Source organism: Ptychodera flava, chromosome 16 (assembly GCF_041260155.1).
Source record: "Ptychodera flava strain L36383 chromosome 16, AS_Pfla_20210202, whole genome shotgun sequence".
Classification (NCBI taxonomy): Eukaryota; Metazoa; Hemichordata; class Enteropneusta; family Ptychoderidae; genus Ptychodera; species Ptychodera flava.
This window is the reverse complement of record NC_091943.1, coordinates 28,783,414-28,855,502: the sequence shown is the minus strand read 5'-3', so window position 1 is coordinate 28,855,502 and position 72,089 is coordinate 28,783,414. Positions and strand designations below refer to the sequence as shown.

Below are 72,089 nucleotides of genomic sequence, written 5' to 3'. Positions count from 1 at the left end.
TATGGCGGTCCGACGACTACATGGAGTGATGGACTCATTTAGCGACAATGACATTGACTCCACTCTAGGCGTAATAAGATACATACTCTAAAGACGACAAAGCCGAAAGGAAAGAGAAGAGAGAGAGAAAAAAAATCAATCAATTGCAAGCTATTAGGGTAGGGAGGGAGGGTGGGGATCGCTCTGGTGTTGAAGCCAAGTCTGATTAGCCCAGTCCGTAGACCGTCCCACTCACAGCCTCGAACCCGGCCCACTTTTCAATCCCAGGTTTTCGCATTAGTGGAGTTCTCCTCCCAGTCAAACGCTTGGCCAGTACGATGTTTGATTTCTATAACACTGATTACACAAACTGATCTCAACCTTTTATCACATTTTGCTAATCCTGCAAACAGAGTTCATGCAAGCTATTGATTGACGGTCGGTTCAAATCGCCAACGGTCATTTATTTATTCCCACCACAAACGCTCGAATTTCCTAAAAAATTGTCTTCCAGTCGCATTAGACTTTGAATATAACCACAGAGTTCGATCGGCAGCAACTTCGCGCTGACCGCTTGGCAGTCTGTCTGTCTTTTTGCGGCCGGGGAAAACTAAAAAGTGGCATTTTCTGGAGCGTGTACGTGTGCTCGCTTGTTCCCAGTTTAATTGGTGTCCACTTACACAATGAACGCCGCCATACCTTGGCGTCCTTTTAAAGGGAGGCTCCGCCTTTAAATGATGCCTATACTGATAACATACAGACAGACACAAGTGTTGGGGGTCAAGGTCAACAACTTATTCCCATGTTGACTGGGGGCTATGAGCCGATTTCCGCCAAAAGCCCCAACGTTAGTAGTAGGCGCTAGCCCTCCGGCGCCCTGGAAATAGCGTCATTGTCGCTATTGATTGCTTTCTTAGGTAACTTTACAAGCACGGACACTCCATTTTATAAAAAGATCGTTTGTGATCTAAGTCGAGGGCTAGAAAACACGAGAATACCCTCCGGGGTATCCATCGACTACCTCATGTGTAACGTAGTAAAAAGCCAGCAAAGACATGGATCATTTCAACCATTATCTTTGTATAAAAATATTACATATTTTAACCATGGCTCTTACATGGAAACCATTGGGACAAAATAAACTTCATCAAAGTTTAGTGCCTGAAACCAATTAACCTATCAGATAACGGTCCACTTTGACGTTGACGTAATGTAAATATACTCAAACCAGTAATCACATCCTCCCTTGCTACAAATAGAACAAGCTCAAACAGTTTGAGACGAGCACAGATAGCGATGTCTCCGTATGTACGGCCTGCTCGCTTAAACTGAGCACATAAGGGAGGACTCTATCAACACAGGAGAGTGAACTGAAAATCACTGCAGCTGAGCTTACTTCTGGGATCAACCCTCGAGTCGTTTTCTAACGACACTCCTCATGGTCTATAAAACGAGCATCTAAAACAAATCCTTCTTACAAAATTATTGCTCGTTATGTAACTTTGACCAACATGTGAAGGAGTAAGCCATCCGTCGATATCCGGAACGACAACCGAAAAGTCCGGTGAGTTAATTCAAACACACTTTGCCCATATCGCTCAAACAGTTAAAAGATTTTACGATAGCTGTTTTAACAACGGGGAATCTAATTTTTTGTCTCCATTTTATGCCACAACTTACCGTATAAAACCAAGATGCAATATGTCATCGAATTTGTACTGCAATCAACCAAACTAAAAAGATTGCTGATCAATACAAAAAACAGCATCTGGCAAAGAAAATCAAAAACTGAGAAAGCTGCCATATTAAAGTAATCAAAGTTGGCGGCATGAATTAAATAAACCAATACTCTCCTCAGACCAAACCGATTTCAAAGGCCGTTTACAGCAAATATTGTTAACGAAACCATGAAACCTGGGAATGGCTAAACACAGAGAAATAAGATTTATTTCTCGAAACAGCCTTTCACAACATGCTTTTCAAACACCGGAAAGCAGGCACCAATATCGACCCGAAATCTATTACAAAGTCCATGAAAAATTGACACAAAACCAAAAGTTCGGATGATCGATTTAAATGCCTAAAACAAACTAATCGTTGTCAAATTAGTACAACATTTACTGTTAACATAACGAGCACTAGCAACGCTCAAAATATGCCCTAAAACAAAAATCCTTATAAGCGTCCAGGAACTCCGGTCGATGCTGGGTCATGTTAATTATAATATGACACCACACACCCGATCGCTCACTATAGAGTCAGTCAATAGTGGCTAACTCTCTCAATAACGAATCTGGCTTCTCCTCGAGGACGAAGATGACTTCATCACACAACCAAGCGGAGGGGATACAAAACAAGAGAGCGACTGATGAAGGAACCCCATTTTTGGTTCCGAAACACCGTTAAGACGAATCACTCAATCAACAAACCGGTTTACCGGGGACCCAGATCACAAAGCACTATCGATTCACCGATTTCTCGCCATGTATTCAACACAAAATAAATGCAATGATCCTTTTATTCACCATATCGTAATTTAAAACAAACTTGGTAGAGCCGATGTGTGGAGTTGCACTTATTTTCCTTTATATTGAAATTTAGAATAAACATAATGTCAATAATTATCATGGTATGCAAATAGCCATCACCATAAAGTTAATGAGCATCATCATAATGTAAATTGGCGTAGTCATAATTTAAATGGGCATCATTATTATGTAAATGGGTATCATCATGATGTAAATGCCCATCATCATGATGTAAATGGGTATCATCATGATGTAAATGCCCATCATCATGATGTTAATGGGTAAAATCATGATGTAAAAGGGTATCACCATAAAGTTAACGAGCATCATCATAATGTAAATGAGCATCATCATATGTAAATGGTTATCATGATCATGTAAATGAACATCATCATAATGTAAATGGACATCATCATAATGTAAATGGACATCATCAAAATGTAAATGACCATCATTATAATGTAAATGGACATCATCATAATGTAAATGGGCATTATCATAATGTAATTGGACATCACCATGGTGTAAATGGACATCATTATAATGTAAATGGACATCATCAAAATGTAAATGACCATCATTATAATGTAAATGGACATCATCATAATGTAAATGGGCATTATCAAAATGTAAATGGACATCATCATAATGTAAATGGACATCATCAAAATGTAAATGCCCATCATCATAATGTAAATGGACATCATCATTATGTAAATGCCCATCACAATAATGTAAATGGGTATCATCATAATGTAAATGGACATCATCATAATGTAAATTGACGTCATCAAAATGTAAATGACCATCATTGTAATGTAAATGGACATCATCATAATGTAAATGGGCATTATCATAATGTAAATGGACATATTCATGATGTAAATAGACATCACCATAACGTAAATGCCCATCATCATAATGTACATGAACATCATCATAATGTAAATGGACATCATCATAATATAATGGACATCATCCAAATGTAAATGACCATCATTATAATGTAAATGGACATCATAATAATGGAAATGACCATCATTATAATGTAAATGGACATCATCATAATGTTAATGGACATCATCATAATATAAATGGACATCATCCAAATGTAAATGAGCATCATTATTATGTAAATGGTATCATCATAATGTAAATTGGCATCATAATAATGTAAATGGACATCATCATGATATAAATGGACATCACCATGGTGTAAATAGACATCATCATAATGTAAATGGACATCATCAAAAGTAAATGCCCATCATCATATTGTAAATGGGTATCATCATAATGTAAATGGACATCATCATAATGTAAATAGACATCATCAAGATGTAAATGGACATCACTATTGTGTAAACCAGCATCGCAATAGAGTAAATGAACATCATCATAATGTTAATGGTATAGTAATGATGCCAATGCACATTATTGAGTTGGAAACACCTCCCTAAGACAGTGACGGCTTTCCATAGAAATCAACTCGATTCCGATCTATGCAAACCCAAATCACTCAACCGCTCACAGACTGCGAAAAAAAATGCTCTCGTGACGTCCAAACCGTTGTTTGCTGGCGATGCACGGTCAATGGCCCATGCAGTGGACTGCCATCGGATACGTTCACGCCACGATTATACAGGTGCCCATGAGCTGCATCATTTCCTGTCCGGTAGGGGCGATGAAACTAAATCGCGATTGATTCATCTCTGTCAGATTTGACCAAAAGAGACACTTGACATAGATTATAGCACCAAACTTGACCGTTCAGACTCATGATGAAAGGTCTGAAGATGCCGTTCTTCTCTAAACGTTTTTCTGATCTTGTTTTTTACTATCTGACGGTTTGTATTTTGTTGTTTTTTTGAAATCTTAATCACTTTTCTTTCCCAACTAGGGCACAACATAACAACATTACCTTTTTACGTTCATAGTAACTTAGGATTCATTTAATTCGCAGATTTATAGACTCTTATGTTCTTCCTAGACGGTCTGTAACTGATTTTGCTGTCGCGATATCGATATTGCGTTCGCACTCAGGTGTCTCGAAACTTACGTCATTCACTGAATAGTTTTCGGACAAACTCAAGAAATTCGACAACTACTAACGAATAGTCGGCAAAATTTACAGAGACTAGCAATAATAAATATGGTCATTTCACCGTCTTTAGCTAAGCGGACTCGCTTGGCGGAAGCAGTATATAGGCCCTAATGATCTGAGTTCCAATTTACCCTACCGTGTGAGTGTAGTATTCGAAAGAGTGAGATCATAATCTTACGCTGTTCCTAGTGCCCTGGAGACTTTTATAATATACAATAAATTGACCTTATCAAAATAACTCTGTTTTACAATGCTTGGATATTGATATGTTTTCTATACTTTTTGACTTTTGATTTGAAGTCTTTTGATTCTCCATTGGCGGCAGCACATGTACGGTTACAACCGTCATGTGATGACCGGAGTGTGCTTGTTGTCAGGAAGTTGTTCAGAAGAAAAAACATTTTGTATTTAGAGGCTGCAGTTCGGGATTTTTCAAGATGAACAACACATTATACATTTCCTACATCTTTGAAACGGGGATTACGGTAATCTTTCATGTGATGAAAATTTTTTGAATGTCTTTGCCATGTGTTCCCCCGATGAGTGTGAACTGATTCTTTGTTAGTAAAAATCGTCAGAAATGGTCCAGTGGCCGTGATAAAATAGACACAGATGTAAAACCATTGCGAGGAAGATAGTAAGAAATTCACATTGCAATATTTGCTGTCGTATTTCTCAGCAGGAATAATCAATTTTTATACGTTGTGTATAAGACCAGCAAGCAGGTGTTTGGCGGTCAATTGCTTCTATCATAATGATCTTGATCGTAGCTGTTTGGCGAGAAGACAGCGGGTACTTATAATCTCGCAAAATTATTGATATCATGTCTTTGTATTGAAAATTTTCGATCGGAGGCAGCTCAAATCAACAGCCGTGGTATATTGGCATTCATGCTCTCACCACAGGCGACCCATTAAGTATTACTGAGTTTTTCACACTGTTTTCTCTATCATTTTCTCTTCTTTCTTCATGCTCTGAATGATCGGAATAAATAAAATAAATGGTTTACATAACCTAACCTAGCCTCTGTGACTCTTTATTTATTTTACACTCCATTACAAGGACGTATATCTCTAATACACACATGCTGTAATTAATTAGTCAACACAACTAATTATGCTAATCCGTGGACTTATCAGAGGTTGGTCAACATCGGAAAGATAGTGATGTTAATGAAAAAGGAGTTTAGTAACCATTCCTACCTTTCGCGATGTTTACCAACCCGTAAAATCCCTGATACGCGTATACGGACGGTTTTTGATTAAAAACGGTAAAAATATCCAGTGCTCGTAAATGCGTGCAAAGTTTATTCAGTGACTGTTTACGCAGCAGTCGTAAATACGACTAGGATTTACCACCACGTAACAACTGTAAACACCGCATCAACAGTCCATACGAAAATTTTGTGCTGAATCGAGGGAGATAACAATTGCGGTAGGAAAGGTCAGTCCACCATCCGTCAAAGTTGTTGATCGGAAAAATCTTCACTGTGCACCAACTACATGAGTGGCTGTTATAGTTGTACACGTAGTTCCATGGAACTGTCATGCTTGTTACGAGCTATGTTCAAAGTGTGTCAAGCTACGAATATTTTCATGTAGGGAGTTACAGACATCGGTGAAGTACCGGTACATTAATTTTGTTGAAAACCACTGCGTGTTTGCTCCTCATTGTTTTTTGTGTCCCTAACGTCGACTGGCTCTATGTGCGTACAAACATAGCAGTAGGGATTAATAGAATCTCACACCCCCAAGGACCTGGGATCAGATTTCTCACACGAGTTGGGGATATTTTGTCTCACACGAGCCGCAGGCGAGTGTGAGACAAAATATCCCCAACGAGTGTGAGAAATCTGACCCCAGGTCCTTGGTGTGTGAGATTCTTTTTCTCACATGACCACAAAATGCGTTAAATTCATATTGGACACGTACAATATTATCAAAAATCGTGACAACTCTGTCGTCTGCCACTGTACTTTGACCTGCTTACTTTATAGTTCTAGTCCATGTGTTACTCGTCGTGCCATTGGATAACATTTTGCGCGTGGAACAAAACAGACTGTTTATCATCCAATCAGAGCTCGTGTAATATATACTGCAGAGTGTGGGACGGTTTCTGAGAGTGTGTGATCGATTTTTCCCACATCGTCGATCCCACATTCCGAGTGACCAGGAATGTGAGAATAAGATTTCCTGGATAAATAGATACACGCATAGTTTATTCCGCCTCCGACGCAAAGATACATACTGTTTTACATGTGCCACTCCTAGGCCCTGGGATCGATTTCCATACAAAGTCTCTCTCTTGTTAGCTGTTTTCATGAATTCTGTTGATATGAAAAGTAGTTTGTGTTGTCTGACTTCTTGACATGCTAAAAGTGCTGGTCAACTGTGCGTAACTCATCTCTGCTCGCAGCCAGACAAGATTCACTGGCTGTACAACAAGTCAAGTTCAAAAATTGAAGTGTACAACTCTCACCATGCATGGCTGATCGTACACTCAGTCTGTCATATAAAGTTTGGACTTTATGCAAGCTTTTGTATTGAAATCTTAATTGGCAGTACCATTCATATAGGTCATAGGTAGCGGCTTTCCCGATTTTGAAGGCTTCAGTGTTGAACCAGACCATAGGCCTATAGTTTATGATGACTCTGAATCTATGATGACTCTAAATTTATGTACACAGCGATCACAAAGATACAAAGTGATATGAAAGAAAATAACGAAATCGAAGTGCAAATCTGAAAAGACTTGAAGTCGTTGAATCAACGAAAAAAGACTTTGACAAAGCACTTGAATACACGGGAGACGAAGTCGCCGATTTGAAAAATTAAAATTGAACGCTTAAGGAAGCTGCTGGTAAACTTGAAAACTAAATTTGAGATTGCAAAACAAGAGCTCATAGATGTGAAATAAGATAACTCTCGACATGAAAGACATTCAAGGAGTTTCAACGTGTGCATTGGCGGAGTAGAAGGGAAACAAAGCGAATATACTATGAACATTAAACGAGAAATTCTGTCTTCATACTCCAATATTTCGGTGCAGGAAATCGAGAACACCCACAGAAAGGAAAAACAAGGCCGAGATAACTCATTGTAAGACTACACAATTGGCTGCGGAAATTTGATGTTCTTAGAAGGGCAAGAACATTTTTTGGAAGGGACAGGCATTGTTGTAACCAACGACCTTCCTAACGAAGACTTAGAAAGAAGAAAACAACTGAAGCCCACTATGGATGCTGCTAGAAAAGACAAAAAGAAGATCTCCTTTAGAAATGGCAAGCTTTATATTGATGAGTGCCAGTATCGACCTCATCAAGACAAGGACTGATTATTAACCCGTGTAAGCGGTCTCTTTCTTTTCCCCTCCATTTTTAATTTTCTAAACCAAAAAACTTTTCTTGGAGTCTTTGTTCGCTCATGTTTTTGTGCCTTCAAAGCGACGGAAATTTCAAAATGTGAATATGCTGTTGCTTTTTTCTTTGTTCTGAATATGTTAATGAGTAGTGATATTGAAATGGTAATTCTTCAACCTGGAGTGCTTACATAACTTTGAAGTGTTTTTTTGGCAGAAATACTTAGCAACAAAACTTTGAAGTGCGTTTATTTTTGGCAGAAAAACATCGTCAGTAACAAGTTTCAGGACTGAGCTTTTATATGTAAAATTTTGTATATTTTGATGAAATCAGTCCCTGTCGTTAGCGTCTTTGCTGCGATGCGTTCTAGCTTTTTTGTTTTCCTTTTCCGTTTTTACTGTTTCCCCCTGTTTTCCTAAGTTTTTGGTTTTTTCTTTTTTCATCCCCTTTTCCCGAGGGTTTATGCTTTGTTTCGTCTGTTTTATGACCCTCACATCTGATAAGTTAGAAATGTCTATGAATGTCTGTGTTTGCAAGAATATACGAAGCGTAAAGACCTCTTTCTTTGGCTGAAACAAAAACGGTTTCTATTTGTTGTTTACAAGAAACACACTCTGTGGATGTCGATATAAATAGATGGCGTAGTGAATGGGGTGCACCGTGCTATTTCTGTTCAGGGTCGAGCAATAGTGGAGGAACCACTATCTTGTTTGCGAGAAATATTGAGTTTAAAATAAACAAACTAAATCTGACCCCGGGGAAAATTTATTCCATTGGTTATTACTATCCCAGAGAAAACGTTTCACATTAGCATGTCTTAATGGCCCAAAAAGCGACGAGCCAGATTTATTTTTGGCATTACATGCAGGCATAAAAAAGGTTGTCAATGATTACCTTGATCACACAATTCATCGTTCCAGAGAGACGAAACGTACACAATATCTGACCAGCTGTTATGGGAAATGATTAAGCTGAAAATTAGAGGAGTTGCCATATCATATGCCAGTAGGGAAAAACGTGATATAGAAGCAAAAGAGAGATAATTTGAAAGAAAAATAGGAGGTCTTGAGCGAGATTTTACAGATTTAACCACTGCCCAAAATCTAGAAAATGTACAATAAAAAAGGTCGCAGTCGAGAATTTTAGGCAAATTAAAGTAGAAGGGGCAATTTTGCGCTCCAAAACAAGTTGGTAAGCCGAAGGCGAAAAGCTAACATAACATTTTTGATCATTTGAGAAAATACAGTATGTTAATAAAATCATATATAAACTGATCGAAAAAGATAAAGTTGTAACAGAACAACAATAAATTTTAAATACGCAAAAATCATGGTATGAAGTATTGTACACTGAAAACGAGGTCGCGAGAACATAACCAATTGTGTATATCTCACAGAATATGAAGATATCCCTAAACTTAACGCAGAGCAGAGAAGTTTCCCATAACAAAAGGGAAGGTGCATAACAAAAGAGAAGGTGCATTGACAATCGAAGAATGCACAAAAGCATTGAAAGGCATGCCAAATAATAAAAGTCCAGGTTCAGACGGCTTTCACCAGAGTTTTACAAGATGTTCTGGGTGACGCTTGGGAAATTCGCCACGAGGTAAGCATTAAATCAAGCTCTCCTTCGGGTAAATTCTCAATAACTCAAAACAGGGTATAATTACATGTTTGCCATAACAAAATAAAGACAAGAAACTTTTAAAAAACTGGCGACCAAAAACACTGTTGAGCACAGGTTATAAGATTACATCAATTCTTCGATCTTCATAGAGGTGTTCGACGGGGTGCCCCGCTGTCTTATTTATTTATTACAGCAGTTGACCTTCTGACAGCCTCAATTAGAAGTCCTCCCCACGTCAAAGGTTTTTAAATAAGCAGGAAAGAATTCCTCCTAGGTCAATATGCCGATGATTCGTTTTTAGTCTTAGATGGTTCACAAAGGTCAGTGCAGGAGGTCCTAACATATGAAAAAGTTTTCTTTATTCTCTGGTCTCCGTCCAAACTTTGAAAAAATTAAAGCGATTTGGTCTGGTTCAAAAGCCTGTTCTGGAGAACAGCTGGAAACAAAACAAAACAACATATTCAATGGCTTGGCTCGAAATAAGCGGTTGTCCCCCGTTCACAGACTGCCAACTTTTCTCTGGGGTTACCAAAATCCATGAAATGGTAGCCCACACGGACTACCAAAGCCTGGGACCTGAAGTTTAGTCAGTACTACTTGGTATGCCATGTCCGGTCTGTCACTTTGGGAACAGCTAAACGCAGTCAAAGCCAGATGGACACAGAAAGGCCAGATTATGACTTTGTTATGCAATTTACGAAGGCAACCGTGCGGCGGAACTTTGCAACATCCGACCTGACATACTTGAATGACAGGCACAGGAAATTATAGCCAATGAAAATGCATTTTTGTTGCATTTTGATCATGATATATTAATCACAATTACACAGGAATTATATGCCCCGTCGTACAGAAAGTCAATGGTCTAGTTTTAGCCCTGCTACAGTATGTCACAGAGCTGAGAAGGTCGTATCATGATATCGTCATGGCTACTATCAAAGTTTGCACATAACTCTGACAGTTAAACCGGTTGTCAATAGGTCATCGAACTTTTGAGTATCACTACCGTCCATTATAACCCGTTCCTTGGCTAGTAAAGGTGTGCAATATTTACATCAAATGACTAGAAAATTCACTTTATGGGCAGAATCTTGAAAAATAGCTTTTCTTGTCTGGTTAACGAAAACAGATATCCCTGAACTAAAATATGCATGTGCTACCAACCCTTGTCACTTGTCTACCCACTACAGAAAATGGTAGCCCAAGTGAACGACCAGGGAAAAAAGTAGATTTCGAGCCCTGAATTGTCTGACAAACATTTACTCTTCTTGGAATCAGGCTTTGACGCAAAGCTTGATATAATAGAAGCTCGTACTTGCCAGTTGTAAGGTCAATTGAACGCTTGTAAAGTACTTGGGCAACAAGATTTCTGACTTTGTGGGGAAAAATATGAGTGATTAAAACCTTGACAATACCGAAGCTTATACATATTATGTCAGTCTTACCAATTATGTCCACAACTCTAGTGAAAAGTGAATAACACTCTCTTTAACTTTATATGGAACAACATATAACCAAAATTAAACAGACTAGGATTATGCAGTGATGTGCAAAATGCATGGCCGTCTGTACATGTTAGACTTATCAACATTAACTAGTTCTTTACATAATACCTGGGTTCATAGATTAATGTGTGATAAAGAAAGTCAATGGAAGGAATGGTTAAAGGCTGTCAGTGGATTTAGTGACCAGTACTAGTGTCTCCACCATTTTACTCCGCCAATTGCAAGGACCGTAGCATATATATTTTAGTCAAAATAAGTTTTGAAAGATACCTTTATGGCATGATCTGACCAATTTAAAGAGTTGAATCAGGATGACGACGATAGTGATCATATTACACAGTGGATTTCGTCCAATCCAAACATTCAAATCGATAATAAATCAGTTCATTATGGAAGGTGGCATGGACATGGTATCTGCAATGTGGAACTTGGAGAATTTACTGGACGAAAATCGATGTTTAATGACATTTAATGACGATGAAAATTCGTTTCTTTCGCTTCGATAAAGTGTGTATGTGCGATGTATGATAGTGAGCATGCGTGCGTGAGTGCTTCACGAACTCTACAACGTGTGGAGCGGTCTCAGTCAGAAAACAAATGTAACAACTTAGCCGGCTATTGAACCACTCTTTTTTGGGAGTGGAGATTTAGCCGAGCGGTTCTCTCTGTGGCCTCTCCGCTAGGCGACTGATGCCGTATGTTGTGGGTTCGAACCCGATTGAAAACTAGCCGTATTTAATCAATGTAGTCATAAATACAATATACCATAGTCAGAAATGTTGAAATTCATTACTATTATTGATGCTATTCCTAGGCAATTGAAAGCAAATATAGAAAAAATAAAACACATAAATGATTAAGAAAACCAGCGCTTTTCAAAAATACATATGCTGGAAAGTATATTTAAGTCTTTTTTTAAGTATGGTAATGGATAAAGTCAAAACACAAGTCAATACGACCAACTGGAGAGAAAGGTTTCGTATAAGTGACCTGAAATTTTCTTTGCATTGACCTTCAGAATACAGACGATATAACCCTGCAAAGCTTCCAATACAAGATTCTTACTCGTAGCGTAGCTACAAATAAATTTTAAAAAATAAGAAATGTAATCACAAATGACAAATGTACTTTCTGTAATAAATGGGTACAAGATATAGTCCATCTTTCTTTGAATGCAAATATGTTCTTCAATTTTGGAGTGATGTAGAATCGCTTTTGCTGAAAAATTGTAATTTTCCAATCACTTTGATTCAAGAGTTTGCTCTCTTGGGAATTATAACGAAAGATGATTCATTCACTGTCAACCTTTTAGTAAATCCAGGTGAGCAATATCTATATGACTGCAGACAATTGCACAAAATTTACAATTTACATTAACAATAAGGGTTCAAGAAAGAATAACAGTAGGAAAAATAAATATAAACTAAAATTTTTGATAAGGAAGACATGGATTTAAAAATGTTCAAAATTAAGTCAATTTAGCAAATATAATTTTTTTAGATGTAAAACCAAAGCACTGTCCCGCTTTTTTGTTTTTGTGGGTTATCTTTTCTGAAATCTTGTTTTTTTTCTTTTTTCTGAAAGTCAATAAAAAATTAAAAAGCAGCTTTCCCGTACATTGTTGTTTTTTGTCATAGGAAAGCAAGTTAAATGGGAAATTCCATTTCGTCTAGAGGTGACAAAGTAATTCGGCTGTTTGTATTTAGCAAAGGGGGATTTTTTCACTTAATTACCGTCATCGTTTGAATACAGTGAGTTTATTCAATATTCCTTGATATCACAAAACGGTCAAAAAGGGTGATTTTGTCCCTTTACAAGAGACATCTATTGTAACGCTTGACATTTCCTTTATTTTTCGTCTTTAGAACTAATACATTTTCTTATTAATGCTCTATTGAACAAGCTGTATAGTTGGTATTTTAAGGTGATTCTGAAAGCAAGCCAAGAAACCGTATTCAACAAGGGAAACAGAAGTTTTTGAAAATACATCAAAAGTGATACCTATAGTGCAGCTTTGAAACTTTACTTTCACTGCTATCAAAGAGTGTCATAAAAAATTATCACTCACATATTGACAATCGTGGCTGTTGGTTTGAAACATTACCTGTATTCCCTCGGTGTTCAAAGTATCGAATATGGAATCATAGTCGTATCTTTCTCCACAGCAGTGACCTCGAGACGCCACTTTTAGAACGAGTTTCCCTTCGAAAATATCTAAAACGTAATCAGAAGTATCCGGTTAGAGGATCAATACCTTGAACTTTTAAATATTTTGATTAGTTTTTATTCTGTTTGGCAAAATACTCCCCAACCCTTTTCCTTAGGTATGTTGGAATGCAACGTACTTGCCTTTCCAACACGACCCATTGTGAACAACATCTAACGTCCAGACTAAGATTTTTAGCAAAATGTACCCCGTCCTAGCCAATAATGGACGACAGCAACTTTGCATAACATGATGTACTCGGCTTGGTTATGCTGTTCTTTCCCCTACATTGCACTGTGCAAAGTTTCCTTTCGTCCATTATGGGCAGGAAGGGTAGATTATTGCTATTATTGGATAGTTTTGCATAGCCGCTGAATTGTGGACCGTAGAAAACATCGGGCAACAATACTTGGTAATCGAATACATTATCAGAAATTATCTGAGTGGATGAAATAAATATAGGAAAATATAAGATTTATTTCCTCAAGAACGTTACCCCCTAATTTTATTCTTAATTAAGAGAATGATTAAAAGTTTCGCTAAGAAATTTCGGGCAAACGTTAAATTCATTCACTTTGGAGAAGATGACTACCCTACGCATTCATATACGTTGGCAATCATTAATTTGTGTAAATGATTGGAATTACCTTCTTCTCGTCTCTCGTTAATCTTCGTACTGGTATACAACTGTCGGCCTGGTTAAGGAAACTGTACATAGTGGTTGGAAACAAATTGTTTCTTCTCTGTGCAAATGCCATCTGTAAGTATCACTGTAGGTTTCAGTTGCACACGCAAAGGGTTACCATCAATCGATCAATCAGTCAATCAGTCAATCTATCTATCTATCTATCTATCTATCTATCTATCTATCTATCTATCTATCTATCTATCTATCTATCTATCTATCTATCTATCTATCTATTTATCTATCTATCTATCTATCTATCTATCTATCTATCTATCTATCTATCTATCTATCTATCTAACATACATAGATACATAGATACATACATAGATACATACATAGATACATACATAGATACATACATACATACATACATACATACATACATACATACATACATACATACATACATACATACATACATACATACATACATACATACATACATACATACATACATACATACATACATACATACATAAATACATAGTATGTCATTGATGTAGGGCAAAAAAATTTTAATTGTAACAAGTCATCGTTGATGACACAGTCCCCACTTGTTAATGGGTACTATTGATTACAAGTCCTTGGAAAGGATTGAGTCCGGTTCATTAATTCGGTCTGTGATTAACGATGAGCTGCATGGTGATGACAACGTAAAACCAATGTGGGCTGCAACTATAATTACAAAAGGTCATTAAATAAGTCAATAAGTAATTAATCGACAGGATGTTGCCAAACATTTTTGCGTTGTATTATTATAACACTGACAGATTATCACGTGTCCACATTTCATAAGCGATACCACTAAGTATCAATGAATTGTATTACAGCACTGTTAGATCAACATCTGAACAAAGTTTAATCAAATTTGATGATATGTTTCTGGACAAATCACTCTAATTAAGAAAGTTCATTAAATATGTAAATTAAAAATTAATCAACATGACACTGCTTAGTGTCTTTATTCAATGTTAAAGCAATGTGAGCTCAACATCTGTACCAAGTTTCATGAAATTTGATGAATCTTTTCTCGCCATATCAGCCAAATTACGAAAATCATTAAATATGCAAATCAGCAGTTAACTGACATGATACTACTACTTATCTTTGCATGCCATAACACTACTGGAAGATCAACATCTGTATCACGTTTCATCAAATTTGATACAGCATTTCTAGACATATCACACTAATTATAAAAGTTCATCAAATATGCAAATTAGCAATCAATTGACATGATACTACTAATGTCTTTGCACAGTATTACAGTACTGAAAGATCAACATCTGTACCAAGTTTCATCAAATTTGATGCAGTATTTCTGGACATAGCCCACTAATTAGGAAAGTTCATTAAATATGCAAATTAGCAATTAATTTGAATGACACTGATAAATGTCTTCATTAAAGTTAAAGCAATGTGAGCTCAACATCTGTACCAAGTTTCATGAAATTTGATGAACCATTTCTTGACATATCAGCCTAATTACGAGAATTCATTAAATATGCAAATAGGCAGTTAATTGACATGATACTACTACATATCTATGCACACCATTACACCACCAAAAGATCAACATCTGTGTCACGTTTCATCAAATTTGATGCAGCATTTCTAGACATATCACACTAATTATGAAAGTTCATCAAATATGCAAATAAGCTATTAATTGACATGATACTGCTTAATGTCTTCATTCAGTATTACAGTACTGAGAAATCAACATCTGTACCATGTTTCATCAAATTTGATGCAGTGGTTCTGGAGATAGCCCACTAATTAGGAAAGTTCATTAAATATGCAAATTAGCAATTCATTCCCATGACACTGCTAAGTGTCTTTGTACACTAATATGAGACTGTGTGCTAAAGATCTGAACCAAGTTTCATCAAATTTTCTACACTATTTATAGAATTATCACCCTGATTCACAAAATATTCATAAAATATGCAAATTAGCAATTAATTGATGCAATACTGATTGTGTGCTATCAGAGCTCTGTGTGACGAACATCTTTACAAAGTTTCATCAAATTTAGTGCAGTCGCTTTAGAAATAGAAATCTTTTTCAAAAAAGTAACTGTCAATGACATAGTCCCCGCTTTTTTTTGATAAAATGTCCGTGTCAGGGCCATATTAAATCGGATCACATAAAAATCGACGTGCATATGTATGACATAAGGAGTAATCCTTGTACCAAGTTTGAATGAAATCGCTCTGGCATCTCTGAGATCGATATCTGCGTGAACGGACGGACGGACGCACTGACGCACGCACACACGCACGCACGCACGCACGCACGCATGGACATGACCAAACCTATAAGTCCCCCCGGACGGTGTCCGTGGGAACAAAAACATTATATTCCTTGTAGTATGGCATAATGAAAACAGCAGTATTCATGCTTTCTCATAACTGTTACAAGTACCTATGGAACTTAGACATTCTATGTTTTATAGAACAAAACAATATCCCATGTTTAATCAGTATTTGATTTAGAAAAAAAGGCAATCAGAGTAAAATCTAAAACGAATAAGTGAAGCAGTTGAAGAACAGCAAGAAACCCTTCATTTTACGTTGGTAATCATCTATTTGTGTGAATGACTGGAATTACCTTCTTCTCGTCTCACGAAAATCTCTGTAGTGATGTGCAACCTCTGCCTTGTCAAGGTCACCTATACATTAACAGACGGAGAAAAAATGTTATTCCTGTACAAAGGGCATCTGTAGGAATCACTGTAGGTTTCACTTCACACGCAAAGGGTATCTATCTATCTACCTACCTATACCAGTCCGGGTTATGTCCATAGAGAGGATATTACGATTGACCAATCAGCGAACCTGCGCCGCCAACGTCATGAATAATTAACCATGCAAACCTTGGCTCGTACATTGCAACGAGTTTGGAACTTTCGGCTTGATTTCGCCCTTTATTTTTAGCACTGGGTCGTTTTTTAGATGTAGACGTTAGCACAATATTCAGTGTGGCCGAGATGGTGACCGTCACAAGTGATTATACATTGAAATTACTTATTTGGATGAATTTCCTGGCCGGGTACGCTCCTAGAAATCAGCATTTGACCATTGTAAATTTACAGTAAGTTATTTGTCGCCAAATATCGCCTATTTTTGGTCAAATTTCAATTTAACCTTGCCATCTGCAGTATGAGAATTTTTCAAGCTTTGCAAAGATGGGTCAACTGTTTTACTCGGTCATCGGAGCACGATGGAGCACGATTTTTTCGATCACCATGCGTTGCCCGGTACGATTGACCCTTCGCTCAAAAAACGCGCGCCGGATCAATCGCCGAGAAGTTCACCAAAAGCTGGAAAGGAGAACGAAAAACGTCCAATAACTCTTTGTCGAATATGGTCAAGGGTTAAGAAACTCAGAAAACTATTCCTGAAGAAATCTTACAATTTTTAACACGGTAGAACGTCGCCAATCGACTGGAGCTAAGATACTTCCGGGTAGCCAACAGTCTCACTCGATCGGTGGATCTGTCAGGTCATATCGCGATCTGAACGAAGTGAACCAACGTAACCTTTGACCCTTGTACATATACAGTACGTGATTGGTTCTTGCCTTAATTTTATTACATATACGGTACGCCATTGGCTCTTCCTACTATCCTCTATATGGACATAACCCGACTGTATACACACCTACCTACATACCTACCTACCTACATGCACACACATAATAAGTGTGTATTGATGTAGGACAGTTTTTTTGTAATTGTTAAAACCATATGCCTTGTAGTATGGGATAATGAAAACAACAGTATTGCATGTTTTCTGATAACTTTACAAGTACCTATGGAACTTAGACATACTATTTTTGATAGAACAAACATATGTCTTGCTTGGACTAGCAAAGCTAATCAGGTAAAAAACGAACAAGGTGAAGCAGTTGAGGAGTGATAAGAAGGAGGCTTATATTTACAGTATGTACATATTATTTCCCGTTATTGTTCTTCGTTCAGCGATGGAAAATGTTCGTTACTTCGACTCGTGGTAACACGGTCATTACGTCATGAATATTTTCTGAGTTGAGCAAGAAAAATATCAGGGAATAGTATACTTATCACAGTGACATGCACAAGCCAGAATTCACTATTTTCCCAAATCAACTTTGATTTTATTAAGTATTTTGTGTTTAAGCTTTTGAACTATTTTCGGAATAATATCAATATGCTGTGAACAAGTTGTCAATCATTTTGAATCGTCTGGTCCCGTGAGCGAGGTACATCATTCACGTGTGTGCGCAAGCGACATATATAGCCTATTGCTCGGATTACACGTATATATCTCTCGCGAACTTTTACACGATTCCAAAGATGGCATCGGCTCGGAAAGACTTCTTGGACAAAGACACACTATTTTCAAAAACAACAAATGAACTGAATCTCGATGGCGCTAACACTGTAACGTCGGTCCGGTTAGCCGCGCCAGACACTCATAGCAACGCTTGAACCAATTGTATCGCGACTAGCCACAGAGTACTTGTTTCTGAAAAATATTGCCACATACGTATGTATTCAGGAATATACGGGCGTTACAATTTCTTGCTTTCATTGTTGGTATATTATTTTCGTTGAAGAATATCAAAATATCGATGTCATGACGACTTCGGAGGCTATGGTAAGGCATGGTAACTGTACTGTATACGAATGGAAACCGCTATTGGCAACAAAACTAAAGCACATGGGATCAAAATTTGTGGAGTGGTGTGTTTTTCTTGAAGTCCGAAAATTTTAACTGATATTTACGAAAGCTGTACGTAAGAGAGACATGCATGGCGGCCGCTCTATTGTTTGTTTAGATTTAGTCCGTGGGCTGGAGGGGCCCACCGTGCACCCCCCATAAACCTACTACATGGGTATTTTTTTGTTCTTTGGGATCTGCTGAACTAGAAAAAGATGTTAACATTGGATATTTTGGGATGCACTACCTGTCTGCACTGGTTTTTGATTTGTATGTACCGCAAAAAATGGCGAAAAATGGGTAGGGGTAGGGGGTACTATATCCTCCCCTAAATTGAGTAAACTAGCATGAAATAGCACAAACTTACATTTTTGGAAAGCTCAGATACTGCTCTTTCTGACGAATACCAACTTTAGCAAAATTGATTTGTGTACATAGAATAGGACGACTTTAAAATGATTTTTTTTGACAATTTTGAAGTTTTTTACCCAAAATACCATGTAACAATTGTGATTTACTTTTTATTAAGCAAAATTTTCACAACTTTTTGTGTTTAAATTATTTATTCCGACATATTGAACAAGAAAAAAAGTGTTAACATCAGATATTTAACTCTACACTACTTCTCTGGAGTCAATTTTGAATTGCGTGTATCTGTATGGGATGTGCAAAAGCTAGGAGTAGGGGTACAACATTCTTTCCTTGATGAAGTAAAATGGCTTGAAATGCCATATACCTTATAGTTTTAGAAAGCTTAGATACTGGTATTTCTAAAATGCATAAGGTTTTAGTAAAAAATATGACGTCATAGAATTGGATAACTTTAAATCGATTTTTTCTGGTAATTCAGTATTTTTAACCGGAAGAAAATACGATAACTATTGTTTCCTCCCAATGAAGCAAATCAAACAGATTTATGGATGTTATTTACTAATTGCAATGTGCTGAAGAAGAAAATAAATGTCAAAATTGGGTATTTACAATGCATTATTGTCTCTACTCACTAAAATTGCAAGTTTTGCTACATTGGTATATCGTGAATGGGCATTTTATTGTTATGCAATGAATTAATATACACAGCCTTAAAAAGAAGACTTTAAAACGCGCACACATAGTCATATTGCCATTTTCTCCTTACAGTTAATAGATTGTTAATGACTGTCTATTTTTATAATTTACTTTTTAAATATTTTTTTATAAAATAATTTTGATAAGACGTATTTTGAAAATTGTCTATGCCTCCTTGTCTTACTTATACAGCAAGCATTACTAACAATCTATTAGGCCGTGGGCTAGAGGGGCGTCTACATGCACCTTCCCCCACCCCCACAGGATAACAAACCTGTATTTTTCAGAAGACTTGGGATCCCTAGAATAAGAAATAGGATTTAAACAGACAAAATATAGCGACTCAATAGCTGTTACGGTCATGTTTTGAAGGGTACGTACTGCAAAATCACGATTTTGTGACCCACGTGGATTTTTGTCAAACCTGTCTTCCTGTACGTCATCTGCTGAGCTTACTGTGCAACATGACCTAGCTTAAGGGAAATGATTAGAAAGGTAATTTATTCTTCTTTAAAATGGTATATAGCAATATGCAATATCGTCTATAGTTTTCATGAAATAGGGCCATCATTTAACCCGTACCCCAAAGTTTATGTCGCAAATTAGTGTTAAAACTAATCTTAATTCTACCAATTATTTTCCTAGATATAATACAAAGGGCAATGCTGTGTATTAACTTTGTGTTATTTGCTACAGGTACATGTTAGAAACTTGAAATAAACTTTTGACAGGAAAAAATATTAGGATCCTGTAGCTGTAACAGTCATATTTTGAAGGGTCCCGCAAATCACAGTATTACTGAATCTCATTCGTTTTTGTTAAACCTGTCTTCTTGTAAGTCGTCTGCTGAGCTTATTTTGAACATAACGAGGTATATACGGTATCATTAGCAAGCTAATTTGCTTTTCTTTAAAATGATATATTGCAATATGCAATATCTTCTATAGTTTTCATGAAATTAGACCAAAACTTACCCCATACCCCAAAGTTTTATGTCGCAAGTTACAGTCAAAACTAATCTCAAATTCTACCAATTATTTTCCTAGACACTTTACAAAAGGATTCTTTGTATAAAATATATTGATTTGTTACAGGGACATGTCAAAAATATGAGTTAGACTTTTAACAGACAAAATATTGGAATTGAATGACTGTTAATTGCATGTTTTGAAGGGTACCGTGAAGTCAGAGTATTACCGACTCGCACATGTTTTTGTTAAATGTATCGTCTTGTAAGTCACCTGCTCACCTTACTTTTTACCATAGCCTAGCTTATGGGCTGCCACTGGAAAGACAATTTATTTGGCTTTAAAATGACATATTGTAATATACAATATCTTCTTCAGTTTTCATGAAATAGGACCAAATCTTACCCCATACCCCAAAGTTTTATGTCGTAAATTACTTTCACAACTATTCTTAAATTCTACCGATATTTACCTAGACATTATACAAAAGGCAATGCTTTGTATCAAATTTATTTTATTTGATACAGGTACATGTTAGAAACTTGAAATAAACTTGTAACACAAAAATCCGGATCCTTTAGCTGTAACAGTCATATTTTGAATGGTACTGCAGAATCACAGTATTGCCAACTCGCATACATTTTCGTTAGACCCGTCTTCTTGTAAGTCGCCTACTGAGCTTACTTTTTAATATAGCGTGGCAAGTTGGGCATCATTAGAAAGTTAATCTATTCTTCTTTATAATATATATTGCAATATGCAATATCTTCTATAGTTTTCATGAAATAGGACCATAACTTACCCCATACCCCAAAGTTTTATGTTCCAAATTAAAGTCAAAACTAATCTCAAATTCTGCCAACTATTTACCAGGACATAATACAAAGGGCAATAATTTGTATTAGATTTAGTTTATTTCTAAAGATGCATGTTAGAATCTTGAAACGAACTTTTAACAGAAAAAAATATTGTGATGCTGTAGCTGTAACAGTAATATTTTGAAGGGTACCACAAAATCACGGTATTGCCAACTCGCATACGTTTTTGTTAAACCTGTCTTATTGTAGAGTCATCTGCTGAGCTTATTTTTTAACATAGTTGGCTATTGGGGTATCATTAAAAAGATATACAATATCTTCTTTAGTGTTCAGGAAATAAGACCAAAACTTACCCCATACCCCTAAGTTTATATTGCAAATTACTGTCACTACTGATTTCAAATTCTACCAAACTTTTACCTAGACATATTACAAAAGACAATGATTTGTATGAAATCTGTTTTATTTGCTACAGAGACATGTCACAAATATGAGATAGACTTTTAACAGACAAAATATTGGGATTGAATGGTTGTTGCTGTCATGTTTTGAAGGGTACCGTAAAGTCACAGTCTTGCCCACTCGTATGTGTTTTTGTTAAATGTGTCATCTTGTAAGTCATCTGCTGAGCTTACTGTTTACTCTAACCTATCTTATGGGCTATCATTGGAAGAAAATTTTGCCTAAAAGCGACCGACATATTGTAATATGCAATATCTTAAATAGTTTACATGAAATAGGACCAAAACTTACCCCATATCCCAAATTCGCAAACTGCAAAGTTTTAGAACAGATGTAGTTTGCAAATCAATTTTAGGGCTGGGGTGATGAGGTTTTTTTGCTATTTCATTACGACTTAAGATGATAATGCACTTTATCGATATGCTAAAAATAAGAGTGATAGAATCTTTGTAATGATACCCTACAATCTGGGTTACGGATAAAATAAAGGTTGGCAGATAAATTTCATGGAAACCTGTTTAATAACATTTCACGGGTTTCAGCAACATATCCTACTATCCTTTAAACCATGATGCTAACAGCTATTAAATCCCAATAATTTATCATGTTAATGGTATCTTTCATAGTTGGAAATGTCTCTGTAACAAATAAAATAGGTTTCATACAAAGTTTGTCTTTTTTATAGAATTTATCGAAATTAAATTCTAGTTTTGACATACGACATAAAACTTTGGGGTATGGGGTAAGGCTTGGTCCCATTTCATGAAACTATAGAAGATATTTTATATTACAATATGTCATTTTAAAGCCCAATAATTGTCTTTCAATGGCAGCCCACACTGTAAAAATAGCGGACGCTAGACGCGTCTTTACGCGTTCAAAATGTACGTGTCGGCGTTCAAATTTGAACGGCTAGTGTTCATATTGTTAACACTAGTGTTCATATTATTAACAATGGTGTTCTTAACCTGAACACGTAGTGTTAACAACCATCTCCTTCAAGTGTTCAAAACTCAGCATCACAGAAATTTTACAATACTGTGAAACAATTAACAATCTTTTGGTTTTTTACTTTACAATGGTTATATTAAATTTACTACTGCCTCGCTGTCCGCAAACGTACACGGATTTTGGTGTAACGAATTTCCCACTTAGTGAAAAATATTTCCGGTCTACAATTGCTGAAAGCATGATTTTTCTAAAAAAGATAGTATACAAAATAATTTTATACATTTATTACTTGTTGAAATTTTGAAAATTTGAAAAGAAAATCAGAAAACCATCATGAACGTTTTAATTTTAAATTTGCAAGAGGCGTTCTATTTCTTAACACTTGGTGTTCAAGTTTGGTGCTTTTTCCTATCCCATGATGCATCAAAACGGAAGTTGCGACATTTTTCTTGTAAGCGCACCCTGAAGTCGTGATCGTGCGGAAGCAAGACCAGAAAGGGTAAGTTTTCTCTCCAAAATATTAAAAGTATTAGATTTGAAGCATCTGTATTAATATCCTTCGAAATTAATCGTATTGTACTTTGAAATAGCTTAACTACGTGAAGAAACCGTTTTTCTTTTAGTGGCTGGTATACCAACAACAAGCTGTGAATACTGTGGTACTTTGGCCATGGCCTATCGATCGATCTCACTCGGGTCAAGGGTCATTGCAACACAACTGTAGCGATAACCCTTGACCTGAGCGCGATCGATACGCCTTGCATAGTACCGCTGCGTAATCACAGCTAACACATGTCTTTTAGTAGAGACAATCGCATGTAAAAAATCAATTAAACATTGTAGAGTATACAATGTATTGTTTCAGCATAGGAGAGTTTGGCTTTTTTATTTTAATCAGTTGATGACAAGAAGAAGCCAATATTTTGTAACAGTATTGAAAAGAGGCACTGTATATGAAAGTCTCCCCTTTTCCTTAACCTAATCAGCTCCTTGTCTTTCATTTAAAGTCTCATCTCGCCATATTACCTATTGTTGCATTATTTTCAGGATGTAAATAGTTCGATATAACTGAAAATCGAAGAGCTGTTACAGAAGCTGGTGGTACAGATAATGAAGAAGATGAGTGTACAGGTAGCTGTCTGGAAACAAGTTGAGAACCTCAATTTATCTCTAGTGTAGATTTAAACTTCCGAGGGTCAGTAACTGAATTTTGATAAGTTTCTGTATTTTTTTCTGAATTAATCTAAGCTTTGGTAGCATGCTATGATCAACTAAATGTTGCGTGAGAATAAGCTTTCACAGACGTGTAGTCTCCTTTATCAGAGGCAAGGGTGGAATGAAAAATAAGAGCTGAAAGCGACGGAAAATTCAGAGTAAAAATGTCCACTCTGAATTACTGAATTTTCTGAAATTTTCACTCTGAATTTTCTGTCCCTTTCTGCTTCAATTTTTCATTCCCCCTTGCATCTGATAAAGGAGACTTCACGTCTTTGGAAGCTAGTATGCCCTTCTAACATTTAGTTGATCATAGCATGCTACCAAACCTAAGAGAATTTTGTATTGTAGCTCAACACGTCTCTTGTTCTTAGCAACTGGGTTTTAGCTTTGCCGTCAGCTAAATAGGTTGATGATTGTGTAGCATTGCCCTCAAATTTGTACATCCCAAGGTTTTACTTCAAAACAGCCTGTACGAATCCTTTAATATTTGGATTACAGGTCCCCAGGGATTACCCTGATCACATATGTTCAAATTATCATGAACTATGCAAATTTATATTTTTGAGGCTAATTTTGCTATTTTTGGCAAAAATCTTCTCTTTTACTGACTACTGACGTCTTCAATATTTGGTAAACATGTCCCTAAGAATGACCCTAGTCAAATTTGTGCTAGTTGTGATGAAATATTCAAATGTTTATGTTTCATGGCAATTTTCGTCATTTTTGGTCAAAAAATCTTTAAAAATCTTCTTCAAAACTGCTAATTGAACAGCTTTGATATTTGGACATAGATCTCTAACGATGGCCTTTTTCAGATTGTTCAAATTATGCAGAAATTTGGAACTTTGTATTTTTAAGAAATTAAAGACATTTCAGACATTTTTAAGATATGAGGATTACCAGAATGTGATATATATACGTTATGTTGAAATCTACATTTTTTTATTTAAGGGTGATTTTTACCATTTTCGGTAAAAACATTTGTATAAAAATTAATAGCAGGTACACCAGAATTTGAAAGGTCTTTACGAATATATTTTTAATTTCTGAGTAGATTTTTGAAATGTCACCGATTTATTTCATTGTTAATTTATTTAATGATATTACAAACAAACAACCTTTTTGTTTATGAAGGACTTTGGACAAGGAAATAGGTTTTACCCTGCCAAGGACCAATTTTCCCCACTTTCTGCATGTTGTGCCTTACTGTGACACTTTGACAACTTGACATGTTGTGTTTACTTTAATGTGGACAACTATATACCATGTGCACTAGAGAAGCCTTGACTAACTTTTTTCTTCAAAATTTACAATTTCTATACAAGAGGAAATGTCTTAAGAAACCATCTTACAACAATGACGTATGCATTCCACATTATGTATTTTCAACACAATAAGTAAGCCAAATTTTGAGTTTTTTCAGATGATTTTTTGTACATTTAAACAAGTATGACCTTAAAACGTAATCCACAATATTTAAGTAAAACCTGTTTTGTCATTACTTTGTTCATATTTTTTAAAACGATCTACAGTGTTCATGGGGATTTTATTGCTTATGTATTTGATAGGAGGGTGTTAACACCGTTGGTATGTTTTCTGACAAACTTTACATACAAATTGGCAATGTTTATTTGCCCTTTTTACAGTAAATTATTGTATTTTACTCTAGAAATGCTTTGTGTATTTTTAGAATAAAATAATTTTACTGAATATCAGTGGTCTGTAATGTTATTTCAAGGCTTGAACACCCCCTGAACGCCCAAAATTAAAGGTGTTCAACAAGCGCGCATCATGTGTTCTAGCCTTTAACACACTTATCGTTGAACGGCGTCCATGCGTTCAAAAAGTGTTACAGCCCTTTGAACGCGTAAATGCGTTCAATTTTTTGAACACATTTCATGTGCAACGTGTGTTCAGATATGGAACACCATGGTGTTCAATATAATGTCTGATGAACACGTAGCGTTCAAAATCTGCACACGTGTGTTAAAAAATTGAACGTTGGTTGAACACGTAGTGTTAAATTTTTGAACGTCTAGACGCGTTCAAAAAGTGTTACAAAAAGGCGTTTAATTGGTGTTCTATCCTTTAACACTTAACTTTACAGTGCATAGCTAGGCTATGGTAAAAAGTAGGTGAGCAGGTGACTTACAAGACGACACATTTAACAAAAACATATGCGGGTCGGTAATACTCTGAGCTTTACGGTTCCCTTCAAAACATGCAAGTAACAGTCATTCAATTCCAATTTTTTGTCTGTTAAAAGTCGAACTCATATTTTGACATGTCCCTGTACCAAATCAAATATATTTTATACAAAGAATCCCTTTTGTAAAGTGTCTAGGAAAATAATTGGTAGAATTTGATATTACTTTTGACTGTAACTTGCGACATAAAACTTGGGGTATGGGGTAAGTTTGGTCTAATTTCATGAAAACTATAGAAGATATTGCATATTGCAATATATCATTTTAAAGAAAAGCAAATTAACTTGCTAATGATACCGTATATACCTCGTTATGTTCAAAATAAGCTCAGCAGAAGACTTACAAGAAGACAGGTTTAACAAAAACGAATGTGATTCAGTAATACTGTGATTTTGCGGGACCCTTCAAAATATGACTGTTACAGCTACAGGATCCCAATATTTTTTCTGTCAAAGGTTTATTTCAGGTTTCTAACATGTACCTGTAGCAAATAACACAAAGTTAATACACAGCATTGCCCTTTGTATTATATCTAGGTAAATAATTGGTAGAATTTAGATTAGTTTTGACAGTAATTTGCGACATAAACTTTGGGGTATGGGGTAAATTATGGCCCTATTTCATGAAAACTATAGAAGATATTGCATATTACTATATACCATTTTCAAGAAGAATAAATCACCTTTCTAATGATATCCCATAAGCCAGGTCATGTTAAACAGTAAGCTCAGCAGATGACGTACATGAAGACAGGTTTGACAAAAATCCATGTGGGTCACAAAATCGTGATTTTGCAGTACGTACCCTTCAAAACATGACCGTGACAGCTATTCAGTCCCTATATGTTGTCTGTTAAAATCCTATTTCTTATTCTAGGGATCCCAAGGCTTCTGAAAAATACAGGTTTGTTATCCTGTGGGGGTGGGGGGGGGAAGGTGCATGTAGACGCCCCTCTAGCCCACGGCCTAATAGATTGTTAGTAATGCTTGCTGTATAAGTAAGACAAGGGAGCATAGACAATTTTCAAAATACGTCTTATCAAAATTATTTTATATAAAATATTTAAAAAGTAAATTATAAAAATAGACAGTCATTAACAATCTAATAAATGTAAGGAGAAAATGGCAATATGACTATGTGTGCGCGTTTTAAAGTCTTCTTTTTAAGGCTGTGTATTATTAATTCATTGCATAACAATAAAATGCCCATTCACGATATACCAATGTAGCAAAATTCCAATTGTAGTTTGTAGTGAGTAGAGACAATAATGCATTGTAAATACCCAATTTTGACATTTATTTTCTTCTTCAGCACATTGCAATTAGTAAATAACATCCATAAATCTGTTTGATTTGCTTCATTGGGAGGAAACAATAGTTATCGTATTTTCTTCCGGTTAAAAATACTGAATTACCAGAAAAAATCGATTTAAAGTTATCCAATTCTATGACGTCATATTTTTTTACTAAAACCTTATGCATTTTAGAAAGACCAGTATCTAAGCTTTCTAAAACTATAAGGTATATGGCATTTCAAGCCATTTTACTTCATCAAGGAAAGAATGTTGTACCCCTACCCCTAGCTTTTGCACATCCCAGATACACGCAATTCAAAATTGACTCCAGAGAAGTAGTGTAGAGTTAAATATCTGATGTTAACACTTTTTTTCTTGTTCAATGTGTTGGAATAAATAATTTAAACACAAAAAGTTGTGAAAATTTTGCTTAATAAAAAGTAAATCACAATTGTTACATGGTATTTTGGTAAAAAACTTCAAAATTGTAAAAAAAAATTCATTTTAAAGTCGTCCTATTCTATGTACACAAATCAATTTTGCTAAAGTTGGTATTCATCAGAAAGAGCAGTATCTGAGCTTTCCAAAAATGTAAGATTTGTGCTATTTCATGCTGGTTTACTCAATTTAGGGGAGGATATAGTACCCCCTACCCCTACCCATTTTTCGCGGTACATACAAATCAAAAACCAGTGCAGACAGTAGTGCATCCCAAAATATCCATGTTAACATCTTTTTTCTAGTTCAGCAGATCCAAAAGAACAAAACAATACCCATGTAGTAGGTTTATGGGGGTGCACGGTGGGCCCCTCAGCCCACGGACTAATTGACGAGCACTTTGAAAATCTTGGCAGAAAAGTTTCCCGTGCACAAAATTGGTGACGTTGACATGGGACTTCACGACTTTGAAACGACTAGAGGATGAATCAACTATTTTTGTCAAGAGACAACAATCTTGCCCAGTGCATGTGATAATATTACACATATACAGCTGAGCCACTGACCTCTGAATCCGAAATTTTTAATGCCTTTATGTGCGACACAGTATACACCTCCCAGAGCATGCTTGGAACTTATAACTCCTCTCATAAACTACTGTAAGGTATCGGTATATTTTCATTTGACACTCGTGCAACATTTTTGACATGGTTACCTGATAATATCAAGTCCTTGAATTTCTCCCAGAATCGTGGGCTCTGGACGTCAAGGTACGTCAAATGGGAGACACAATCAGGGATGATGTCACCCCGCAGTAGTACTGGAATGATCACTTTCGCTCTCTCGCCAGATGTTCGCTTAAAGTCAGCTGTGCTTCGTATCCACACCACGGGCTGTTTAAAAAGTCTGGTGACAATACGAGGACAGTTCGATCAGCCTTCATTATGCAGGAGAGAATGTTATCTACAATAGGGTCACCTATGATGAAATCTCTGTCATCGTACAGACAGCTTATGTTGCCACCAGACTCCAACTTCTTTATGGCACCTTCTACCCAGTCTAGGTCTTTGTTACTGTATGAGAAGAAAACGGTGGTTTTTTGCTCACTGGCTACAGTATCTTTATTGATATCTTCACCGAACGTATCCTCAATTGTTATGGCAACCTCTTCCGGCGTTGCATTCCTATGGACCGAATTACCTGTAAAGTATGCAGCCATACGAATTATAAAAACACAAAAACAAAGATGGAATATATCCAATATACCTTATACGTAAGGTAGGCTATTGCACCGTTAGATACGATTGTTATGTTAAAAAAAGCGACAACATTTTCGCAGGCTTTCTACCCCTGGCAGTGTTCATTCTAAAAGTTTGAAAAAACTGTCCAAATATTCATGTGCCACAGTTTGATGAATAAGGTATGCAATATGGGCAACACAGTTTGAATGGCATGAGAAATAAGAAGAAAATGTCAATTTTTGACGCGATAAAACTCTGCATATTCTGACAGCCCAATCCCATTTTCTACTGCTTCATCCTGGACTGTTGTGAAAACCTTAGGCCGAGCACTTTTTGTATGAAATCAGAAAGGGAAAGTTTTCTCTCTCGAAAATAATCTATCGAAAGGTATGAATTTCGCTGGTCAACAACACCTTGTTTGAATCTCATTAATATGGGACAACTTTATTTTTCAGTTAAGATACTTGTTCTTGCTCTTCTGGAGTGTAATTTTAGGATCACGAACACATTGTACGTCTTGTAAGGTTTACATATTACAATCATCATGATCAGGAATTTTTGTTATGTGATATTGATATTTGTAATTAGAAGATCTGGTTAATATTCATCCCTTGTAAGATTTCAAATGCAAAGATGAGGGAAAAAAGTTTAAAAAGAAAACAAATGAGTGCATTACCAGTTGGCCAATAAGTGAGATCTCGAACATGGCATGTGTATACTTCCCCCCCCCCCCTGTGAAATTGAGTATGTGGTAGAACCAAATATCTTCGCGACGCTTCAATTTGTTCGCTTTTCGGTAACATTAGTACTAAGTCAAGGTACGTCAAATGAGAGACACAACTTAGTACTGCTATTGTTCTCAGTGTAAATGAAAACGCTTGAACATGAATTTTTTATCTCTGTCGTGAGTTGTGATTATGATGGAAGAGCGCTTTTGATTTTGATAGATCAGATAGAAAATAATGCTGAAAGAAAAAACAATATTGATGTTATGTATGGTAGTCTCTGTGATTGCATAGTTACTAATATGAACGAATCTATTCCGTACGTTGATTGTACAAAACAAACCAGAAAGCGTTTTAAGTCTAACAAGCCCTCTTGGAATGAGGAGTTAAGGTCCCTATGGCAGGATATGAGAAGGAAAGAGAGAAAGGTTTTGAAATGTAACAAATCTGATACGGGTTATCATTTATTAAGAACACACTTTAAAAACGCCCAGCATTTTTTTGACAAACGTTTACGTTTCCATGAACGAAACTTTATGAAAGGTTTTCAGTTAGAAATTGAGAGTATTTGTACAGATAATCCAAGAAAATTTTGGGATCAAGTTAGGTGCATTGGTCCTGGTAAGAAGAACAGAAAAAATATTCCAATGGAAGTGTACAATGAGAAGAATGATATTATTTCTGATTCCAAGTTGGTCTTGAACACCTGGCAACAGGATTTTTCATCTTTATACAATGGAAACAGAAATGACCAAGGTCAATTTGATGATCACTTTTATAGGACTGTTGTACATCATAAGACTGTCCTGGAAAATGGTTTATAGTAAACATGGGATTCCAAACATTTACAAAACTCTTTGATAGTTGTGTGGTTCCGATAATGGATTACTGCTCAAGTGTTTGGGGCTTTAACATTGACAAATATTGTAACAAAGTACAAATCAGAGCACTGCGATTTTTTCTCGGTGTACATAGATTTGCACCAACTGCAGCTGTGATTGGAGACACTGGTTGGGTTTCTCCGAAAACTAGGCATTACATTCTTGGCTTGAAAGAGTATCAGAACATTAGTCGAAGTACGGCGAAATTTATCGCCAGGGCTTATGGGAAAAGACAATCCATAATATACGAAAAACGATAAGAATTAATCTTTGTCATTGACCTTTTACCACTATAATAATATAAGACAAGAGTCTTTGTAATGTTTTCTTTCTCATGTATTTGGGCGCAGTCCCTCATATGAAATTGTACCACTTTCTAAAAGTGACTAATAAGCCCGTTGAGGCTTGGTGTAATGTCACTAGTCACTATAATAAATATCTATCTATCTATCTAGTACTATATGTTCCAAGACAAGAACATTCGTGCCTTGTGAGATGATGATTACGAAATGAACAATCACTCTGGTAGGATTCCATATATACTTTCTTTCTTCCCTTCTTCAACTACCTCACTACCTTACTTACATACCTTTGCTTGTAAACTTAATCACTTATTTACACTTGCCGACTTGCTTGCAATATGTATGTATGTATGTATGTATGTATGTATGTATGTATGTATGTATGTATGTATGTATGTATGTATGTATGTATGTATGTATGTTTTATTAATTATTTATTTTCTGTCGACAGTGGTTTTGTATTAAAGTCATGGACTCATGTTTTTCGCCGGAATGGGTGTACAGGCAAAATTAAATCATTAGACATAGCAGAAACACCTATTTTAAAGGTTATTCAAATCTATAATATTTTCATATGCTTGCATAACCGCTTTTACGAATTGTGCATAATATTTGTTTACATTCTCCTTTTTAGCTCCGCTGTCAGCGATGCGGAGCTTATCAAATAGGTTGATTTTTGGTCGTCGTTTGTCGTCGTCGTCGTCGTCGTCCGTCGTCTGTCAACAATTGCCTTCTCCTCTAAAACCGCAAGTCCAATTGCTTTGAAATTTTATATGCAGTCACTTGGGGTGACCTCACTTACTTTGTTCGAATCGTGGTGAAATTTGCATATTTGTATTTTGGGGCATTTTTTGTTGTTTTTGGTAAAAAAAATCTTCTCTGAAACTGCTTGTCCGATTGCTTTGAAATGTGATATACAGTTTACTTAGGGTGACTTCAGTCAGATTCGTTCGAATCGTGGTAAAATTTGCATATTTGTATTTTTAAGGCAATTTTTGTCATTTTTGGTAAAAAAATCTTGAAAAATCTTCTTCTTCAAAACTACCAGTCAGATAGCTTGATATTTGGTACATATGTCCTAGGGACGATTTTTGGACACCGTGGTGCTAAGCACCAAAGGTGTCCTTTGTCGCCACAATGTCTGTGTGTGTGTCCGTCTGTCCGTCCGTCCGTCTGTCCGTCCGTCTGTCCGTCCGTCTGTCCGTCCGTAGACAGATTTTGTTCCACTCATAACTTAAGAACCCTTAGGTCCAATGTCATGCAATTTGGTATTTGGTATTATCATGATGAGACTTAGATCTGATTAGATTTTGGTGGGTGTGGCTTATTAATTAATTGCTCATTTGCATATTTTAGTGGTCAGAACCAGTAAGGCCTTTCACGATGCTGAAGTTAGACACGGTTTCGGATTCAGTTTCGGATTCGAGAGACTGAAAGAAATTTTATATTTTCAGCCAATTGTTACACTGTGGAATACTGGATTTTCCTTACTTTCCCTGGACCTTTTTTCAGCTAAAATAATATCTAATCACACTAGACAAAGTGAAAATAAGATCACAATAAAACAATGCATATATTTCATGGCATAAATTGTGTGCATATATTCACAAGTAAAATGGTTAAAAATAGAAATTACAGAAAGCTTCAAAGCACTCTAATTTAAAATTTAAAGGAAGTGTCGAGCAAGGAAAACAATATTTACAAAAACATACTTTAATCATTTTATATGTCACAATGTGTGTCACATGGTTTAATGTTAAATGTTGTATTAATTTGATGTTTTGATTGATGTTGTTTAACATAAATTGCATTTGGAATGTACCATACTAAACTCTCGGACTAAACTATCAGTTAATATGTTGCGTAATAAAGATAGCATTGAATGCATTTCTTTGAATTGTGCGTAGTACTGTTAGCTTGAATAGTCTGAACTGCATAATGCCCATAATTGAGATGGACAGCTCATAAGTTGTAACTTTTGACTGATTTTTCAGCAGTTTTGTCTTGTGTAGTCATGCATTACAGTTCCTTGCTCTACTGCCTAAAGTGTTTTGATTTTTTAAACTTTATAAATTATGATTATATGTGAAACATTTATGTCATGAAATACATGCTACATTTATGTGATAAAATACATGCTATTTGTGCAGTACTTTCATCTAGTTTAAATATCTCCTTGTGTATCAGTAGTTATTATATTCTTCGAAAAAATAATAACATAAGCTGGAAATATAAAACAGTTATTCGAATCCGAAACCGAATCCGAAACCGAATCCGAAACTGAGTCCAACTTCAACATCGTTGGCCTTTCAACCTCGTGCATCAAGCAGCCATACTTTCTGTGTGTCGCTACGAGATTCAGTTCCTGCTACGTCTATCTGCAGTCACACCAGTGGAGCCAGTACGACATTCGGTAAGAGGTTTATTTTTGTATCCGTATTTAGAGCATGTGTTAACTTTGCGTGTACCGATAATATCTGTGAGTGAATGAGAGGTGAGATTGTGAGAAGCTGTGTGCGGAAAGAAACGGCCTCGAAGGTTATCCAAAGCACGTCACTAATAAGTCGTGTTAAAACTGATAAGTCGTGTTAAAACGTGTGGCAACATCTCACCACACATCGAGTATACAGTATGGGCCCTAATTATGGTCTAGTTTAAAAAGAGTATCTAAATTTACGAGCGATCGACTGTAATAGTCGCGCCAGCGGCTTACTGACTACGCATGCGCTTATTCATAATATACTATGCGAGTAACCGGAAGTGTACCCTTCTTTCTCATGATGGGCGCCGCCATGTTGTTTTTTTTGAGTACTCGTAAATAAACAAATACGAAACAAATTACTATGATATAACATGCCTTTTATAAAATATACCTCTTTTATTAGCCAGTAAATGTTATTATACACCTTGTCGCTGATACAAAGTATCGTTGATATAGATAAACGGAGAAAACTGTCGTGCACATGAACGGGGGCATACGCAAAGAATTCTGGGATTGAATTATAGAAGAGCGCCCCCTGTGTCAATAATTAGATTCAAAAATTGCAAGTTTTAGACGGAACGCTATAGTTTTCAGCTTGCAAGTGGAAGGTGGGCAGTGCGGTTACCATTGCAATGATAATTATTGCATAATACGTCCCTTGTTTAACGCCATAGGCTGTTATCATTGTAAAAATTGCCAATTTTTGTCCAAAATTTTTACACGCTACAGAAAATCTATACCTGCCCTGCTGCAGCCTGTGCAGGGTTTGACGTCGTGTGTACGTGAACTGCTTTCATCAGAGGGAAACTGGGCATAGTTGTCATATAAACGTTTATGAAGTAACAATTACAGTTTATCATGAATCAATACAAATAACATTGCCAATCTTAACCCCTGGCGCGACACCAAGGGCTGAGCCCTATATAATATTAGTGTTTTCAATATTCACGGAGTTCATTCGAAAAATGTTAGTCGCGTGATGACGACGCCATTGTTTTACAATTAGGGCTTGGGCGTGCATTAAAAACAACCGTTCCCCTGATTTCTACCACACTTCGATTGAAATGATTCTTATAGTGGAAACTGAAAGTTCAACCCCGATTTGCGAGAATTTTTGGTTGTTTTTGGGCATCGTACCTTTGTGGAGTACGAGTCGGGGGCCCCTGTAAGGTTGTGCCGTCACGGAGCGGAGTAAGCGAAATGTGGTGTTTACACGGTTCAAACTAGGATATATTTTCATTTTAACATACCGAGTCTGAAAACAAATGACCCTCCTGGTTTCACTTTAGTAGATTACTATATCTTGTATTTTCACTGATATCGTGAAACTTGCCAAAATGTCTCGATAGAACTTGTAGACCACGCCGTATTCCCGTTAAACACAATGGCGTTTGTTATGCCCAATCAGATTGAGCGTTCTTCCGCACGCTTTCCAATACATTCGGCATTACATAGTACAAGATATCGTAAGACGTAATCGTTGCTATGATTGGCGGAAGCGTTTTCATGCCCTTCGGCATGTCGATAGGGGCCATGAGGTAAATTTTCTCAGTAGACGCGATATCAAGAGAAGTACGAGCGTGCGGAAGTGGGGCAAAGAATATGTAAAGACATTTAACACTTCTAAATAAACAACAATTATCAAACGTTTATAACCCATCTGTTGCAAAATGTAACTGGCGCATTTTTCTTTCCGACCATTGTACGGCGGTGCACGGACAGTGGGCTATCGCCACCGGAAATATTCACAATATAGCAAGGCATTTCTATGTTCAAGATATGACGGTCGATGAATTTCATTCGGTTGTAAAACGAATTTTAAAATTACCCCTCTGTGTCATAGTGTGGCGTTCAAATTATGGCTAAACATTTCTGTTTAAAATGTTAAAAAATGAAGTGTAGTCCACAGTTTGTTTCAACATATGCATATTTATTACTGGTATGTTATTTCATTTCAATAATTTAGCCCATCTTTAGTGTGTATTTTTTTATTTCTTTAGTCCATATTTGTTTAGCAGTGTTCTAAAATTTTTGAACAATTTGCAAATTATTCTAATGATATTTCAGATGCATATATTTGTGGTGATGATAACATAGTTGGTACTTTGTACACAGATTGTGAATTTTGTGCAGTCCAGCTGCAATTGAAACATCAACTGATAATGGTGTATTAGTTTCCTATTGGATTTATATGTCAGAATTGCACAAATCTGTGCTGAATTAGAATAATGACACTGATCAAGAATCACATCTGATTTCAGTTTTACAGTGGCTATTGGGAGAGTGTTGTTCGCAGAGGAAATGCATAATGTGCTTTGAATGTAAAATCAAAAGTATTTAATATGAAATTTAAATCATTTTAGTGAATCATAGCTAGACAACCTATCTCTGACATATTTTTCTTTCTTTTGCAGTACTGGTATTCACTGTGTCTTTACTGCAGCTGCTAATTAAAAAAAAGAGCCAAAATAAATCAGAATACACACACTTAGTACACAGACATTTGACAACAACATCCAACAGTGACATTGACAATACATACTAACAAGCAGAGCTTGTTAGTTCTAGAATATACAGAATATTATCTCACATAGTGAGTGTCTGAATGTTATTCTGAATTGTATTCCAAAGCACATTCTGAAAGTACTCTTCTGAAATATCCAATTACAGTACCTTCTGAATACTTTCTAGAAATACTGAGCTTTTCATAGTTCACCTATGCACGTATTTTGAACTATCATTGATAGTGAAGGCATTGACAATAAACATTTAATATTTACGTGCATTATATATTTAATTGAACTTGACATTTTAGAAATACACTGACAAATATGAAAATAAAAAGAAAAGTCAAAAAGCATCAAACCTTGCAAAGAAATTATACATGGAGAGCCGAAGGTCTTCCCCAAAGCCAATATGAGATTGTCTCAATCAGAGGTGATGGCAATTGTCTATATCGTCCTATAAGTTATGGGATCTACAATACTGAAGATTACCACATACAAATCAGACTTGGTGTTATTGATTATTTAACTACACATTGGGATGATTATAAAGATGTAATCAAAGTTGAATATGCAAGGTGGCATATCCAAACGAAAGAGGAATATGCACACTATATGAGCAGACATGAACCAGGTTAGCTACATATGCAGGTCATATTGAGTTGACTGCAGCTGCTATTGTGTATAATGTATGTATCCAAGTACATCTTGACCCTGCAAATAACCCATAGACACTGTTGGCAATATCAATGGACCATTAATTATCCATCTTGTTTATAGAAATGCCATGCCAGACAGTGGACATTATGATTTTCTGAAACCCATTTCAAGTTCCATCACAGTTCCTACATGTAGACAGCAGTGCAAGAGAGAATGGATTCAAAAAAAGAGGGCTGATCCAAATTTCAAACAAAATGAGAAAGAAACCGATTTAATTAGAAAGAAAAGAAAACGATGTGATGAAGAAAACAAAGCACAAGAGCAACAGGCAGATTTATTTCGAAAAAGAGCCAAGCGGATAGATGAAACTTACAAAGCTAATGAACAACAGAAAGACTTAATTCGAAAGAAAACAATTCGCAGAGATAAACAATATAAAGCAAAAGAACAACAGAAAGATGTAATTCGAAAGAAAGCAGTGCGTACAGATAAACAATACAAAGCAACAGAACAACAGAGAGATGTAATTCGTAAGAAAACTGTGCGCTTAGATAAAAAATATAAAACAACAGAACAACAGAATCAGGCCATGTACAAGATAACAATGCGTTTGGATAAACAATATAAAGCAACAGAACAACAGAAAGATGTTATTCGAAAGAAAGCAGTGCGTACAGATAAACAATACAAAGCAACAGAACAACAGAGAGATGTAATTCGTAAGAAAACTGTGCGCTTAGATAAAAAATATAAAACAACAGAACAACAGAATCAGGCCATGTACAAGATAACAATGCGTTTGGATAAACAATATAAAGCAACAGAACAACAGAAAGATGTTATTCGAAAGAAAGCAGTGCGTACAGATAAACAATACAAAGCAACAGAACAACAGAAAGATGTAATTCGAAAGAGAGCAGTGCGTTTAGATAAAGGATATAAAACAACAGAACAACAGAATCAGGCCATGTACAAGATAACAATGCGTTTGGATAAACAATATAAAGCAACAGAACAACAGAAAGATGTTATTCGAAAGAAAGCAGTGCGTACAGATAAACAATACAAAGCAACAGAACAACAGAAAGATGTAATTCGAAAGAGAGCAGTGCGTTTAGATAAAGGATATAAAACAAAAGAACAACAGAAAGACGTTATTCGAAAGAAAAACAGACGTTTAGATGAGACATACATTTGTACAGAGAAAATCAGAAACGCTTTATTCAAGAAAAATAGACGAATTGATGCCCACTACAAACAAAAAGAAAGACTGAAAAATAAAATTTCAAAGTCAAAGAAGCGATTAAATGTATTTCATAGACTAAAAGAGAAAGCAGCAAATGCTACCACAATGAGAAAATCCAGACTGAACATTGCATATCGTGAAAAGGAAAAGGTAAGAAACACCATTGCTATGATGCAAAGACGGACCAATGAAAATTACAGAGCAAAAGAACGTTTACATGACAACAGGCAAAAACAGAACCAAAGACACTGTACACAACTGAATGTGCAAGAACTTATAGAATATTTCCACAATAGTATTTCTGATGGACCTCACTATAAGTGTGCATGTTGTAGTCAGCTCTGGTACAGAAAAACTTTGATTAATTACAACAATATCAAAGACACTCTGCCACTTATAACTAGACTCAGGATAACACATGATGATAATGATGTGCAATGGCTTTGCTCAACATGTTATTCATATTTGAAAAAGGGCAACATTCCTCCATGTGCAGTGCATAACAACATGTCATTTCCAACTTTACCAAAAGAGCTTGCACTTCATCCATTAGAAGAAAGACTAGTTGCATTACGTATTCCATTTATGCAGTTGAGAGAGCTACCTCGAGGACAACAGACTTCATTACGAGGGAATGTTGTAAACGTACCATGTGATATATCTACAACTGTTAACACATTGCCACGCCCATTAGATGCATCACAAACAATACCACTAAAGCTAAAAAGAAAACAAAGTTACAAACATGCATATCAAGTGCAAAATATTAGACCACAGAAAGTTGTTGATGCTGCACAGTGGCTAGTACAAAATTCTTGTCTGTACAAGTCTGAAAATGTCACTATCTCACCCCACACAAATCATTTTGGTGTAGTTAAAGATAAACAGCAAGAATGGAAAGAATTTTTACCTCAAGACAACTCTGATAAACAAATTGCAACTGATGATACACAATGCACAGATGAATCTAACAGATCAGATAGTCATACAGGTATAAATCAAAATGACTCGGATCATTCAGTAACACATACTGCCACAACTGATAAGATTATTACATATACGACAGATAATGCTGACAGTGAACTGAACATAAACAAAGCACAAATTACAAGTAATAGGGATCAGAACCACCAGAATCTATTACATGTAACAACAAATACCGAAAATGACACAAATAAAACAAGTAACACAAAAGACTGTCCTAATTTGCCAGAGCAAACAAATGTAACATCTGACACAGAATCTGATGATGAGTGGACAGAAGTGACAAACATAGATGACCGTGCTACAGGAAATCTTGATACATTACTTACACCTGAAACAACTGATATTGACAATGATGGTGCATACTGCTATGCTCCAGGAGAACGCAATAAACCGATGGGTTTGTTTCAAGATAAATATTCTGAAGAGTTGTCATTTCCTACAATATTTGCTGGCCAACCTAGACCAAAGACAAAAGTACCTGTACATTACAGTACACTATGTAAATGGGAACTAAGACATTCAGACAGGAGAGTTGCTAAATCAGTGCCGAACATTTTCTTCAAACTTAAGAAATTACAAGTAAAGCAAATACAAGACAAAGCTACATTATCTCTACGTAAATGTAAATTTGAAGGCAAACAATTGAAAGCTGCTTCTTTCCAATCTCATGAGCAAGTACAAAATGTGTTGCATCTTGATGAAGGTTACAAAATTTTGAGAACTGTCCGAGGATCACCACCATATTGGGAAAAAGCAAAAAGAGATTTATTTGCAATGATTCGTCAGCTAGGACTACCCACATTTTTCCTCTCATTTTCTGCTGCAGAAACTCGATGGCATCATTTACTACGAATACTTGGACAAACTGTGCATCACAAATTATACACTGATGAAGAGATTAGTCAAATGACTTGGAAAGACAAATGTGAATTGATTCAGTCTGATCCTGTGACTTGTGCAAGACATTTTGACTATTCTGTACAACGATTTCTTCATGATTTCTTAGAGAGTTCTCTTCATCCTATTGGTGAAATAGCAGATAGCTTTTATCGAGTTGAGTTTCAACAGAGAGGATCACCACATATTCACATGCTGGTATGGATCAAAGATGCTCCACAGTATGATAAAGATGATAATGATACAATCACTGACTCATTGACAGATACATCTCTTGTCAAAATTTAATGAATTCTGATGATGAGACACTGCAAAATCTGATCAACCTGCAACTACATAGACATGCCAAAACCTGCAAAAAGAAGGGACAATGTGTCTGTAGATTTGGCTTCCCATTGCCACCAATGCCAAAAAACAATGATACTGACTCCTCTTGAATCTGATTGTCCAGAGGAAGGAAACACAAATCATCTGAAAGAGCACTATGTCAAAATAAAGCGGAATTGGATAATATGTGTATGGGTGGTGATATCACATTTGAGGAATTTCTGTCCAAACTCAAACTTGATGAGCAAACATACATTGATGCTATTCGCTCATCACTTGCAACTGACAAGGTTTTTCTCAAGAGAACACCAAATGATATCAGAATTAATAGTTACAATTTAACATTACTACAAGCTTGGAGAGCAAATATGGATATTCAGTTTATTCTAGACCCATATGCATGTGCGATGTACATTGTGTCATACATAAGTAAGGCTCAGCGAGGTATGAGTAACCTACTAGAGCGTGCCACCAAGGAAGCAAGAGAAGGTAATAAAGATATCAAAGACAGAGTTAGACATATTGGAAATAAGTTTCTTAACCATGTAGAAGTGAGTGCTCAAGAAGCTGTATATTTGGTACTTCAAATGTCACTGCGCCGTGCTACACGTGATTTTGTGTTTATTAATACATCACCACCAGACAGTCGCACAATTTTGTTGAAACCACTCTGTGAAATTCAAGGAATGCCTCCAGAATCAACTGACATAGAAACTGACAGTCTCATTAAAAAGTACCAACGTCGCCCAAAACCTCTCTTGGCATGGTGCCTGGCAGATTTTGCAGCTTGGTTTGACTTCCACAAAGATGACACAAAACATAATCAAACAAACCACTATGATGACAATGTTGATGATGAACTTGTACAACCATCATCTGAGTCACATGTTTCATACAAAGTTGGAGGACTGATCTACAAAAAACGTCAAAAATGTAAAGTAATTAGATATGTTAACTTCCACAAAGCAAAAGAACCTGAGAATCATTACAGAGAACTATTAATGCTGTTTCATCCTTGGAAATCTGAAAGTGAACTCATTGAGAATTGTGATTCATATCAAGAGAAATATATGCAGTTGAAGGCAGACATAGATGCAAAGAGATGTCAATACCAACATAATGCTGAAGTTCTCCAGCAAGCAATAGAGAATCTGCAGAATGAAAACGCTGAACAAAATAATGCTGTGAGTACAGTAGCACCTAATGCAATACACAATGATGAACAAGATGCTAACCAGGGCTCAATTGAAAACAATGACTATGCATCTTTCAATCCAGACAAACCTGAACATTCAAATTATGATATTGGTCAAGACCTAGGTATTGCTGTCAATAACCCATGCATTGAGGATTTACAGCAACCCAGAATGAACAAGCAGGATTTCCATAATCTTGTTAGGAAACTAAATGAGAAACAGAAAGAAATATTTTATCATATTCTCAACTGGGTAAAAACTAAAGATGCTCAGTTATGTCTGTTTCTGACAGGTGGAGCAGGAGTTGGCAAATCTATGGTAGTCAAAGCGATATACCAAGCACTCTTACGATACCTTGGAAGTCTACCAGGTGAAAACCCTGACCTTATCACAATGATTCTAATGGCACCAACTGGAAAAGCTGCATACAATCTTGGTGGTACTACTATTCACAGTGCACTTCAAATACCTGCTAGTCAAGGTTTTCACTACAGAGCACTCTCAACAGATAAGCTCAATACATTGCAAGCAAAGTATCGAAACCTGAAAGTAATATTTATTGATGAAATCTCAATGGTTGGTAATGGCATGTTCCATTATGTGAATCTACGGCTGCAGCAAATAATGGGTAACAAGAAGTTGTTTGGTGGTGTCAGTATCATTAGTAGTGGTGATTTGTTCAACTCAAACCTGTGTTTGATGGTTGGATTTTTCAAGATCTAAATGTGAACTATGGGCCTTTAGCAACAAATCTTTGGCAAGAATGTTTTACAATGTTTGAATTAACAGAAATAATGAGACAAAAAGATGATGCAAACTTTGCTCAGTTACTAAACCGACTTCGAGAAGGAAACCATACAGACAATGACATTAAATACCTTGAGACTCGTATTGTGCAATTGAACTATGAAGATGAAACTACAGAACATGTTACTGACATAGTCCACATTTTCTACAGCAATGCCAGTGTTGATTCACATAACATCCTAGCCTTTAACAAATTGACAGGATTTAAGACAACCACTGAAGCAGTAGACACAGTTATGGTGATGTTGATCAAGCTGTTAAAACTAAAATCCTAAAGAGTGTTCCAAAAGCAGCTCAAAAGACAATGGGTTTACAACATACATTGCATATTGCCATTGGACAGAGAATTGACCTCTGCATAAATTTATCAGTTGAAGATGGCCTCATAAATGGTGCATCAGGAATAATCCGATTCATTGATATACTAGATAACAACAATGTCACCAATTTGTGGATTGAGTTTGATGATCAGTCTGTAGGCCGCAAAACACGTCATGACAAGAAACATCTACTGCACAGTGGTATCAAAGCTCAGTGGACTCCAATACAAAAAATATCAAGACAGTTCAAAGTAGGTCGTTATAAAAATGCTGAAGTCTTACGAAAACAATTTGCTATTCGTCCAGCTAGTGCAAAAACAATACATCGTTCACAAGGTGACACACTCCAACAGGTTGTTGTAGATCTGCCAAACAAAAACAGTATCATCTACATTATGTTGCACTGAGTCGTGTAACTCATCTAGAAGGTCTTCATATTCTGAATCTGCATCCAAAAAATATAACAGTCAGCAGTGATGTTCAAACAGAAATGAATCGTTTACGCACTGAAGCAATGTTACAACCAAATTTACAATTTCCCTACAAATACAATGAGACCTATTTTGTAGTTGCGCATCAAAATGTGAGATCATTACATGCCCATTATGAAGATGTTGCATGTGATTACAGTTTAACAGCTGCAGATGTGATCATTTGTACAGAGTCAAAACTGTCTCCAAATGATAGTTCCAGTTATGACTTACCAGGCTATGTAACTTACAGACATGATGGGTCATCATCAGGAAATCAGAGATCAGCACATGGCACTGTTATTTACTCCAGACATGGCTATTTTGAAACACCACAAAGCATTGATTATGGTGGCATTGAATTCACACTATCAAAGTATCAAACACCTATTGGTATCTTGCAAATTATTGGTACATATTGTAATCCAAATACTGTAATTTCAACTTTTGAAAAGGCAATTTTCAACCTGCATCTTAAACTTCATCCCAATGACCCCATTGTCATAATCGGTGATTTTAATGTAGATATGCAAGACAATTCTGTCAGAAAACAGAAACTATTACAGTTAATGACAGAAACATATGATTACAAACAGCTGATACACTCTCCAACAACTGATTATAATTCATGCCTTGATCACATCTACACCAATATTGATCCTATTGAAGGTCATGTACTTGAATCTTATTTCAGTGATCATAAGCCAATATTTGCAGCCTTCAATTCACATGCATAAATGTGACATTTGAATGGAAAAAAAATAATTTTCAATACAAATAACACTCATTTCCAATAAGCAGAAATGCATGTTCATTTATCATTAGTAGACTATCGGTCATAAATTTAGTCATCCCCTTTCTCACCACTGTTAAGTGATGTTTTGCGCCAAAGACTGAGAATAATAAATGTTTACACAAATTGTCATGTGCGATACAGTTCTCCACTTCTCAGTACACTTTGTTCTCAGTTTTGAAAATGGTCAGTAAGCCTGTAGATTTCTTATTCACATTGAATACCTACTCTATAATTTGTGTATGACAGTATTGACATTTCTTTGTCACTACTTACAGTCTGTACAGAGAGACTACTACTCTCTATGCTATTTATCAATGAAAATCCTCTTTTTAAATTACATTCTATGTCAGATTATTCCCACAAACTTGAGCACAATGAGGCTCGCTGTCTACCGGTACGATGATGATTTCAAGTGAATCAATAATGCATCCAAACAAATTCAAAATTTTTTGTATATCCAGTTTTTCTATAGAAATCTAAGCCTTACATTCTAAATTAGTGTGCACATTTAATGATCGCCTGTCTGATGAACATATGCTGTTCCATAATTAAATAATTACCAAACTAAGAGCTAGACGCACTTATAAGTACGCTTAACTCACAAAAATAATTTGTAAGCACACACCGCTACACAGGATATGGTGTTCAAGGAATTTAATAAGCAACAGTGGACAAATACAAAGCAGTGATAACCTAACTACGGAAAATACAATGTCAAGCAAAACTACGAAAGTAAAATCTAGGCAAAAACCACTTCAAAACTAAGCACAAAATAACTCAAAGATTGGGTGAGGGGTCTCCGCCAGTCTGCTTCCTGGGCAAAGGTTTGGGTTGCAAAGTTGTGATTGCAGACCTTTGGAAAGCCGAAAGTGAAAGTGGTTCCACCGGGCCGGTGGAGACCACCTTCTTGAGTGGGAGTACATGCAATGGACGGCCCACAGTGGGAAGCAGACTAGTGGAACCAAGGAGGAGATGGGGTTGGTGGTGCGATAGCTTGGCAGACAGCCTGATGGCCTAGAATGAATGAACTTGGACCAGAAGCTTGCAGCAAGGATTAGGTCAAGTGCCGTGCGCAAGAAAGATTGGTAGCAAGATAGCGGATGCTAAGGTGTCTACGTCAGCAGATGAGTAGTTAGATAGCCAGTAATAAGATGTCTACGTCAGCAATGCAAAGTGACTTTGGGACATGTTGTTCTGCAGGCGGCCTAGCTCCGTGGACTTACAAACTGGATTTGTGTTAACACACAATTCCTTATTTAATGTGCAATGGTCAAACACTATCCATGAAATATCTACACATCTCCCTAATACACTGATGACCCACGGTGTCCACTCAAGTCTCACTTTGATTTTCAGATTTGTTCAAATTGTGCAGAAATATGCAAATTTGCATTTTAAAAGCAATTTTGGCCATTTTTGGTCAAAGAATGTATTTCTAAAAAAGAACTGGTGAGATATTTTTGAAATTTGGTATACAGCTTTCTACAGATGAACTAAGTAATTTATATTGAATTTCTGATGAAATCTGTAATTTTGTATTTTTGGGGCAATTTTTGCCATTTTTGGTCAAAAAGTGTGTATTTCCAAAACTGCTCATCTGATAGCTTTGAAATTTGGTATACAGGTTCCTACAGATGAACTAAATGATATTTACTGAAATTATGATGAAATCTGCAATTTTGTATTTTTGGGGCAATTTTTTCCATTTTTGGTCAAAAAATGTGTATTTCCACAACTACTCATCTGATAGCTTTGCAATTTGGTATACAGGTTCCTACAGATCACCTTAATGATATTTATTGAAATTATGATGAAATCTGCAATTTGTAATTTTGGGGCAATTTTTGCCATTTTTGGTCAAAAAATGTGTTTCTCAAAAAGTACTGGTCTGATAGCTTTGAAATTTGGTATACAGGTTTCTACAGATGAGCTAAGTAATATGTATTGAATTTCTGATGAAATCTGTAATTTTGTATTTTGGGGGCAATTTTTGCCATTTTTGGTCAAAAAATGTGTATTTCCAAAACTACTCATAGCTTTGAAATTTGGTATACAGTTTTCTATAGATGAACTAAATGATATTTATTGAAATTATGATGAAATCTGCAATTTTTATTTTTGGGGGCAATTGTTGCCATTTTTGGTCAGAAAATTTTATTCTCAAAAAACTACTCATCAGATAGCTTTGGTTGACATGTTCTTAGGGATGATCCGATGTGATATATTCAAAGTATGATGAAATCTTCAATTGTGTATTTTTGCAGCTATTTTAGCCACTTTTTTCTGGCCACTGCATTGAGCTATCAAAGATTTCCACCTTCTTCATCAACATGTGTCAAAAATAGTTATTCTCTACATAAACACAGCGGAGCTATATCGGCCGCTAGGTCGCTTGTTCTGAAACCTTTAATCCCATACTTTTCTGTAAATCAGCGCCACTCATCCATTCAACTAAACAGACTAATCAGGTTAAACAGCTCGTTCTACCTAAACTCCAAAAACAAATTAAGAAATATTTTTTTAGTGGGGCTAAGGACGTTTTCGCGTTTGAGCTGTGCTGCCAAACTCCAGAGTATTGGCAGTGGAATTAAATAAAGGAACTGGTTTCTGCCTGCAAAGTGAAAGTGCTGGCATAGAAGCATGGTTACAATGATAACACTCAAGACTGCTTACTAATTCTTATATGATTCACAGCAGTTCCGTAGCCCACGACTTCCTGGCGATTTCCAATGGTGGGGAATCGCCGGAGGAAGTTGTTGGCTTCATAACTGCAGCAAGGTTCAAAGTAGACTAAAGTCTGTCGACTGATAGATATCAAGACAGAGTAAATTTCAGGAATAAAGTTCAACAGACTGTCGAATGATGGTGAGGCGCTCGCGCCATTGAAGCCAATACTTCGCTAGACCGTCGCGTATAACGATCCTCCAGAGAATACGAGAGAATCGAATTTCCCAGTTTGCTGATTTCAGCACACTTGCTACTATTGTTTTTTTGTTAATTCTCTCTGTCGGATCAACTTTTGCTCAATCTAGAACATGATCAAATTACCTTGTTTTCTCCATTACGTGCCTAAAAGCTCCAAAAATCCTGCACCCAACAGAAATTAAATGCTTCTCCCCGTAGTCTCGGCTCAAAGTCAAATCGGCCTACAGTCAACTTGGTCGACACCAATCGGACTAACCAAAAAGATCAACCTTGCCAATCACGATCGATGCTTGGTAAGGAATTAACAAGGTATTAACTAACAAAGATACGTTTTACTTGCTTTTTATTATTTTACAAAGATCGACACATTTTGTAGAGCTTCTCGTTGACGATATGGACAATGTCTAAAAGACTGGGTGGCCTACTATGAAAGAGAGACTGAGCAAAACGTTGCTTATGGGCGAAAACCTCTTCAGTGTGTCGTATGTGCATGAACGAACATTTGTTGATTTATGGTGCAACAAACACAGGTACAAATTTAAAGTCCCACTAGCTGCAAATGTGTAATAAAGCGATCTCAAAATATCCCTCGTTTTCCAAGAGTTTTCTTTGAATAAGACCCATAAAACACTGAAAAAGTGTATACCACTGTCATAAGTGTCGAAAGTGGCATGTAAATTCAAATGTTTCGACATCATTTTAGATTTCTCGCCATTTTCAAAATCCAATCATGTGACAGTGAAAATAATGATTACAACAACAAGATGTTGGCCATCGTGTGTTGTGCATCCAAGTAAATAGCAAATAACTTGTTTCTTTTATGATCACGATGTGCATGTGCAGGAAATACTGCATTTTTTGTACTTTTCTGCGAGGCGCAATTTTATGAGTGTGGCACCCGTTTGTAGTTTAACCACTTAAAACGCGTAGGCATGGTCCAAATCAGCGAGCAGTGATACTTCTATACATGTCCTTCAGTTAGCACATTTACACGAACCAACTTTGGTTTGAAAATAAAATTATGAAAATAATGCATAAAATTCGCAGCTATTGGGGCTTTAATAGTGCTACCGGCGAAAAAGTACTTGTTGTGTAAACTGTGTGTATTGTTTGAGAAGCCATAGAATTAGATATAGGCATTAGAACCGTCCTGTCTATGGAGAAGCTATATTTTAGTAATGTTCCAGAAGTTGGTTTATCGAACGTAAGTAAACCATCTCACAAAAAGCTAACTCTCCTCGCTATGCATTAAAAGGTTTAAACACTGGACGCCAACTTTTGATCGAGTGCTAAATCCACCTCGACGAGTTGACAGTATTTAACTGCATTCTCCGACTTAGGCTAAAGGACAGGATCAGGCTTAAGGATATACGTTTAGAATAATTGAAACTATTGCCATACTTTGAATCAGGTTTTTGAAATCCTGTATATTGGATAATCGAAAATTGAAGAAAAATACGGGGTCGCTTTGCTTGATTTTCTACAAAATGATGCTTAAAAGTAACCGTTATTCACGAAAATCGCTGAAAATCAATATAACAAGCCATTCGCTGGCAGTGAATGAAACGTTCACATTCTCATCGCAAAATAAAACAAAGTAAAACTTTAAACAGTAAAGATTCATAACTAAAAAAAATTGAAACCTTTATAAATTCTATAGGTCTTGTCTTGTACGATCAAAAAGATTATTTGGCAGATCACCGAGTTCAATTTCTCACTGTTTGGCAAAATAGAGCAAGGAATTCACAAATTGCATACTCTCTCATAATTGCCATTTTGGGCGCTCTTCTGCGGGAGTCATTACCAAGCCGGATATGGATCTACTCAAGTCAAGACTTACTACGCTGCTTTATACGCTGCGTTCATAAATAACGATTGGGGGGGGGGGGCGCTGGAAGAATCGCGATTGAAATCTTATTTTCTTTCAGATCCCCCTCAATTCCCTAAAAAAATTCCAATCCCCCTTTATATGATCAAAATTTATCAAGCTCCCCCAAATATCACAAGCCTGTAAATCAGTAAAGGATGTGCGCGCAAAAAAATATAAATAAACACGTATCGCGCCGTTCCGGTCGCAGATGTTCAGCACTGACTGTTATTGGCAGGTTTGTAAAGTCATATTCCTAAGGCAAGTTCTTAAATTATTTAATTTTTAACTCATCAGTGAACTTTTTGGATTTATCATTCAAAGCCAATTTGAATCAATCCAACTCTGGACAGGTCAATTGCTTCAGCTGAAGAGCACACAAAATGGCGGTCATGAGAGAGTGGGCAAAAAGTGAATTCTGGCTAATTGTCATATTGTAAAAAAACTGAGCACAGTGACCCACCAAACATTTGTTTCAAAAGTACAAGGCATATATGAATTAGATGCTACTAAATTCAAATTGACAATACTTTAAGGTTAAAATTTCTAGCAAACAGGTGTTTTCATCTCTGAAATTGTGGGTGTAATAATGGCAAAGTGATTAAAAAATAAATAATTCCATTTAGTCACATATTTTTTCATTTAGGCTTTACTGTTCAAAGTTTTACTTTTTATTATTTTATGATGAGAATGAGAAAATTAAGAAAATCAAGCATGGTGGCCCTAGTAGATCTTTTTTCTTTAATTTTTGATTATTCTCATATGCCAGAATTCAAAAATCCCCGATAAATTTTAAAGTCTCCTGGTCTTCCATGCTCTCTGGCCTGGTCTTGTGTACAAGTATGTCTCACTGTCATGAGTGTCATTTGACCTAAACGCCTCTTCAACTACCATGTGCATCAGAGTTAGAGCTATCTCTAGGATATACAGTGACAGTGACGCTGCAGTATCAAGGCGGTACCTGATAGTGACACTGCCCGCAGGAGTATTCAGTTTATACAACTGTGTTCTTGTTCTACTCCCTACAGCATGTTGAACTGTTCAGTATTCAGCTTGCTATCACAGCCTATGTATGTTTACCATGCATTTGTATCACTGACAACTGACTGTCAGTCTGGACTTTCATTAAATTATTACCTAATACATATTTGTATATTTGTCGACAAACTGAATATTATGTGGTTGAGGATGATGTAGGGAAACAGCAAAAAACTGTAGTTGATATATTGCACAGAAATGTTGCAAAAATCATCAACAGTTGTGGTTTCTGCCCTGTTACTGGTTTCAGGTTTGATTTTTTACGAAAAATTACACATGTTTAGATTTTTTCAAGATAAAAGTCATGATATGTGACAAAATGGTTCTAGATTTTGTTGAACTATTATAAACATTACAACAATTGGATGACATAAAAATGATATTCATTTTTCATTGAATTACCTACAAAAACCTGGGAAATGTAAAACGTAAAAGGGAGCCAAAAAATTTTCAAGTTCCCCCTCTACTACCCAAAAAATTTTCGAATCTCCATAAATTCCTCCAGCCCCCTAACCATTTTTGTGAACGAAGCCTTACAGATCCAAGAAGCCCGCTAATGAATTTGCAAATAATAAAATGAAGAAAACTCAACAGAAAAGATGTGGAATCGGTGCAACAAAGCATGACGGCATCACGATAACCACTGCAAAATATTTATACGCGCGTCGTAAAAAGGTAGCGTCGACCATTGCAATACGCGTTTAATTTTTCTTTAATTGGGCTAGGGGGAGTTGACGTCCGTCAAGTATCAGCTCAAGCCAATATTTTTTCGGCTGAGTGGAGGGTCTAGCATAGTTGATCTAGCCCCTGTTAATCTCCAGTTGTATTTCCTGGAAAGCTAAAAGGGTAGGTTTCACGACCAAGATTTATTGTCTTTTAATACTAACGAGCTATCCCATGCCGAGAGAACCTTATGGCAATGCAAAGTTTGTATTTAGGGACTTGTCACTTTAAGCTGGAAGTCTGAAGAATTCATCCTAATTCTTGAAAATTTCTGTCTCAGTATCCCCGAGCCTAAGAAATGCATTTACATATAAAGACCAACTCAGTAGGCTTGTTTAACATGTTTGTCACGTAGGCATCGAAGGAACTGTCGTTATATTCACTTTGTTATTGTCAAATTGTTAAAAACATACTCAAAATCAATCACATTATTAAGAAAAGTATAGATATTGGACATCTCTTAGGAATCTCATGAGAGTGTTAGACACATGGTAATTTCTTACGTCTCATAAAAAATACGCTGTCGGTAAGTGATGTATGTTAGAGTTTACTATATTATGTTCCTGGATATGAAAGCCTGATTAATTGATACTTTGGATAATTTTTTCATTCTGGGGACAGTTGCATCATTAAAACTACAAGTGCAAGATCAAAGCAACCAAGGAATTTACTACATTGTGAGAAAAAAGATTCAGAGTAGGCCGATCGTGAATTTACCCAAGAATGAATTCCTCGATCACTATTATGTTAAGCACGTGCAATAGCAATGTACTGCAATTAAAATTTGCTTGCTATAAATTATCCATATTATGTAGCATAAGCATAATTATGGTATAATTGCATGTTTAAGATGTGATACAGATCAGAACCATTATCTCTGAGTTCAACTAGAAATAGATGTTGTCACGTCGGTTTCTGGTTGAGCTCAGAAGTCATACAGCTTATGTCGGCCTCACATTTTAAATACAAATGCACCGTAACAATGCTACAGCTACATTAGTGCTGACATTTCCTGAGAAATGTGATGCAGACCTGAACTAGTTGACCAGGAACAGAAGTTCCAATATCTCAGGACGTTGTATAAATGCTGCTAGTTCCCAAACATAAAGTGAATCCATTCGATGTGAAATTCACAGCAATCCCTATAAACCGCCAAGATATTTTGTGGCTTAATTGTTTACTCGACACTATGGTGAATGAAAAACATATGAGTTGCCTCCGCTTTCAATGCCAACGAATTTAAGGAACATTCTCTCAGCTTTTGATTTTTTGAATGACCCTCTAAATTCCTCCCACTACGGCCGTAAATGATTATCGCCCTCCCCCATTATTATGTATAATTGTGTCTTTTGGCCTTATATATCAAATCCTAGAGTAGGTGAAAGGCCATCGATCACCACATTGTCTTCGCTTTCCCTTTCCCTGCCCAATCGGTGTATAGATTAATAGCTGTCAACAACTGATAGGCCTTCTGAATCTTTGATCACTACATATCTTCCTGTAGTTTTTGTTCAGTAAGTTTTGGTCACGGGATCGACATGATCCTTCAAATATCACAGTTGCCATTTTTCTAAAATTCCGCTCTAGGCCTACGCGCCCTATAGACGAGTGTATATACGCTTGAGAATATTCTTCTCGTGCGTATATTAGTACACACATGTTGCAAAGGGGACTCAGAGATATGGTTGTTGTTGTTTGTATTGGTGTTTATTTATGCTTATATTAGTCGTGTTGTTGTTGACCAATAAAATTACGAACATAATGATTGTGTTGTTGTTTCAAACCATGGTTAACGCTATAGGGACCGTGTTTAAACGTAATGTAGATGTCATAAGAAACAGTATAAGGACGCTATCATTATTTGACCCAATGCAACCCGCTCCCAACGCACACTCTCTTCATAAGTGTAAGTATATGAAGAGAGTGTGCGGTGGGAGCGAGTTGCATGCACAGGGTCAAATAATGATAGCGTCCATTATGGCATCTACATTACGTTTGTACACGGTCCCTACAACCGTGGTTTGAAACAACAACAACACAATAGTCATGTTCGTTAAATTTTATTGGTCAACAACAACACGACTAATATGTAAACATAAACAACAATACAAACAACAACAGCCAGATCTCAGGGTCCCCTTTGGTCTGGGGCGCGTAGGGCAGAGCGGAATTTTAGAAACAGGCGATTGTGTTACACATATAGCTTACCAGTCTCTCTCTCTGAGTCTTGGTCACCTTCTCTGGTGGAGCTGACCTCATTATCGTGAAGTATCTGGGCATTCATGATCATGCACAAAGTAGTCTGCCAAACGACCTCAATCGATGCAGTTTTTGTTCTTGACGACGTGACTTGATCAATTATCAGTAAAAACTGTTATTTAACATTACAATTGCGTCAAACGACCAACTTTATGGCTATGGCGTCAACGAGGAAATCTCACCTTTATCGCAGTGCACGCTGGGCCTGGTGTGTTTACCTTTCCCTTGTTACAGCGTAGCCCCTACATTCAACCGTTCTCTCATACTTACTTGACGTGGTCGCAAATATACTTTCGGCCTAAAATACTGTATCTACCACGTCCCTTATTCAACGAACATTTTCACAATGCTGAGACTGCGTTGACCGATACCTCTGTCTGGGAGGGGACATTTTAGAGACGCTTGAAATACATTCATGGGGTTAGGGGGAGTTGAAAATACTGTAGGTTGAAGGCAAAACTTGGAAAAAATGCTGCTAATTTGAAGTGTCATAATAGTTCAATATTTTACTAAAAGTAACCCAAAATCAAGTCTAACAAAAACGTTTGCACATCCACATTGTTGTGTCAATAGAACATTGTGTGTTTAGTATGAGCGGGTTGAGATCTAGATTGCAGTGCCCCTCTCGTCTGGTACTGAATGTTTGGAACTTTATGCCTATTGTATGCACACAATAGCTTGCACTACTCTCCAGCAGAGACATGAAACCAAAACTTTGTGTAAGTTGCCAGACTGGTCAATACCTGGTTCTGACAGGTCATGTGGAACCCTTTTTTCACACACATCCACAAAGGGTGACAGAGTAATTAATTGGAACAGTACGCACATATTGACAGGCTCTGATATTGTCTATAATAGATTATTTTTTGTCGGCATAGTGACAGATCAAAGGCGAAGAAGATATTGTACTGTCGTATCCAAATGCAACCAGTGAAGTTATTTAAGTGACATTCCAGCACGTTCAGTTTAAGCCGGCAGCAAGCCCAATTGGCAGGTTGTGTAAATTTTGCCAGTTCGACTTCAGCGTTGTCTCATAATACGGTGGCTGAATGAGACTGCAGAAGTTACTGTAGTTTTTATATCATAGCTTCATGTTTTCATTTCGTAACTCTAATATTTTTTCATGCAATTTTTCATGAAAATTTTTATCATGTAATTTTTACTGAAATGTTTATATGTCCGTAATTTATGCCATGCCTTTAATATTTTTTAGTTTTTGTGACTTTTGAACCTACTACTACATATTGCTGTCAGCCTAGGTCAACAGCTTGTTTTCGTTCCAAATTGGCATTCTTGAACCCAAAACGTATCCCTATATGTGCTTCTCAACTGCCCTCTGAATCGACTAGTATTTTATTCACTTCACGCCAAAAAAAACCCCGTTATTCTCTGTAAGGTGCTACGCAAACGGGTAGTAGCCACCATAGTTTTAAAGAAATAGTATGGGCTGCCGTTATCACGACTTTTCAGCAAATTTCTGAATTCAGGTATAAAGTAAATAAAATACTGTCGACTCTGAGTGTTAGAGCATCTTTGTCAACTACAGAGCAAGGATAACTCCTTGCAGTGAATCAAGTACTATGGGACTGGTCCGGGGACTGGTCTGCAGTTTCTTCGGCCTGGGGGAACCGGTGGATTATTTTTTTGCCGACGTCCCTAACTGGTGCTCAAAGTCCTTCTGATGGGAGCAAATATGGCGAGCGTGTAAACATTGTGAAAGGGGAAGGGATTCTTTGCAGCATCGGGGGATGTGTATCCATGGCAACACCGCCAACTTGGGTGTAAAATTCAGTGTTAAAGGTGAAACGATTTAAAGTTAGAACTAATTCAGCCAAGCAGCGGTCAAGAGAACACTTGAGCTCCTTAAGGCTGCCCTAATCATAGGGAATAGATGTGTAGAGGGCCTTAAATCATTTAAAATTGTTAGCACTCTGGTCACAGAGCCATTAGAGGAGTTAACTAAGAGTTCATCAGTGATTTATGATATTTGCAGGATCTTTGATGATTGCCAGTACTATATTTTCTTTTTGGAATTCTTTTAATTATATATTCATGCTTGGATAGGCCCTTGTAATGCTCGTGTTTAGACCATGTCGTCGTCGTACCTTTCAAGTGCTGGTACGATTTCAGACAATATCCATATTAAGTTTACCTCTGTCTTAAACTTATTATTCGTTCATTATCAGTTCTACCGAACAGAAAGGCTCACACTGGAATCTCGTACGTATCAACGTTTTTTTGAAGACCGTTTTGTTGTCATACTAGACGTATCTGTTGTCATTGCTTGACCTTTCGAAGCTACTAACCACGTGGTTTCAGAGAATAATTCGTTAATTTCATCATCACTAGAACAAATTTGAAAGCTTCATTTGGATATTTACATAAAATGAGATGTTTTGGCAAAATTGGAAGATATTCACTGAAAAAATCAGGAATGCGAAGTGAAATTCGAAACCAGAGAGAGAATTTCAGAGAAGAAATCGTCGCAAAAAAGCGAGAAGTTAACATAAATTACACGAAAATTTCACCACCATTTTAAATAAGTTTGAATGGAGTCATCCCTTGCTACCGACAAAAGATATTTAAAAACTGTCAGTCGCAAAGTTTTACAGAAGGTAATGTTTCGACCAAAAGATTACAAAACTGTCCCGTCATGTATCTATACAAAATTGATCGAATTCGAAAGGAACAGCTTCACGTTATTCAGTACAACAAATTTACAGCTATCTTATAATACCTTTGGAGAAAAGAGAGGTTAATTAATCAAAATAAAGTAGTATTTGACCTGAAACTTTTCTATGTATTATATTTACAATAATTTAACAACAAAATATTCCAACCATAATATCTTTGCTTATGCCCGGCTTTCGTAAGCGAATGAAACGGTTGATAATTTCTACGTTTTGAAGTAGCTACATTTGAATGTACAAAATAATGGTTAAAATTAGTCTATTTTGGTAATTTTATATCTACACGACGATGTAGGCGAACGACAGATTTTTAGCAGATGTATAATCTGGTCGCAGCGAATTTTCACAATAATAGGTGAGCATTTGTATTACAAGTTTACGTCTGATTAAAGTGAAACTTTAATACAGATTTGAAATTTATCGAAATCAATCAAAATTCGAGAGTAATATTTACCGAGAACTGCTCTTCTATCCATAGTATACAAACGGAATTCAAGACTGCTGACAGAAATGCTATCTTTCATGCGTGTTTCTGTATTTGAAAAACCGATGAGATTTACTGTGAAATAACCCAATTTTTGTCTAACTCAATCGTATTTCAACTATCTGGCATAGACATACTCCCTATGCGGTGCGTGTCTTTGACCTGTCACTAAAAATCCGATTCGGTTGTTGCACTGGTTGACGGCGTATGAGCTAGCGATCTCTGCCATGTGACGCTTTGCTTCTTTCTGTAAATGAACGATATCACAAACAACAGCTTTTGAGTACATTGAAATTTCGTCACGGTATGTGATCTCGAATTTTATTTTGCTTAATAGGGAGTACATCTTAGAAAAATAATCTGGTGATAAGAATGCTAAAAGAAAAAGGCATTAATCTCACAGTCGCCACGTTGGATAATTACGCTCGGTAAAAGTTTATCCGAATGACGAAAGTCTTTCTTTACTTATTTGTTCTATGTTTGCCACTCACCCGCCTACCATGATTGCTGGAGAATCCATCCTATAGCTAGAAAAGGTGACAAATTAACAGACGGCGTACCACCAGTTCTTTATCAATGTGTCATAGGATGTTATGGGATAAACACCCACCAGTATACTTACAGAATTGACTCTCCTCGCTTTCGGCAGTGAGACTCTCCAATTCTTCTAAAAACTGAGTCGACATTAATTGAACTTTTCGAGAGAGCGAAATGAGAAATTAATATTTGAGTAGTGATCAAAGTAGCATATAGTACACAAACATCAAGAAATTTAAAGAAATCATTTGTACTCTCATGTGAAAAAACAGAACAGCCACTGCCATAAAGATAGAAGTCCGCTCAAATACATTTGCGGCTGCCTGGAAATTGGCAACATTTGATTCTGGCTAACTATATTGTTGTTCAGTGTATTTACTGGACAATAAATGAAAATTAGGAGAACAAAATGAAACATGGACGATTTAGTTGTGATCGAAGTAACATATAATACACACACCAGATTTTGAGGACTGGCAAACAACAAATAAACTTATCTAATGGTTGTTGCAAATTGAGCATGTTGTCTATGTTGTCTATAAAGACAAGTGTCTGAAATAATATTTTATAGTTACTTAAAGGTCTAACTTACCAATGAAAGGTGATGAATTAATGTAATTAGATGTGACAATGCCTAAGTCCTTTGGAAAGGTCATTAAAACATATTTTAAATAAGTAAATGAACTTTGTTGCGATGCTCCATATTCATTTCTGTAAGCTTGGTCGAGAGAGATTAATAGCTTAGCTCGAGAGCTTTATAATATGTCGTCACCTATTGTGTTCCAAGAGTTTATATAAATTTTATACGGTGGACATTTTAACGTTGCTGCCGACCAGGTGTACATCGAACATATATAGACACGTTGTCAAAATACATGAGGAGACTGCACAATATCTGAAAGGAGCTCGCCTGTCTGACTGGGATTGCTGTACAAGCCTGTCTGACCTGAACGTATGCTGCACAACGGAATGTATAGAGAACGTTACTAGAGTTTACAGAAATAACGCAGATATTGCAGGACAGTCAATGATTGTTTCTTCAGTAAGTAAAGGAGGAAGAGGAAAAAACGCTATTGCAAACGTCAACACATAGATGTGGACTGTGTACTGAATGCGACGTCGCACTAAAAACTGGACTGTTTGATTGAAACCACACTCCGAGGACTTTTTCTCAAAAGGACTGGTTAATACTCAAAGCTCTCGACCAAGTAGGGTAACTTTTGCATAATTTTCAATTATTTGTGAGTATTTTAGCTTCTTTTAAATAATTTTGGTTACTATCCAACTCAACAGTGCGCTTCTCGTATTCACTGAGTGTGTGTGGTAATTTCTACCGTAACAACTTAAATAAAACATCAGGCAAAATCATTTGTACACTTTAAGATAGAACAGTCATTGCTATAACTTGGAAGTCTATGAACAAAAAGAAGAGCTTCATATTGATCTAGAAGGCAAACTGTATTGGCCTAGAAGAAAGACAGAAAACGACATTCCAATGGACACTTTATAAAGAGGATGTTGTTTATTGTTGTCCTGTAGCCCTTGCAGATGCTGCAGCAGTTGCAAATTACTCTGCGTCCAGTGATGTTGGAGCTAGCTGCCTTCATGTGTTGTGTACCCATTCGTCAAACAGCCATGCCTTAGTTGAAACAAAGGAAACTAGGCAGATAAAAAAATCAGTTGAGTCTCAGTAAAGTGGTTGCAAGAGACCTAATTAGCCGGATAATACAACTGATCACTGTGCAAAATTAGCAACTGCTACAATGAACACGAATATAGAGACAAATGCGACAAAAAACTGTTGTTAAGTGGCAGCAAGATCTAAAACATTGAGAATCATTTTAGTGGCGCTGCCTTGCAAATACATCCTCCCACCAGCGGAAAAATAAAGCAGCCGGCCCAAAATGAGGGAGAAGAAAAAGCAAGCCGTATACAACAATGTGGATAAATAAAGGGTTGTAAACATGACAGCAAAGTGTTGCAAATGAACAAGCTGCATCCGGCAATATCCGACAGGAACCTGTAATGGGCTGCAATCATAGCAGCATCAAGCGTAATGGGAAGTGTTGTAGAGAGACTGTAGATTATGATTCCCATGATATGGTCTTGTGCCACTCTGTCACGGTAAAAGTTCCGCCTGAGTCGTGGTATTTACTGAGCATAAACTTTGAAACGTACTGTGCTAGTGCTTGACAGGTATGAATCAGAGTAACCCGTAGACATCAATAGTGCCTGCAATTACCAAGCTCATTCGGTGTATAGCGCTCGTTGTTAGGGAATACGAGTTGAGGTACCAGTCTGTATCATAATGCATTCAGTAACTGAAGCTGATACACCAAGATGTTACTATATAGTAGCACCACTTTAGACATTTATTATAAGATTGCAATGTCGCGTTCCGCGTCTCAAATTCTGATATACATTCTCCACAAAGTTATATACTTTTCTTAAAGGTATACTGTCACCTGTTCCAATTTTGCCACAGTAACCATGGAAAGAGTAAATCTAACGAATCACAGATTTTAAGCGGTGGCCGCTTTTTTAAAACAGCGCCCTCACATGGGCATTTGAATACCAAGGAACGCCCTTTTAACCATTTATGGGCATATTGAAATCACAGGTGACTGTATACCTTTAAGTAACATATCTACAAAATTATCATCATTACACAATGCTCATCACATGGAAATTTCCCGCCAGTCTTTTTTTACTTCTTAAGACTAAACAAGATCACACTATGATATATCCCGTTCTCGATTGTTCTCATTGGAATCTTTATCAATAAATCACTAAAAGAGTGACGGTATCTTTTAACTCCTTCTCGTACGACCTTGAACCAACCCTCGAAGGCGCTTTTGCCACTTGACGGACGATTCGAGAGAAAATCTTTTCGAAGGAGGGCGCTAAACTCTCCTGTGCCCTTTTTAATAACAGGCGTCCTCGCTGGTCGAAGCGAGTGACGGAGCATAGCGATAGCTAGACAATTGCAATTTTCTTGGAATGAAAGGATCCACAATAGATTTAAGGCAGTGTGGTTAAAATACGCGAAGCCTTATGAGAAATCTTGTACAATGAAATTACAGATCCAATAATGAATTGACATAATCTAAAATACTCACTAAAATGCAAATGAAATCACTTATAATAATTCTAATTACAAACTCACAGTTCAGCTACTATTAAAATAAAGAATAGCATAAAAATTGATAAGATATCTTTAATTTATCCCAGAGGTGCGGATGTTTTAAGAACTTGAAGGTGGTGGACGTTGATAGGAATAATGTAATTTTGTTTGGTGTATCCTGATACCATGGTCGAAGGCTTTGGGTCACCATAGCACTAGACCGCAGCAATAGCAACATCTGTGAAAAAATACAAGGCTCTTTCTATCTCAATAAACCTTCATCAAAACAAACAACAAAAGCAAAACATCAATCAAAAAATCAGGTCCTCGGTCTATTCGGTCAAACAGGAACACTAACGGATCACTAGCACTGGCATTTCTTGCCAACTGAGGAGAGAAACATAAAGACACTTTGAGATAAAATCTCTACAAAGGAGAGCGATACAGGTGTAAACCGATGTCGGGCAATATGTCTCTGGCGTATGAGGTCCATCAGGAATTTGAAAAAATCTCTACTGATGTTATTGACGTAAACCCATCTGTGGTACAAAGAGAAATTCAAGGAGTTCCTACGAGAATATTTACAGAGACCACGTTTGCGTGTCCACAATGCAGTACATGCATCGTTTTACCCTAAAGATATAAACTGTTTTACCTGTGGATGAGCTCGAGAGCCCTAAGACTGCTTTAACCACATTTTGTAGATATTTTTAGATAAAGTGAATTGTTACTTAAATAAAGTGACGTCAGCATGAATGCTGATCGGCCTTTCAATCAAACGATTCAGGTCATGGATAATTTTCTTCATATGTGCATGTTTTTGTTGAGATGTCTCTATAGTTGCCTGCCTTGATTGTGAATGAATAGGCTGTGTTCCCGGTCGCTGTTGTAGAAGTTGCTGATAATGATCTTGGACAGACTGTGTTAGCCGTCTGCTAATGAAGACCACTACCATTGCTAGGAGCCATACCTGTCGCAAGGAACAAAGAAAAGAAGCAGCAATACTCAGGCTGCTGTTGCATGCCATCACTTGAAATTTTGTGCAGAGGATTTTCTGCTGTAATAAATATATGTGGCTCTAAAACAAAGCCATAAGAAGGAAAAGCCAGAAGAAGGAAACGGAGTGAAATTCTGCTGTTGCATGACTTCATCTGACAAAATGAAATTTTAGGCCAGATAAAGCTGTTGTAGTGGGATTAGTATGTGGTCCTAATATCCTGTTTTGGACAACAAAACATAATGAATTGAGAAAATAACTGAAGGGCAACGAAAACGATTCCCAACAAGTGCACACTTTAATTGGATCTATTATTTTTCAAATTTTTCAAAAATGTTAGGTGCCCTATAACTGAATGTCTCAATATTACAAATTACTCATAAAACAAGTGTGTAACGTAAAACGAAAAGCAGATGAGCTTACATTTGCAGATTTTAAAGATCTAATTATCTCAAATTAGTTCCAATCGTGTTTAATGAAGATGGTAGAGATTTCCAATGCTTGATTGCTACATACTTAAAGGGACAAAGTCGGCCATTTTTTCATGAATTTTGTTTGATACGAGACACTATTTATATTGTTTGACATGTTGAAAGATACTGAATGAATGGGTGACCATGCATGTATTCGACCTAGGTTTTAGACACGATACATGAAACCATCGCGAAAATGAATTAATGGTCATGACCATTAATTCATTTTCGCGATGGTTTCATTTAATTTGTCTAAAACCGGGGTCGAATATATGCATGGTCACCCATTCATTCAGTATCTTTCAACATGTCAAACAATATAAATAGTATTTCGTATCAAACAAAATTCATGAAAAATGGCCGACTTTGTCCCTTTAATGTTATGTTGAGTGACTATAAGCCTTGTTCTGAGAATACACTTAGTAATTGCAATGTTCGACTGAACGTGTAGAGTACCCAGGGCGAGGAAGTTCAAAACAAATATTGTTAATAGTGATTGGAAGGCCGTTATTTTTGAAGCAAAAAACCAAAAAGGCAAGAACAGTGTTTACTTGGTTTGAAAATATGGGGGTTGTTCAGTTGACGATAAAGGAATTTGAGTGCGCATGAAAATCAGAAAAAAGATATAATCAATCGGATAATTTTCTTTTTTAGGCGATTATATAGCTTCAAGTAGGGTAGTGTAAGTATTTTCCCATATTTCTAATCAGTCATTTAAGGGTGATATTATTGCGCTCATTGTAAGCGGAATACGAGCTGTAGTACTTGTCTGGATCGTAATGCTCTCAGTCACTGAAGCTATCCACCAAGATGTAGATTGTCTGAACCACTTTAGATCTTTATTACGAAATCGCAACCGTGACGTTCAAAGTGTCAAGTCTAAGTCATCAGTCTACACTACAGAGTTACAAACATTTCTAAACTTGCATAACTACAATATTATCATTATTATTCACTGTTCATCTCGAGGACATTTCCCTTCAGTCTTTGATTATATTTTTCAAAGATTAAACAAGATCACACCATGGAATATCCCGTTCTCGATTGTTCTCATTGAAATCTTTACCCATAATTAATTACAAGAGTGACGCTATATCTCATATCTCCTTCTCGTACGATCTTGAACCAAATGGCCATATGAGGGACGTCTGGAGATAAAATCTCTGCAAGGGGGCGTTACACTCTCCCACCTTTTTAATAACAAACATCCTCGCTGGTCAAAGCCAGTTATGGAGCATAGCGATAGCTGACAATTGCAATTTTCTTGACATAAAAGGAGTCACAATGATTGTAAGGTAGTGTGGTTAAAATATGCATAAATCGTGATTTTATTTTACAAGTTAGCATGAAGTGTCATGATAAATTCGTGTGCATTGAAAATTACAGATCCAACAACACACTAACATAAATATCTAAAATACTACAATGCTAACGAAATCACTTAAAATACGTCGAATTGCGTACGTAGTTAGGGGAATTACGAGTTAAGGTACCAGTCGGGATAGTGATGCTTTTAGTAACTGAACCTGACATGAAAAGATGTTGGTTGTCTGCACTACCTTAGATCTTTATTATGAGACAACAAACGTGATGTTCCACGTCACTAGTGTAAGACATCAGTGTACATTCACTACAAAGTTACATACACTTCTAAACTCCCATAACTTCAATATTATCATACAATGTTCATCACGTAGAAATTTCCCCAAGTCTTTGATTGTTTTTTAAGATTAAACAAGATCACACCATGGAATATCCCGTTCTCGATTGTTCTCATTGAAATCTCAACCAGTAATTAATTAAAAGTGTGACGCTATCTCCCATCTCCTTCTCGTACGATCTTGAACAAACCTTCACACGCCATAGCCACATGAGGGACGCCTGAAGAGGAAATCCCTACGAGGGAGGATGAAGATAGTGTAGAGTTCATTCAGGCCAAGCACGTTTTCGAGTGAACACCGGACAGTCCAAGTGATGCACTCAAGCCATGACACAAAACACTGAAATCCTAAATTGTAAGTGATCTCCTAGTAAAAGTATACGTAGAAAGAATGACAGTCTTGCTAATTGGAGGACCGTCTGGGGCAAGAGTGGGCCAGCTTGGGGGATGACCTCTTGACCTCCACCACAGGTGGCGCTGTATGAACGTTTGCAGTCAGATAAAATTACATCCTTTGTAACTCCTTATAATTATGCCTCAGCGGCCTGGCAACTAACCGAAGTATGGTGTTGGACTAATGGAAGATGTTGTAAAATTACCTTCTGGTGTGCTGTGTAAGATCTCTGCGCACACAGTATACCTTCTGGAGAACTCGAGCCATCTGATGAAGAATATTTTATGTTAAATATTTGCACTTCATTAGTGTGTAGTTGAAGTACGACGGTTTTATTTACTTTTAAAATTGTACATTCGTTCGCTGTAGTATGCGTTAATAAGAGAACACACATTAAACAGTAAAGGCCAAATTGCTTTCCGGCCGCAAGATCTCTACCTTTAAGGTTTTACTTTTGACAAAATTCCCTGATATTTTTGTCCTGGCAGTACGTGAATGTCATGCGAAATTAAATGAAATCAATCTTGGAAAGCGGAAAACACCACATTTCAGCATTCGGACACAGGAAACTAAGTAATCCGTTTGTTCTTTGTGTTTATGTTGTTATTAGCTGGCTTTTACAACCCTTTATACATTTACTTAAGGGAGCAATTGAAGCCACGTTTCAGCTTACATCAAATTTTCGAGACCAAATAATACGACATTTTGACACTAATAGACTAGAAAGTGGCTTGCCTAAACCTGGCATGATGATTACCGATTTATTTTGGGCTTTACTATGACATTGGACCATTTTAAAAGTCCGGCGATTGAGTGATAGCAGTAATGAAGTGAAAGACTATTTCTGTAAATAACGAAATAACAGACCCCAGCAGAAGGGTGTTAACCCGTGAAACTTATATGAAGTTGATAAATGCTGTTACTGCTGAGCGAAGAGTTAGTGAAGAATACGTTGCGGTTGTTCTGTGGACGTTGACTTTTGATAAAAATGTTAGCAAACATTTCCTAATAAGGGAACAGTGAAAGTTACCTGATAACAACGAATCCATGAATTTCTCCCAAAATCGCGAGTCCTTGACGTCAAGGTAAGTCAAATGACAGATAAGGTCTGGGACGACGTCACCCCTTAAATGTACAGGAATGGCCACCTTTCGCTCTCTCGCCTGAAGTTCGCTTAAAGTAAGCTGTACTTCGTACCTACACCATGGGCTATTTGCAGAATCTGATGACAGTACAAGGACAATTTGATCAGCCTTCATTATGCAGGATAAAATGTTATCCATGATGGTGACACCTGCAATGAAATCTCTGACATCGTACAGGCAGGTTATGTTGCCACCAGACTCCAGCTTCTCTATAGCATCTTCTACCCAGTCTCTGTCTTTGTTGCTATAGGAGAAGAAAACCGTGGTTTTTGACTCACTTGCTCCAGCATCATGAACGACATCACAACCAGGCATATTGTTAACTGTTATGGCAACTTCTTCCGTCGTAACATTCCCCTCTGCCGAATTAGCTGCAATGTAAGCAATCAGTTGAAAAGGAAATCACGGAAGAAACGAATGTATAACTAAATTTACCTCACAACTTTCGACAGGCAAGCTCACTTTGGAGTATCGGCAGTGAGACCTATGGAGTAGGTAGGTGGTCAAAACATGCTTTCGTGGTAATATTTCGTAAGCATGCTGCGATTGTGAAAACAAGCATTCGTGTTACAGTTAGATGTAAAGAAAGTGTTATTGTTGGGAACGAAGAAGAAATATCATCAGAATCTGTAAAAAATATAAAATCTGGGAACGCGAAAAAATATTACATTTTGACTAGCCACTTACAAGATCTAATACTTCATGTGAGAAAAACTTCTGATATAATCTAACATTTTGTCCAGTCAGGTGATCACTAAAAGTCATGAATATTATGATCGATTCCGAGGAAATTGCGGGTCAATACCGTGCTGTTCAAGTTATGCTGTTCGTTGGAAGCGAAGCACATTTTTGACTGTAGCTTAGTAAAGCTACGAAGTTTTAGTTCACGTGTATGAACTCGACAGCTAATGTCGTAGCGAAGTCTGTCTGTATGTATGTCAGCGCGATATCTCAAGATTAGCTCATCGTAGCGGAATAAAATTTGATGCATAGATTTTGTTTGCGAATGGCAATAACTGAGTAATATTAGGTGGATGTGCTTAATTTATTAATTGTAATTTACGTAATTATAGTAGAAATCTGATATTTTCAGAATGACGCTATCATATCTTATGATTCTTCTAACAGATGCTAAAAGGAACCACATGGCAAATTTCAAGGTAAAATGGACCCATTTGCACCCATTTGCATATTCAATACGTTTTTCTAATTGGGGATATACATCTGGATTGACTTGACAAAAGTGCACGTTACTTGCTAGGTACATTGAAGATACCATGATATAACATTAATGAGAGTCGTTAAGCATTCTTTGATCACCAATTTGCATACTCAATGACCAAATAGGAACATCAGACTGGAAGGCCTTTACCAAAATACATGAACTTTGCTGTGTATGCTGATGACATAATAGTGTAACAGTATAGTGAAAGACGTTTAGCACTTGGTAATTGCATATTTAATGAACTTTGCCTAGTAGTGATAATAGGAAGGACTCGGGCAGAGTTGATGAAAGTACTGAGATACATTCAAACAGTAGTAATGTGAGACATTTAGCATTTTCACGTCAGCTAAGGGACCGTTCAGTTTTTTACGACGGGGGGGGGTTCATCGTAATTTTGGAATCCGCAAAGGGGGGTCATCGCTTTTTCACTGGTAGGAAAGGGGGGGGTCACCACATTTTCAAAAACATAATACCTACAATAAATTCACTTTATGCCATGGCCAAGATCGACCCTCTTTACCGGCGGGCCGCCTTTGGCGGCCCACTACAATAAATTGACTTTATGTAATGGCCCATGACCCTCTTAACGGGCAGACGCCTTTGGTGCCCCTCTCCAATTAGGTTTAATTCATGCAATGGCCATGATCGACCCTCTTTACCGGTGGGCTTCGGCGGCCCACTACAATAAATAGGTTTACTTCATGCAATGGCCATGATCGACGTGTGGCCCATAACCCTCTTTACCTGCAGGTCCGGACTTGCAAACCCACTACAATAAGCAGCGGGCTGCCCTCGGCGGCCAACTCATATTACAGTAGTATCTGGTTAAGTGCCTATCTCATCTTTGAAAGACCATTTACATGCTCGCGACCCTGAATGGTAGCACTGAGACAAAAAGGGGAATTTGCATAACAGTGTGATGGACATAAGTTGTCTATGGAAATGAAGTTAAAAATTGCCTTACAGTTGTCCTAATTAACAGACATTTGCATGGATGTGGCTGAGAAGTTTGTGCACTGGCATCTCTGCTACATGGATAAAGTGCGCCGCGTACCAGAGTTCAAATCCAAACCGTAAATTTGACATATAGGTTTTGGTTATTTTTCAGCCGGGGGGGGGGGGGGGGTCCATCAAATGTTTTCGTCTGACTAAGGGGGGGGGTCATCTTTTTCACAAAAAATGCAGGGGGGTCTATATTTTTTGAAAACCGGCAACAAGATTTTGCCGCCCCCCACCCCAGGCGTAAAAACTGAACGGTCCCTAAAGTTATAATTTGAATGGTTTCATGGACTTTTGGTACGATTACTCGTCAAAACATTTTCAGACATAAATAAATAGCAAGTCAGAATTATACCGTATATATTTCCTATGTGGTCTAAGGTCCAAAGTGCTTTCGAGCATGATCACTTGCCCAACATCAGAGTGGCGACGCAGAATAAAAACACACATTTTGGTCATACTTTGTCGATTTCAGACGTCATGCATAGCTGAAGCTCTTGCTTCTGAGCAATCATAGCGTAATCGCGTGAGTATAAATTAAGATACCGTATTCAAACCGATGTATTGGCTGCAAATTTAAAGTTCCGTTATAGAAGCTAGGTACCATAATAAACCTCAAGATCGGCTATTCTTGAATCTCTGTATTCACTATCTAATACTCAAAGCAAGATCGCAGCGGAATACTAAGTATATAGTCATTGTGTAATTGGTCGAGTTGAACCACGTGACTGACCACAAATACATTATTTACATGTCGTGAATATGAATAATATTGTAAACTAGGTAACTTTAGAGCTAAAACGTAAATTATGATTTGCACAGAGATAAAAACAATCACAAAATATAATGGAGCTCTTGTATATGGGGTCATACTATGGGGTGAGAACACCGCCAAAATTATCTTGAAATCTTTATTTAAACTTATCTCATCATTATTATGCCATTATTTGGTGATTTGGTCATTTTTACGTTATTATTTGGTCTTTATTATGCGATTATTTTGGTGATTATTACGACATTATCTTGACATTATTACGAATTTATCATGTTAATTCGGTTCTTTTTCAATTATTCGGCATTGATGTCTTGATTTGGAACTTATTTCATCATTATTTTGCCATTATTAGGTGATTTGGTCATTTTTATGTCATTATTTGGTCTTTATTATGCGATTATTTGGTGATTATTACGACATTACCTTGAAATTATTATCAATTATTATGTTAATTCGGTTCTTTTGCCATTATTCGGCATTGATGTCTTGATTTGGAACTTATTTCATCATTATTTTGCCATTATTAGGTGATTTGGTCATTTTTACGTCATTATTTGGTCTTTATTACGCGATTATTTGGTCATGATTACGACATTATCTTGATATTATCTTGACATTATTATGAATTTATAACGTTAATTCGGTTCTTTTGCCATTATTCAGCATTGATGTCTTGATTTGGAACTTATGTCATCATTATTTTGCCATTATTCGGTGATTTGGTCATTTTTACGTCATTATTTGGTCTTTACTATGCAATTATTTGGTCATGATTACGACATTACCTTGACATTATTACAAATTTATTATGTTAATTCAATTATTCGGCATTGATAACTTGATTTGGAACTTATTTCATCATTATTATTCCATTATTTGGTGATTTGGTCATTTTTATGTCATTATTTGGTCTTTCTTATGCGATTATTTGGTCATGATTACGACATTATCTTGATATTACCTTGGCATTATTATGAATTTATTATGTTAATTCGGTTCTTTTGCCATTATTCGGCATTGATGTCTTGATTTGGAACTTATTTCATCATTATTTTGCCATTATTAGGTGATTTGGTCATTTTTATGTCATTATTTGGTCTTTATTACGCGATTATTTGGTCATGATTACGACATTATCTTGATATTATCTTGACATTATTATGAATTTATTATGTTAATTCGGTTGTTTTGCTATTATTTAGTATTTATGTCTTGATTTGGAACTTATCTCATCATTATTATTTCATTATTTGGTGATTGGGTCATTTTTGTGTCATTACTAGCCATTATTATGCGATTATTTGGTCATGATTACGACATTATTATGACTTAGCTTGGCTTTCAATTATTTGACCTACTTTATTATCTGAACTCATTATTTGACCTGCATTTGAACCCTACCCAGAAATCATTGCACATCACAATGGCGGCTGTGATTTGGTCGGTCTCCTCGGATAGAGAGAGGAAAGCCGGCTTTGTGTAAGTTTTAAAGCGCAGCTCAGCATATCGCGTATCTAGAATAGTTGGGCGTGCTCGAAAACAGAGGTCGACCACGATTTCGGATTAAAAATCGATTGTCATCGGCGGCGGAACTGGGCGCTCCATACTGGAAGCCAGCGGGCTGTCGACAGCCCCAGCCCTGCCATGTAGACTCTCGTAGAGCCACTAGCACCATCGTAGTTGATAGCGCTTTTAGTGTTGTAGAAAAGGGCACTAAAAGCGCTATCAACTACGGTGGTGCCTGTGCGTAGAGCTAAAAGGTGTTATTAATACCCGAGCTCTATCATATAAATCGGCCCGACACGGTTTACATCATAGGGCACAGCAATGGTGGGGGCCTCGACCTCCACGCCTATCTGCCTGAGTCTATGAAACCCATGGCTATACGTAGCTGTGGGTCGATCCACTGTGGTGTTTTCTGACCGGATTCCTGCCTTTTAAACTTTAGGCTGGTTTTGACTTTTACGATTTTGTGGTGGCGGGGTTAAAATAGTAAAAGTCAAAACCAGCCCGTAAAAGGCAGCAATCCCGTCTGAAAACACCACAGCTATGGACCCACAGCTAGGCTATACGCATCGAGGCAGCATTTTTGAGCTTAGGCTACTCAATTTTAACAGAGCCGTCTTTTTAAAATTGTGTCCTAAACATTGTGTTTAGAAAACTTCAATGTGATTCCGAACGATTCCTTTTTTGAAGAAAACGTCGAACCTTTGTAATTGAAATATATAAACCATGATTTATCAATGTGATATATATTATGCTAAATTACAATAGGCCTAAATCATTTATAGGTGATTAGAATGGCATGATGTAGGCCTAAACAGGGCGGAACTTTCCGATTTCCACTGTACCCGATTATCAGAACTTACTTTTAATTTTCTTGGTATAGTTCTGAACGTTTTAAAAGAAATCCGTTTCTCATAACTGGCTTCACCAAATGTAGAAATTATTTCGGTTTTTCAATATGATTTGAGTTGGGCCGGTGATCGTATATCTTTCATTTGTACTTGATTACAACGCGTCTCTATACATGCTATAGCCGAGATATTGAGATGTAAGGTTTTGAAATCATTTTTCTAGACGATGTTATATGTAAAATTAAATAAATTTAACAAACAGGAATGATATCGTACAATATTTGACAAACAATTTATATGGACAGAGTCGGTTGCAAAAATGTCAACAATAAGCAGGGAGGAAATTTTAATTCCCGTGAGTATTTCAATATAAAACTTACAAAAGGTAAAATATATTCGTACATTTCCAAGAATTTTCCATAACTGATGCATCTTTGAAGTTACGGTTACAGGTAATATTTAATTTCTTCCTATATGCCCGTGGTATAAAAATTGAGTGTGTTTCAAGTCCTCGCATACCGTCCTTCCCGACATGTTATTTTCAAAAATACTCCTTGCAGTAAATGTTTATTTGTTTTAATAATTGCCAATGTCATGATACTGTACAAGACACGGCACAACAGCTATGTGTATGGCGATGCTTCGGTGACTGTATGCAGTATGTTTTATTTGCCTAATCAACACAGCAAAAATACGTACAACTTGCAGCTCAGCTTGAGGAAACAGCGACTGCATGTTCGGCCGTGTGGACTTGATAAAAACAATTGTTTTCGCTATTAATATCGCGCTCTGCGGAAGAAAAACAACATCGCACAATCGAAAGGGAAAACAAAAGAAAGAATCAAAATCGTGCATAGGGAGACAATACAGTTTTAAAGGTTGGAGTCCTCACAACGAATCAACATACTTCTTTACGGGGGAAAGTCATAAAGTTTCATGACAAACAACGCTATAAAAAGTCGTTAGGTTAGCGACCGTGCCCCTATGAATTTACGATAAAAATAACATATGTTCGAGAATAGTTCTGACAAACAAAAATGTAATGTGGCATACGTATGATAAGACATCTTCATTGAACGAATATTTCCTTGATACTTATCACCGGCTTTTCAGACTGTAGCATACAGATGCAACTCTAACTGGCCTTAAAATAAGATAAAGAAAAGTAGGCCCTATTGCTTTCTCATTTTTTTTCATAATTCTCATCTGGACTCATCTGGATGAGAAGGCTTCAATAATGGCACGAATATGTTTAAAATGTAATCTTAACCACATAATGGGACTGTGGCTTAACCTAAGGCAAATAGCCATCAAAGTCAGAACTACTTTCCACAATGTTAAATGTCGGACATTTACTTTCTGGTATTGAAGTTTGACGTCCAACATATTTCCGTCATACACAATCTATATATCGGGTCTAATATCGGTACTAGACGACACAAAATGACTTGCCGTCTGTCGCAGCACGCCGGGAGTGAGAAATTGCCGATATTTTACTTCAAGCTGATACATATCGGCGATTTTGGGACTCTAAATTATAGTAATCGACACTGGGCAATTCTAGAATGACTTGCCTTGCGTCTCAACACGGCGGATCTGTGAAATCACATATATTTACTCGATATTTATCGGCGATTGGGACCATATGGTCACTAGAATGACTTGCCTTGTGTCTTAGGCTCGTCTGATCTATGTAAAATCTCCTATGTTTATCGGCGATTCCGTACAAATGTCCGATATATATGTCAGAGATTTGCCACCTGACAGATCTTGCAAAACCCGCCCGGCAAACCCGATTTCCTCAATATGGCTCTAACTTCGATACTTAACGATACTATACTTGTCAAATCGTGGGCAAATAATTGATGTTTTGATATCTGGGAGATCACTATGTGTAAAAACTGGTCCAGTGGTCTGTCTAGCCAAGCCCGACTTCCGTAGTCCGAATCTGACTTAAATTATACGATACTTGTCTAAAACAGTGGGTAAATATCCAACATCGGAGATTTCACCATCTCACATATCTGACCATAAAACGTAGTTTTTCTCGGGGTCCACGATCTGACCAAACAATTCTAATTTCGATACTGTGTCGTCCAAAAGTCCAATGTTGCAGTGTCCTCGAAATTCAGTTTACCGCGACACATGCAACACGGTCGATGCGCTATAAAACAATTACGCTAGGAGATCTTGAACCTAACAAATGAAATGCTTTACAAATCAGGATATTGCATAGCGCCACTGATTACTTTGGCGATAAAATGTCAGGTGGGCCTAGGCCTAAAGGTCTTTGGCTTTGACGTCGTGCCGATCAGTCTGTTAACTTTATTTGCGAATCGCGTTTTGCAAATCTCTTGAAAGAATAAATTTCGTATCTTTGAATAATTTTGTCGGGTATTTAGCTTAGCAAAACATTTTGGTAAACATCTGTACATACAGGAAAAGTTTAACG

General features: G+C 36.8%; 3 protein-coding genes across 3 annotated transcripts; 2 read left to right on the top strand and 1 right to left on the bottom strand.

Annotated features, from left to right (window-relative positions):
• Positions 1-37,046: 37,046 nt before the first annotated feature.
• On the top strand, positions 37,047-40,062 carry LOC139113973 (golgin subfamily A member 6-like protein 24). Its single transcript, XM_070675446.1, has 2 exons — positions 37,047-38,315; positions 39,979-40,062. The coding sequence occupies exons 1-2, from the start codon at positions 37,047-37,049 to the stop codon at positions 40,060-40,062; spliced, it is 1,353 nt and encodes a 450-aa protein (XP_070531547.1).
• A 499-nt stretch (positions 40,063-40,561) lies between these two features.
• Positions 40,562-42,295, top strand: LOC139113972 (uncharacterized). Its single transcript, XM_070675445.1, has one exon. The coding sequence runs from the start codon at positions 40,562-40,564 to the stop codon at positions 42,293-42,295; it is 1,734 nt and encodes a 577-aa protein (XP_070531546.1).
• A 733-nt stretch (positions 42,296-43,028) lies between these two features.
• Positions 43,029-64,596, bottom strand: LOC139113970 (toll-like receptor 6). The gene is made up of 2 exons (XM_070675444.1): positions 64,338-64,596; positions 43,029-43,144 (listed from the first exon to the last, which is right to left on the bottom strand). Exons 1-2 carry the CDS (start codon positions 64,594-64,596, stop codon positions 43,029-43,031), a joined length of 375 nt encoding a protein of 124 aa, XP_070531545.1.
• Between the last annotated feature and the right edge of the window lie 7,493 nt (positions 64,597-72,089).

Excerpts from the sequence above, each read along its gene's own strand:
- LOC139113972 (XM_070675445.1), top strand. The coding sequence starts at position 40,562 with ATGTGTATGGGTGGTGATATCACATTTGAGGAATTTCTGTCCAAACTC.
- LOC139113973 (XM_070675446.1), top strand. The coding sequence starts at position 37,047 with ATGCCAGACAGTGGACATTATGATTTTCTGAAACCCATTTCAAGTTCC. Across the intron at positions 38,316-39,978 it reads CATATCGTGAAAAGGAAAAG|AAACTCGATGGCATCATTTA; the intron begins GTAAGAAACACC and ends TTTCTGCTGCAG.
- LOC139113970 (XM_070675444.1), bottom strand. The coding sequence starts at position 64,596 with ATGCCTGGTTGTGATGTCGTTCATGATGCTGGAGCAAGTGAGTCAAAA. Across the intron at positions 43,145-64,337 it reads TTCTGCAAATAGCCCATGGT|ATTCAGAATATGAAGACCTT; the intron begins GTAGGTACGAAG and ends TTTTGGATGCAG.